Source organism: Ranitomeya variabilis, chromosome 7 (genome assembly GCF_051348905.1).
Source record: "Ranitomeya variabilis isolate aRanVar5 chromosome 7, aRanVar5.hap1, whole genome shotgun sequence".
Taxonomy (NCBI): domain Eukaryota; kingdom Metazoa; phylum Chordata; class Amphibia; order Anura; family Dendrobatidae; genus Ranitomeya; species Ranitomeya variabilis.
The window spans coordinates 47,326,065-47,398,153 of NC_135238.1; the positions used below are offsets into that span (position 1 = coordinate 47,326,065).

The following is a 72,089-nucleotide window of genomic DNA, read 5'->3' on the forward strand; positions in this document are numbered from 1 at the left end:
AAAACAAGACACCAGTCAACCAGTACCACCAGTAACCACCAGAGGGAGCCCAAAAACAGAATTCACAACAGTACCCCCCCCCCTTAAGGAGGGGGCACCGAACCCTCATGAGAACCACCAGGGCGATCTGGATGCGCCCTATGAAAGGCGCGAACCAAATCCGAAGCATGAACATCAGAGGCAGTCACCCAAGAATTATCCTCCTGACCGTATCCCTTCCATTTAACCAAATACTGAAGTCTCCGTCTGGAAATGCGAGAGTCCAAAATCTTCTCCACAACATACTCCAATTCACCCTCCACCAGCACAGGAGCAGGAGGCTCAATAGAAGGAACAACCGGTACCTCGTACCTCTGCAACAACGACCGATGGAAGACATTATGAATGGTGAAAGATGCTGGTAGATCCAAACGAAAAGATACAGGATTAAGAATCTCCAAAATCTTATAAGGACCTATAAACCGAGGCTTAAACTTAGGAGAGGAGACCTTCATAGGGACAAAACGAGAAGACAACCACACCAAGTCCCCAACACGGAGATGATGACCCACACGACGATGACGATTAGCAAACTGCTGAGTCTTCTCCTGAGACAGCTTCAAATTGTCCACCACATGACTCCAAATCTGGTGCAGTCTATCCACCACAGTGTCCACTCCAGGACAATCCGAAGATTCCACCTGGCCAGATGAAAAACGAGGGTGAAACCCTGAATTGCAAAAGAAAGGAGAAACCAGAGTGGCAGAACTGGCCTGATTATTGAGGGCAAACTCTGCCAACGGCAAAAAGGCGACCCAATCATTCTGATCAGCAGACACAAAACACCTCAAATAAGTCTCCAAGGTCTGATTAGTTCGCTCAGTCTGGCCATTAGTCTGGGGATGGAACGCAGACGAAAAAGACAAATCAATGCCCATCCTGGCACAGAACGCTCGCCAGAACCTGGACACAAATTGAGATCCCCTGTCAGAAACGATGTTTTCCGGGATACCATGTAAACGAACCACATTCTGAAAAAACAAAGGAACCAACTCCGATGAAGAAGGCAATTTGGGCAAGGGTACCAAATGAACCATCTTAGAAAAACGGTCACACACCACCCAAATGACAGACATTTTCTGAGAAACCGGGAGATCCGAGATAAAGTCCATAGAGATGTGCATCCACGGCCTCTTCGGAATAGGCAAGGACAACAACAATCCACTAGCCCGAGAACAGCAAGGCTTGGCCCGAGCACAAACATCACAAGACTGCACAAAGGTACGCACATCCCGAGACAAGGAAGGCCACCAGAAGGATCTGGCCACCAAATCTCTGGTACCAAAAATTCCAGGGTGGCCTGCCAACACAGAAGAATGAACCTCTGAGATGACTCTACTGGTCCACTCATCTGGAACGAACAATCTCCCAGGCGGACAACAATCAGGCCTATCAGTCTGAAACTCCTGCAAAGCACGCCGCAAGTCTGGGGAGACAGCAGAATAAAATCACTCCATCCTTAAGGATACCCGTAGGCTCAGAATCACCAAAGGAGTCAGGCTCAAAACTCCTAGAAAGAGCATCTGCCTTCACATTTTTCGAGCCCGGCAAGTATGAAACCACAAAATTAAACCGGGAGAAAAACAAAGACCAGCGCGCCTGTCTAGGATTCAGACGCCTGGCAGACTCAAGGTAAATCAGATTCTTGTGATCAGTCAAGACCACCACCTGATGTCTAGCACCCTCAAGCCAATGACGCCACTCCTCAAATGCCCACTTCATAGCCAAGAGCTCCCGATTACCGACATCATAATTTCGCTCGGCGGGGAAAATTTTCGAGAGAAGAATGCACATGGTCTCATCACTGAGCAATCGGGACCTTTCTGCGACAAAACCGCCCCTGCTCCAATCTCGGAAGCATCAACCTCAACCTGAAAAGGGAGCGAAACATCAGGCTGACGCAACACAGGGGCAGAAGAAAAGCGGCGCTTAAGCTCCCGAAAGGCCTCCACAGCCGCAGAGGACCAATTGGCAACATCAGCACCCTTCTTAGTCAAATCAGTCAGAGGTCTAACCACACTTGAAAACCCAGTTATAAATCGACGATAGAAATTAGCAAAGCCCAAGAACTTCTGAAGACTCTTCAGGGAAGTAGGCTGCGTCCAATCACAAATAGCCCGAACCTTGACAGGATCCATCTCAACAGAAGAAGGGGAAAAAATATACCCCAAAAAGGAGATCTTCTGAACCCCAAAAATGCACTTTGAACCCTTTACAAACAAAGAATTGGACCGCAAAACCTGAAAAACCTTCCTAACCTGCTGAACATGCGACTCCCAGTCATCCGAAAAAATCAAAATATCATCCAAATACACAATCATAAATTTATCCAGGTATTTACGGAAAATATCGTGCATAAAGGACTGAAAGACTGAAGGAGCATTAGAAAGACCAAAAGGCATTACCAAATACTCAAAATGGCCCTCGGGCGTATTAAATGCAGTTTTCCACTCATCTCCCTGCTTAATCCGCACCAAATTATACGCACCCCGAAGATCAACCATAGAGAACCACTTTGCCCCTTTAATACGAGCAAATAAATCAGTCAATAGTGGCAAAGGATACTGATATTTGACTGTAATCTTATTCAACAAGCGATAATCAATACAGGGCCTCAGGGAGCCATCTTTTTTACCCACGAAAAAAAAACCTGCTCCTAAAGGGGATGAGGATGGACGGATATGTCCCTTTTCCAAGGACTCCTTAATATACTCTCGCATAGCAGCATGCTCAGGCACAGACAGATTGAACAAACGACCCTTGGGAAACTTGCTGCCAGGAATCAATTCTATAGCGCAATCACAATCCCGGTGAGGGGGAAGAGAACCAAGTTTAGGCTCCTCAAAAACATCACAAAAATCAGACAAAAATGCCGGAATTTCAGAGGGAGTAGATGAAGCAATGGAAACCACAGGTACTTCCCCATGAGCCCCCCGACATCCCCAGCTTAACACAGACATTGTTTTCCAGTCGAGGACTGGATTATGAGTTTGCAACCATGGCAATCCAAGCACTAAGACATCATGCAAGTTATGCAACACAAGGAAGCGAATCACCTCCCGATGGTCAGGAGTCATACACATAGTCACTTGTGTCCAGAATTGTGGTTTATTCCTAGCCAAAGGTGTGGAGTCGATACCCTTCAGAGGGATAGGAACTTCCAAAGGCTCTAGGCTAAACCCACAGCGTCTGGCAAAGGACCAATCCATAAGACTCAAGGAAGCGCCAGAATCCACATAGGCATCCACAGTGATAGATGACAATGAACAAATCAAAGTTACAGACAAAATAAACTTAGATTGTAAGGTGCCAATTGAAAAAGACTTATCAACCTTTTTTGTGCGTTTAGAGCATGCTGATATAACATGAGCAGAATCACCACAGTAGAAGCACAACCCATTTTTGCGCCTATAATTCTGCCGTTCACCTCTGGACAGAATTCTATCACATTGCATAGTCTCTGGTGCCTGCTCAGAAGACACCGCCATATGGTGCACAGGTTTGCGCTCCCGTAAACGCCGATCAATCTGAATAGCCATAGTCATGGATTCATTCAGACCTGTGGGCGTAGGAAACCCCACCATGACATCTTTAACGGCGTCAGAGAGACCTCTGAAATTCGCCGCCAGGGCGCACTCATTCCACTGAGTAAGCACAGACCATTTTCGAAATTTTTGACAATATATTTCAGCTTCATCATGCCCTTGAGAGAGGGCTATCAAGGCCTTTTCAGCCTGAATCTCCAAATTAGGTTCCTCATAGAGCAACCCCAGTGCCAGAAAAAACGCATCCACACTGAGCAGCGCAGGATCCCCTGGTGCCAATGCAAATGCCCAATTCTGGGGGTCACCCCGCAACAAGGAAATAACAATTTTAACCTGCTGAGCGGAATCTCCAGCGGAGCGAGATCTCAGAGAAAGATACAATTTACAATTGTGCTTAAAATTCAAAAAACGAGATCTATCTCCGGAAAAGAACTCTGGTATAGGGATCTTGGGTTCAGACACAGGAGCATGCATAACATAGTCTTGGATATTTTGAACCTTAGAAGCGAGAGCATTTAGGTTTGAAGCTAAACTCTGGATATCCATTTTTCAACAGCAGAGATCTGAGCCATTCAGGGGTTAAGAGGAGAGAAAAAAAAAACAAAAAACAGCAGACTGCAATTATGGCTAGACAGAACTTCTGAGCAAAAAAAAAAAAAAAGTGTCAGAAACTTCTTTTTTCTCTCTTTCTTCAGCCATACTCTTAATACATTAGGCCGGCAATACAGCCATGATTCCCAATGGCAGGGACTTAGGCAAAAAACGGACAAGCTCTAGGAAAAATGGTATCTTAGGTAACCGCGATACTGAACCTAACACGCAACTAAAAGTAGCCAGGGGGTGTGCCTACGTTGTCTCTAGACACCTCGCGCCAGCCAGAGAACTAACTACCCCTAATAGAGGAATACACAGACCTGACTTGCCTCCAGGGAAACCCCAAAGGTTATAGTAGCCCCCCACATATAATAACGGTTAGGTAAGGAGGAAAACACAAACGCAGTATGAATATAGATTCAGCAAAGCGAGGCCCTCTGACTAGATAGCGGAATATACAAAAGAGGACTTCGGTCACCTCAAAACCCTGAACAGCCATCCTGGAATTACCTTAACTCCGTTGTCAACTCATGACACCGGAGTAGCAATTCCAGATCACTAGAGCTTCCAGCCGCACGAGATATGTAAATGCATGCTGGACAAAACAAACACAAAAAGCCAAAGATTCAACTTAGCTGACTTGCAGACTTGGAGCAGGAAACAAGCAACAAGGTGCTCTGATAACATTGATTGCCGGCACTACAATGACTGGGAAGCCAGACTAAATAGGAGACTCCCAATTTCCTAATGGAAACAGGTGCACTGGAAAAAACAAGACACCAGTCAACCAGTACCACCAGTAACCACCAGAGGGAGCCCAAAAACAGAATTCACAACACTTAGGTCAGCGATCCAATCCCACATAGGTAAAGGCACGCAGATATCTTCTCTCCCACTGATCGGCATTCTTAAATCACAGGGACCGCAAGGTCTTATCTCCACTCTATACACCTATCTATTGTCAGCAAACATGGACTCTACCCCTTTGGCGGTTAAGGTAAAATGGCAACCCTTGATTCCTAACATTCAGGAGGAGGACTGGGAGGAGATGCTGGAGTCCTCAATCAAGGTTTCCCCATCAGCTAACAACAAAATGACCCAATTATATATAATCCATCAAGTATATCTTACACCGGCTAAATTAGAAAAAATGGGCCGTTCTCACACCTCGGAATGTCTGAGGTGTCATGAGTTGGAGGCCGACGTCATACACATGATGTGGAGGTGTCCAGTAATATATACATTCTGGTAGGAGGTTACCACCTTCTTGTCATCCCTAATAGCAGTACCAATTCCCCTGGATCCCTTGGTGTGCCTGTTTGGGGTTGTGGAAGAAGATAATTGGGACCATTATATTAAAATATTTCTCCCAAGAGATGCTATTTTTGGCCAAGAAATTAATTGCCCTGAGATGGATGGGTGGTTCACACCCAACAGTGAGATCTTGGGTAGAACTTGTCAATTCAGTGATTCCATATGAAAACACGGTCTATCAAAATAGAGGGTGCCCCGGGAAATTCTATAAAATATGGGACTTCAGGAACTGCACACCCGTCACTATCTAACAAGTGGCTAAGAATATTAACGTGTGGGGGGGGGGGGGGGGGGTGCCCAAACCACATTTACAGGTGCGTCGGTGTTTCCAGTAAAAAATGTTAATTTTTAGTTATGTAAATAGTTATTGGGTATTGATCTCCAAGTTTCAAGGTCGACGTTATATGCGATCCAGTGAATGTATCCTGAGATACCAAGGTAGAATGTGTGGTTAGATGTATGTGAAATATATAACCACAGGGTAACATTGCTGGACGGTTTATGACCAGACATGGGGATGAGCGCTACTAATTCATACAATGTTGCTTTTAATTTTATAAACCAGTGTAATAACAAAGCGTACTCCTGTTTATTTGTGTTTGTTCTTATGTATATTTTTACCTAACAAAGTAAGAAAAAAAATGATGGAATGTCTCATATCCCAGTTATTCTGAAAATATTTTTTTCCTTACAGTATAAGTTGTTCTTTATTTTGGTAATGAATAATATGCAATATTCCAGCTTTGAATGTTTATACCTGTAAACCGTATAGTTATACTACATAAAAAACTTACAAAAACATTTACCTTATGTCTTCGATGTCAGTGATTTTTCAAACATCCTTTTATTTTGTTTGAAGGGTTAAAAGTTTAGTAGTTTAGTAATTTTTCATTATTTTAAGGCAATGTGCAAAACTCGAGGTTTTTCGGGACCTATTCAGTTTTGAAGTGACTTTGAGGGACTAATATAGTGGGGATTCCTCTTAAAGGGATGCTATTTTAACCCTTTCACCCAGTTCTGACCAGTGTCACTTTGAGGTAATAGTGGAATGCTTCAGTGGATCCCACGAATTCTGACACATACTGACATACACTGGGTAACAAGTATTTCGTACACTGCTGTTCTTTCAAGTTTTCCCACCTACAAAGAATGGAGAGGTCTGTAATTATCATAGGTAAACTTCACCTGTGAGAGACAGATTCTAAAAATAAAAACCAGAAAATCACATTGTATGATTTTTAAATAATTAAATTACATTTTATTGCATAAAATAAGTATTTAATCACCTACCAGCCAGCCTGTCTCTCACAGACCTGTTCACTTTTCTTTAAGAATCCCTCTTAGGCCGGGGTCACACTAGAGAAGATTACGGACGAGTGAGAGGCGCAAAAACACCGCATTGCACCCGGACCAATGTTTCTCTATGGGGCAGCTCCTATCTGCCGTATATTTCTCGGCAGTATTTTATGGGTTGATATAATCGCCGCTTGCTGCGTTTGTCAGCGTATTGCGCAAAAAATCCACCAATGAAAGTCTATGGGGGTGAGAAAAATACGGATTACACACGGACCATGCGTGTGACTTGCAAGAAATAAGCAGCGGTGTTCTGTAGAAAAGCCGGTAATTCAGTGCGGTGTACAGTAAAGTGTGAAACAACTGAAATTATGTCTTATATTCTAGGGTCTTCAAAGTAGCCACCTTTTGCTTTGATGACCGCTTTGCACACTCTTGGCATCTGACGCGTTTCTGGCGTTCAAGTCATAGGATAACTACGGGCGCTTGGACGCCAGAAACAAGTCAGCTTTTTACATTCTTGGAATCCATGTTTTTAAAAATTTTCCAATACATTTTAATACATTTATCTATTATTGGCTGGATGAGCCGATTTCTTCCTTCTTCCAATTCAATAGGGTTGAAGAGTCTGGTTCCAGGGTTCAAGAGGACTGTTTTTAGGCTCACTGGGGGTCCCAATGGTCGGACCCCCAGTGATTAGTAAGCTAGCCACTATCTTATGGATTGGAGGTAAGTTAATATCTTGGGAATAACCCTTTAAGGCTGCTTGGTGTATACTGTACATCCAACATATACACCGGGAAAATCAACCAGAGTATAGAAAGGACGTATCCATAGACTCCTAAGATCTTGACATATGCCATTAGACCCCGCCCACACCACTGATTGGCAGCTTTCTGTGTTCACTGCATAGGCAGAAAGCTGCAGTGGTGTGGGTGGGGTTATATAGAGACTTGGTTGATCTGCAGCAGAAAAAAAACTTTTATTTTATCAATACTGCAGCAAGTAGCCCAGTAAGTGACACATCGCTGGAATCAGGCTCTCAGCCCCTACATTTTTCTGCTCTCGGAATACATAGCAAAAACCTGCTGACAAATTCCCTATGAGTTATACTGGAAGTGAAACATTTTCCTTGCATATCTTATTCTTCCAATATATTTGTCTCTCAATATAGGTTCATAATTATACATCAGTCTTAATGCAGCATAAAATCGTACGGACGGTGATGTACGGACCGGTCGCGGGTCTCTCATCCTAAAGTCAACGGTCTCGTAAAACGTGTTTGGCGCTGATGCCACTAATTAGCCACCAGTGTTCCCTTCTATATATACAAATATCATAGTAAGGCCGGGATCACACATACGAGTTACAGCCGAGTCTCGCATGGTAATCCCCGGCACTGCCGCCTGCACTCCGGAGCGGAGCATGAGGCCGCATAGCAATACATGGAGCCGCACGCTCCGCTCCGGAGTGCAGGCGATTACCATGCGAGACTCGGCCGTATCATGCGTGGGTGTGATCCCGGCCTAATATGTGTATACAGGGGCCGACGAGAGGACGCAGGCGGAGTAAGGAACCTCAATCAGGCCCACTGGGGTGTGGATGAACCTACTGAGGGGAGGGTTAATTTGGGGCAGTAAACGCCCCCCGGACTAGTCCACAGATTGTCTGCATGCTAAACTTATATACTGCAAGAATCACATCATTATAATGCAGGACTAAAGCTGTGCAGCCTACGGGGGCGGTCTGGGGTCCTGGCCAGTTCCCTTTAATAAACCAAAACTCCCTAAAAATGGCAACAGATAAATGATCCTGCAATATATCGATGACAGCTGAGATATTCCCACATCAGGCCGAAATATGCAGCAAAATGCCAATGAAATCTTCCACACATTCCCGGCCCTCGGGGCAGAATATTTGTAATTACCCGATCTAACGTCACTTAGATTTTCTCCCTATAAATACAATTGCACGACATAGCCATTCCCAGATACAGCAGTGACAGCCCCTACAATATACCCGACAGCCAGCAACGCATCCCCAGGGTATCAATGGGTTACTTACATCCAAACGTGGCAGCAGTCAGGAAAAGAAGGCAGTGGGTCACAGGCGTGAAGCTGGAGGCCATGACACCCCTATGTAGGGAGCAGGGAAGATCAGGAGCAGCTTTGTGCAGTCACATAATATGACAGCATCACCTTCCTCCTCTGTACCAGGGTGCTGTCACCCTCCGGTGGAAGTAGGTGGAACTGCACAGAGACATTGAGACAGAGGCAAAACTCCTTGTAATAACGTTTTTTTTTATTATTTAATATGCCGCAATGAGGTTCCCACCGCATAATCTTGTTGATGAGGTTTTAAAAAAGTTAATTTCATTAAAAAAAAATAAAAAATCAATTGAGCTGCATTATAGTACATACTCTATAGAATGGTGGTAAGACCCCTCAGAGGCGGGACTACCAATGATAATGCATGGGCAAAGTAAACCAATAGTAAGGCTGATCATTCTCAACATTAGCACCACCTGACTAATATTCTGTAGGTCCACCTAATGCTCCGAAAACTGCTGTGATCTATCACGGCATGGACTCCACCAGACGTCTCATGGTGTCCCGTGATATCTGGCCCCAAGAGGAGATTTTGGAAATTTGAGGCTTCGTAACTTACAGTTTTCAGGTTTATATGTCTCATTGGGCCCCTCTTCCCTTTCGATTTTTCCTCTTTGTTTTCCAACATCTGTACCTTTTTTCATTTTTTGTTCCATACAGTTGCATCTGGGCTTGATTTTTTTAGGCCCAATCTGTAGTTTTTACCATCACCATTTTGGGGTCCATACGCTTTCTGATCTCTTATAGCTTTGTCTTTATGGGAGGTGAAATGACCGAAAAATAGCGGTTTCAATTTTATTTTTCATTTTATTCATTTTATTATTGGCGCTCACCTTATGTGATAAATATTATATTTTATTCTTTTGAACTTACAGTACAGACCAAAAGTTTGGGCACACCTTCTCATTCAAAGATTTTTCTGTATTTTCATGACTAGTAAAATTATACATTCACACTGAAGGCATCAAAGCTATGAATTAACACATTTGGAATTATATACTTAACAAAAAAGTGTGAAACAGCTGAAAATATGTCTTATATTCTAGGTTCTTCAAAGTAGCCACCTTTTGCTTTGATGACTGCTTTGCACACTCTTGGCATTCTCTTGATGAGCTTCAAGAGGTAGTCACCTGGAATGGTTTTCACTTCACAGGTGTGCCCTGTCAGGTTTAATAAGTGGGATTTCTTGCCTTATAAATGGGGTTGGGACCATCAGTTGTGTTGTGCAGAAGTCTGGTGGATACACAGCTGATAGTCCTACTGAATAGACTGTTAGCTGCTTTTTTCTTGCCATAATACAAGTTCTAAGTAAAGAAAATCGATTGGCCATCAGTACTTTAAGAAATGAAGGTCAGTCAGTCCGAAAAATTGGGAAAACTTTGAAAGTGTCCCCAAGTGCAGTTGTAAAAACCATCAAGCGATACAAAGAAACTGGCTCACATGAGGACCGCCCCAGGAAAGGAAGACCAAGAGTCACCTCTGCTTCTGAGGATAAGTTTATCTGAGTCACCAGCCTCAGAAATCGCAGGTTAACAGCAGCTCAGATTAGAGACCGGGTCAATGTCACACAGAGTTCTAGCAGCAGACACAACTCTACAACAACTGTTAAGAGGAGACTTTGTGCAGCAGGCCTTCATGGTAAATTAGCTGCTAGGAAACCACTGCTAAGGACAGGCAACAAGCGGAAGAGACTTGTTTGGGCTAAAGAACGCAAGGAATGGACATTCGACCAGTGGAAATCTGTGCTTTGGTCTGATGAGTCCAAATTTGAGATCTTTGGTTCCAACCACTGTATCTTTGTGCGACGCAGAAAAGTTGAACGGATGGACTCTACATGCCTGGTTCCCACCGTGAAGCATGGAGGAGGAGGTGTGATGGTGTGGGGGTGCTTTGCTGGTGACACTGTTGGGGATTTATTCAAAATTGAAGGCATACTAAACCAGCATGGCTACCACAGCATCTTGCAGCGGCATGCTATTCCATCCGGTTTGCGTTTAGTTGGACCATCATTTATTTTTCAACAGGACAATGACCCCAAACACACCTCCAGGCTGTGTAAGGGCTATTTGACCAAGAAGGAGAGTGATGGGGTGCTACGCCAGATGACCTGGCCTCCACAGTCACCAGACCTGAACCCAATCGAGATGGTTTGGGGTGAGCAGGACCGCAGAATGAAGGCAAAAGGGCCAACAAGTGCTAAGCATCTCTGGGAACTCCTTCAAGATTGTTGGAAGAACATTTCCAGTGACTACCTCTTGAAGCTCATCAAGAGAATGCCAAGAGTGTGCAAAGCAGTCATCAAAGCAAAAGGTGGCTACTTTGAAGAACCTAGAATATAAGACATAATTTCAGTTGTTTCACACTTTTTTGTTAAGTATATAATTCCACATGTGTTAATTCATAGTTTTGATGCCTTCAGTGTGAATGTACAATTTTCATAGTCATGAAAATACAGAAAAATCTCTGAATGAGAAGATGTGTCCAAACTTTTGATCTGTACTGTGTATATGTGGTGATACTACATATCCAAATTATTTTTTTAAAACATATTTTTTGTTTGTTTTTTGTATGTTTTTATTGGATCACCCAATGGGCCTCTAACCTGCGATCCATCGATGACTTGTACACTACACTGCTTTGTTGTAATTATTCCGATACTCGTAAATGTCGATCTCACTACTGACAGAGGCTTCTGGGGGGTTCAAATAAATTTGATTGCAGCATTTACACTGTATAACACAGCCGGCATCCATGCTGTATGGAGTAGGCTCAGCTCTGGAGCCTGCTACATACATGCAGTGCGCGTATACAGCATGTATCATGAGTGGAAGTTTGGGCTGAGTGTCCGCCCCTCCATCCCTTGGTACAGTGGACCCTGACACTTGCCCGGGTATGCCAGGTGCTGGTGCCAGCTGTGACAGGTAGGGCTTGTTCTTCCAGCACATCTCACAGATGTTCTATCGGTCTGAGAAACCTTAAATCCTTTGTCGTGATCCTCAAATAGTTTCTGAGCATTTTTTTCAGAGTGGTATGTCAGATTATCCCGCTAGAAAAGGTGTCTGCTACCACAAGGGGTGTTACTCAGTCTGTACATTATTTAGGTCGCTGATATATGTCACATCCATGTGAATGCCAGGATCCAAGGTTTCGCAGCAGAGCTTTATCCACTGCAGCAGACTGACTCCTCGCCATAGTGCATCTTGGTGCTATCTCATCCCCAGGTCATTACAATTCAGAAGCTGATGCAATGGATGATTGTAAAAATAGATGATGAGTTTGATGGCTGGTAATGGGTGCCGTGATATTTCTAATGATTAGCATCACTTTTCTCAGATGGCATACTGTAACAACCCTGCTGGCATCACTGCATGGCCTCCCATCCCCCACCTGCCTGATACATCAACTTTCGCCGGGCCATTCTGTGAGTTCTGTCTGCTGCCGGCTCCATGCTGTGTGCCTCATGTCGTCTGCCTGCTCTGTGCATGCTTCCTGGCTGTGTACATAGGGGGGCGGCACTGGCAATTCCAGATTGTTATTGAGACTGTGCGCCTCCCTAAGGTGTCCCCGGCCAATTGCCTAGAGGCCTCTGATGCTTAAGGCATCCTCACCCATTGTAGGATATCTGAGCAAATGATTTCCCTCAGTATCTTGCTACTGAGCTGCCAGGTCCTGTCTCTGCCTTCTGGGGGCTGCAATACCCAGGCCTATATCCATGTCGAGTTCATGTATCCGTGTCTGTCCCTGTCAGTACTCTGGTCTATGTCTGTTCCTGTTGTTCCTTGCTTGTTTACCTTTCCCACTCTGCTGTATGTACCTCTGTGTTCTCTCCCTGCTGCTCTGCTAAACCTGTGGCTGTGCGCCTCTCTGCTCGCCACAACCTGTGGCTCTGCGCCTTCCTGCTCTCTCCTCCGCCTCCAATGGTTCTGCTCTTGGCTCTGCTTTTGGCGGCTCAGCTCTTGGCTCTGCCTCCAGCGGTTCAGCTCTTTGCTCCGCCTCCTTTTCTGCTCTTGGCTCTGCCTCCTTCTTCTCTGCTCTTGGCTCTGCCTCCTGTGTTTCTGCTTTGCATCCACTCTTGTGGTTTTGCTCTTCCTCCGTTCAGTAACTTGCGGGTCAGGTTCCTACCTGTTCCCATATACCCTCCTGTCTGAACAGGTTTCTACATGTTTCCATATATCTGCCTGAATTCCAGTGCCTACCTGTCCTGCCAGAGTACCAGCCCTGTCCGCCTGTCCTGCCAGTGTCTCAGCCGTGCCCGTCTGCCTGCCAGTGTCTCAGCCGTACCCATCTGCCTGCCAGTGTCTCAGCTGTGACTGCCTTCTTGCCTGTGTTCCGTTTCCCAATGGGATCAGCAGCCACAGCCAAACACCACCCTGGAGTAGCACCTGGCAGCTCAAGATAGCTTAGTTACGTCCCTCCCAGGGTAGTCTGGTTAGTGGTCCTGTGGGTCCACACCTCCCACACCAACCAGCCAAGGTGCGAGCGTTACACATTATCCTAAGAATCCTGTTCCAAAAATGGTTGATTTCCACTGAAAATCTACATGAACAGATGATGTTGGGGTAAATAAGGATCGGGTGTTTGAAAATTATTCTGATGCTTTTGTTTTCTGGGGAGATGATTCTCAGACGCGGTTCCCTCATGTAGAAACACAGGAAGGCTGAGCTGAGTGTTGCGTATTTAGGAGATGGAGGAAGATGTCGGCTGAACGATCGTTTGTCTGTCAACTTCTAATGGGTAAGGCCAACTTTCGGCCTGTTCATTGGAGGAGCGCTTGTGAACTGACGGCCTAAGTGAGCTCGTTCCTCACGGTAGCATTGGTGGCCAAAGTCTAGAGCGGCTTGTCCATTGCAGGAGAGATGGTGGGCTGGAGGCCAAGAAGTTTGGCACAAGGCCTGTAGAGACACTGAAAAGTAGAGCATCTGGCACTTTTTGGGAGAGAACTATTAGCAGCTTACAGACGAGAAATAACCCCCATAAAATGGAATACTTTATTAAATAATATACTAAAAGACCAAACCCCTATCTAATAGGTCAGTATCATGGGGGCAAAAAGCCCCGACATACAAGAATAAACACCCTATACTGGAACAGTCTCAGAGATAGATACCATCAAATGTCCTATTAAAGTGATATAGCGCTAGTGGTATATAATATACAGCTAGAAGGGTGTACGGATGTACGTGCACTACCCCTACCAATAAGGCAAAATATTGTTTTGCGGCCCTATGGTCTCTTCCTACCTAGGTGCGGGGGTTGGCACCCTAAGAAAATACGAGAATGGCGCCCCCGCTCGTACGATGGCTATCCCTGGTCTCCTATAAATTCCCTATAAGGGATAGAGTGTGAAACAGAAGGCCAGTAGGCTGTAAATAACTTGTCAAAATATGTGATACCGCTAATACAGCATACCAGGCCCACACCCCGCAATATGCTGTAAGGTAAGGATAGAGGTAAAGACTAAATATCACTTATTGAGATTATAGGACAAAGAAAAAATGCCTAATAAACACACAAACTATAACCAGCATTGTAAGGGACTGATACCATACAAAACATTAATGCCATAAAAAGACATAACCAAAGCAAGCCCCCACCAAATATACTTGGATGTAAACAAATACAATCAGCTCGATAGGGAATGCAGTAAATGATAGGTATATATATTAGTAATGGTTGCAATATACTCATCTGCTGCAATAGAGAACCCCAGCCGATCACACATCCAGCAATAGTGGTTCACAAAGTGAATCGGGGCAAACAAACTCCGCAGAACATCTCTCGACGCGTTTCCCCCATATCAATGGGTTCATCAGGAGAGTCAGGATATCAGCATGGCAGTATAAAGATAAATACAAAGATAGGGCAATAATATAGCCTAATATTTCTACGCAAGACCCAGAGACAGTCATTGCGGGCAGACTGGAAACTTCTCAACAGTCATTTTAGTCAAGAGGGTACTGAATATACGACTGTAAGCCATCAAAAAAGTGCTCTCATTTCATGTACGGCTGCTGAGACTCCCACTAGTCGGGAAAGACCTGAAGCCCCCTATATGAATGGGGCAGGAGTGAGCATACGTGACCACCACTTCTACAGACAGTGAATGGACCAATAGTGGTACATAATCACTACTATTACATTTAGGCCGGCGTCACACTCAGCTTAGGGAAATATGGTCCGTATTTTACGGCCGTAATACGCAGTAATTGTTCCAAAACACTGTTCCGTATTCAATGCGAGGATGCGATTTTTACGCACAAATTTATCCGTGTGTCATCCGTATGGCGATTTTTTTCTCGCAGGCTTGCAAAATGGACATATCATGGATCCATCGACTCAAATATTCTTAAAAACATATACAGTCTACTATATATATATATATATATATATATATATATATATATATATATATATATATATATATACACTCACTGGCCACTTTATTAGGTACACCATGCTAGTAACGGGTTGGACCCCCTTTTGCCTTCAGAACTGCCTCAATTCTTCGTGGCATAGATTCAACAAGGTGCTGGAAGCATTCCTCAGAGATTTTGGTCCATATTGACATGATGGCATCACACAGTTGCCGCAGATTTGTCGGCTGCACATCCCTGATGCGAATCTCCCGTTCCACCACATCCCAAAGATTTCATGTTGTTTACGCCAAATTCTGACCCTACCATCCGAATGTCGCAGCAGAAATCGAGACTCATCAGACCAAGCAACGTTTTTCCAATCTTCTACTGTCCAATTTCGATGAGCTTGTACAAATTGTAGCCTCAGTTTCCTGTTCTTAGCTGAAAGGAGTGGTACCCGGTGTGGTCTTCTGCTGCTGTAGCCCATCTGCCTCAAAGTTCGTCGCACTGTGCGTTCAGAGATGCTCTTAGGCCTACCTTGGTTGTAACGGGTGGCGATTTGAGTCACTGTTGCCTTTCTATCAGCTCGAACCAGTCTGCCCATTCTCCTCTGACCTCTGGCATCAACAAGGCATTTCCGCCCACAGAACTGCCACTCACTGGATTTTTTTTCTTTTTCAGACCATTCTCTGTAAACCCTAGAGATGGTTGTGCGTGAAAATCCCAGTAGATCAGCAGTTTCTGAAATACTCAGACCAGCCCTTCTGGCACCAACAACCATGCCACGTTCAAAGGCACTCAAATCACCTTTCTTCCCCATACTGATGCTCGGTTTGAACTGCAGGAGATTGTCTTGACCATGTCTACATGCCTAAATGCACTGAGTTGCCGCCATGTGATTGGCTGATTAGAAATTAAGTGTTAACAAGAAGTTGGACAGGTGTACCTAATAAAGTGGCCAGTGAGTGTGTATATATATATATATATATATATATATATATATATATATACTAGACTGTGGCCCGATTCTAACGCATCGGGTATTCTAGAATATGCATGTCCCCAGTGTATATGGACAATGATAATTCCAGAATTCGCGGCAGACTGTGCCCGTCGCTGATTGGTCGAGGCAACCTTTATGACATCATCGTCGCCATGGCAACCATTATGACATCTACGTCGATACTGTGCCCGTCGCTGATTGGTCGAGGCCTGGCGGCCTCGACCAATCAGAGAGGCGGGATTTCCAGGACAGACAGACAGACAGAAAGACAGACAGACAGACAGACAGACTGACAGACGGAAAAACCCTTAGACAATTATATATATATATATATATATATATATATATATATATATATATATATATATATATAGGTCAGTATATATTCAAACAAAAAACAGGCAGCGCTCCATTATTTCTTAATCAATTGTGCAGTGTTTAATTACACCCACATGTCTGTCCGACGTTTCGGCTCTAACTGAGCCTTTCTCAAGCTTGAGAGAGGCTCAGTTAGAGCTGAAATGTCGGACAGACATGTGGGTGTAATTAAACACTGCACAATTGATTAAGAAATAATGGAGTGCTGCCTGGTTTTTGTTTGAATCTATGGACTTTGGATAGCCGGTGGACGGGCTTCCTGGAGGCTTTGCACCCAGAAGATAAGTTTAAAGTGTTGTGCTGTTCCATTTTTTTACTATTATGTCAGTATATATATATATATATATATATATATATATATATATATATATATATATTTTTTTTTTTTTTATTTATTTATTTTTATTTATATTTAATACAGCGCTAGATAGCAGAAAAGCCGGTAATTCAATTGCCGGCTTTTCCTATCTCCTTCACAAACCCGACAGGATATGAGACATGGATTGCACACAGTAATGGATTGTGTCAAATTTGGGGTCTCTAGCTATTAAATTAAAGGGTTAAATCCCGGAACAAATTGGCGTGGGCTCCCGCCAATTTTCGTCACCAGAGTGGGAAAGCCACTGACTGAGGGCAGATATTAATAGCCTAGAGAGGGACCATGGTTATAGGACCCCCCATGGCTAATAACATCTGTCCCCAGCCACCCCAGAAAAGGCACATTTCTTACATTAGTAAAGAGGAATATGTAATAAAAGAAGGGATATGAAATGGTTTACTGTATGTAAACCATGTCTCATATCCTGTCGGGTTTGTGAAAGAGATAGCAAAAGCCGGCAATTGAATTTCCGGCTTTTCTGCTATCTAGCGCTGAATTAAATAATTTCTCACTTATATATATATATATCTATTCTATGTGTACACATTTATTCTACCTATTCTATTCTGTCAGTGTGATTTTACTGTACACCGCACTGAATTGCCAGCTTTTCTATAGAACACCTGCGATTTTCTACGGCCGTAACATACCGTATAATACGGATCCGTAAAATACGGCAGATAGGATCTGACCCATAGAGAATCATTGGGCCGTGTGCAATGCGTATTTTCTGGACGTATTTTCTGCGCTCATACGTCCGTAAAACTCGCTAGTGTGACGCCGGCCTTACAGTACACAGGTGGCTTTTGGATCCTCGGTCTCGAGAATGGTGGAGGTCCCAGCAGCGAGACCCCCAGCAATCATACAACTATAACCTCTCCTGAGGACAGGTGAAACCTAGCGGATTTGGAAAATGTGTGTCTAAAAAAAGTATCACATGACCTTAAAAAGTGCAAAGTGTGAATATACCCAAGAATTACAGAGAATAGGTACTGATCTGCCAAAATCAGAGCACGGGTTCACATCTTGCTTTTATCTTATGTTTGGTTTGTATTTTCCTGACTTCTGTGCCTATCAGGTCCACAGGTTACAACATACTTTTAGCGATGCCGCTCTAGAAACATTGATCGATCTGTATTCCCCACGGCCGCACCTCATTTTCAGTTATCGCCACTCCACGCACCCTAGATGTTCTCAGATACCAGAGCTCTAATGATGGGACAACCCAATATCACATACAGAAAAACATTCAGCGAGGTCGGACAGGACTCCCCTATTTTTGTGTGATTTCTGAGAAGTTGCCAAAATTGACAATTCCACTTTACAAGAAAAGATGATTCACGAAAAACAAAGTGTCCAGCTCATGAAACATTGTGACGCCTTTCTCAATGTATTCACGAGTAGAAAATATTATGCGCTTACAGCTCACCTCACAAATGCTCCGTTAGATCCATGGGAAGTGCTCAGATGAAAAATTCTGGTTTCGAAGGAATCGTTAAACCTATAGAATAAAAAGAGACATCAAGTAAGAATTATTTGTACATACTTGCAAATCACACAACTTCTTAAAATCTCAGGGCGGTCCGCATATAACTCTGCAAGGACTTTATAAAAGTAAACTGCAGAGTTAGCAGCTGCACGGAAATCATACAGCTGCTGTCAGAAGCGGCCAGAATCCCCATAGAGAAGGCAGAGATGACTTATTACCATCTCTGCCTTCCTCCTCACTGCACAGACAGCACTAAACAAGTATAGGAAGCAGAAACAGCGCTTCCTCCTCCGGACCCCAGAGATCATACGATGGCCGGACCCCGGAGCTGTGTGGTGTTAGCAGTCCCAGATTAGCGCTACAAGTGCAGGCCGCAGGCTGAATGTCCCCTGTAACCGACCCTAATGTGCCAGCCCCAGTTACAGGGGAAATCACCTATTACATGAAATGTATAAACATTGAATTGTCCACCCCACAAAGGGCTTTTATGACCATATTGGGGTACAATGTAGGAAATAACTGAAAAATGATAATGTCTGTAAAGTGCTGTGGAATTAAAGGTGCGATATCAGCAAGTAAAATAAATAATGAAAAAATAAGGAAAAAAAATACTAACAAAATAATAAAAAAGAAAGGCCAATCTGTATCCGTTTCTAGCCCCGCCGAGCCCCCCGTCCTCCAACTATTCAATGTATAAAAATAATTTCTACCTAACAGGAACCCGATTCAGAATATATGATAGGGCTCCCATGTGTGGGAAACAATAAATACGTGAAAAAGATGCGTGAAAAACAAGCCAGATATTTCCTCTTTTTGTTTTTACACTTTCCCTCAATAGCAAAGAAAAAAATACATGAAAAAGATAAGAATATAAAAATGACAAAAAAAATAGATTAAAATAAGGTTCGAACAAGGAGTCATGAAATAAAGAGGCAAAAATTATTTGGATGCTGAAACGAGAAAACATTTTTGAGCTATTAAAAGCATTTATGAAAAAAAATCTAAAAAATAGAAAAAAAAGTGTCTGGTCGCGATATGGTTAATGATTTTTGATTCTCGATTATCACTGATTCTATAAAGAACTTTATGACTCTGCAACCAAGCTTTATTGGCGCTCCCTAACCAGACTCAGCGAGAGCCAATGGGATCGCAGAACGTCATTCTCAGTAGTATCCCTCCGCTACACAATATAGTCCCTCTCAATGCAAATCGCTTTACTGCAACGGTTTCACGTACGAATAACGGAGATGGCGACGATTATTATCAGCGATCTGGGTTATTATTGCATTGTGAATGATGAGATTGGAAGGTTTTATCTGGCATGTAGAGAAGAACTCGTCACTCGCGCAAAGGCTTTTGGGATGTGTGTTGGGCGGGAAAACGGCGGAAGGTTCCAGTGTCCATATCCGTGTGGTGCTGGGGCGGAATGTCTGGCCTGTAGTTATGCGGTGATTGCCACGGTGAGATGTATGACTGGCGCCTTCTGGGGGTGACGGGGATTTTATGTTTCCCGTCCCCATATGATGTGATAACGCTGAGCGGGCGGGCGTGAGGCCGGAGCTCTCCCCGGGGCTGCAGCACCATCCTGCCCGGCTGTACAGGGGACGTGCTGGGGCCGGTGCCCGGGCCTCCTGGCCGGATCTCCCCCCACACCGCGCTGCTCCCACTAGATGGCGCCTGTGTTCCTCATAGTGTGAAGGAGGAAATGCTGCAGTAATAAGCGCCATAAGCGGGGTCTGGAGGCCTCTCCTCACAGCTGTGGGCGGAGATTAGCAGCGATTTGTTCTGTTTCTATTGATGTTTCCAGTTGTCACCGTCTGTTCTGTGCCCCATACACTGCGGCCATCTGCTAGTAATGTATTCTCCATGTGGGGGGCTGGAGACTGATTATAGGGGTATTCCCAGCTCCGAGATCCTGCCCCAATATGGAATAATATTAGCTAATACCTCCAGACATACAGTACAGTTCTTCTGATTAGCTATGTCGCAGGGCACGCCTCATGAGCAGGCATTGCAGTACTGTAGGTATCCATGGCTATGACCACTCATGTAGTGAGTTGTTAGTGGTCATGACCATGGATACCTAAGCTACTGCGATGCCCTGCAACAAAGCTAATCAGAAGAACTATACTGCATTTCTAATTGGAGGTATTTGCTAATATTATTATTACGCTTACTATATATTGGGATAGGGCCTTTTAAAGAGAACCTGTCCTTAGATTCCTGCTGCCTGAACCACAAGCAGCATAAGTATGTCTGTATGACTGCAGCCAGGTATATTTTACTCTAAAATGCTGCTGTGTTTCTGACAAAATCTAGTTTGACCCCACCCGGCTTCAGATGAGTGACAGGTCTCTCCCTATGTACGCACATGAGACCTGTCAATCACCTGGATCAGGCTGGGGGGGCGCATCAAAGTCGGTCTCTGAAATGGCTTCTGAAGCAAAGGAGGCGATTCGTCAAATTATTGTATACAAATCGGATGGTAAAAAAAAAATAAAATTGTGACACTTGGCGTCCTCACTCCATTGTCACCCAGCTCTGAAAAAGTGGGATTGGGTGGGGACGTGGCTGCCCCCCCACCCGTCAAATTCATGACTTGTAGCGGTCGCTTCTCCACAAGTCTTACTCCAGCAGGGACTGGAGTAAGATTTGCAGTGAGGTGCACACCGCTACGCACCTCGCCTGATTTATGAAGTACGCCCCTTTACCCCTTCACGACCTCCGCCGTACTAGTACGGCGGAGGTCGGATCCCCTGCTTTGATGGGGGCTCCAGCACTGAGCCCACCTCAAAGCCGCAACATGTTTTGAACAGCTGACATGTACGCGCAATAGTGGCGGATGAAATCGCGATTCACCCGCCACTATTAACTAGTTAAATGCCGCTGTCAAACATTGACAGCGGCATTTAACTACCGCTTCCGGCCCCGTGGCCTGAAATGTGCGCATCGCCGACCTCCGTCACATGATCGGGGGTCAGCGATGCGTTGGCATAACAACTGGAGGTCTCCTTGACACCTCTATGGTTGTTCATGCCGGATTGCTATGAGCGCCACCCTGTGGTCGGCGCTTATAGCAGGTCTACAATTCTACTACATAGAAGCGATCTGAGCATCGCTTCTATATAGCAGAGCCGATAAGGCTATGCCAGCGTCTAGCCTCCCATGGAGGCTATTGAAGCATGGCAAAAGGAAAAAAAAAAAAAAAAAAAAAAGGTTTTAAAAAAATATGAAAAAAAGAAAAAAATATATAAAAGTTTAAATCACCCCCCTTTTGCCCCATTCAAAATAAAACAATAAAAATCAAACCTACACATTTGTTATCGCCGCGTTCAGTATCCGATCAATAAAAAAAAGGATTAACCTGATCGCTAAACGGCGTAGCGAGAAAAAAACTTGAAATGCCAGAATTAGGTTTTTTTGGTCGCCTCGACATTGCATTAAAATGTAATAACGGGCGATCAAAAAAAGTATCTGTACCAAAATGGTATCATTAAAAACGTCAGCTCAGCACGCAAAAAATAAGCCCTCACCTGACTGCAGATCACGAAAAGTGGAGGCGCTACAGGTATCAGAAAATTGCGCAATTTTTTTTTTTTTTTTCTTTTGCAAAGTTTTGAATTTTTTTTTACCACTGAGATAAAACATATAAATGCAGAATCAAGAAGCAACACATTATGTCGTACTGGAGAGGAACTCTCATAAACTCTCCCTGCACGCTCACCAGGCGCTGACCAGATCGGATAACTCCAAACAAAACTTATTAACAAGAACCAGAGCAAAAATATCCATAACACCATAATTTTATATAAAAGGTATAAATTTTATTCAATGATTTGTCCTAAACAACATCAATACTAATGCTGCACTCAGTGCTGTATGCACTTTGCACAAATAGTGAGGTTACAAAAAGGAGACATGATATCTCTCATACAGGCACATGGTCGGAGGAATCAGAGAAAAGGGGTAAAACAACTTTTCATTCAGCCCCTTCGGAGCTAGGGTATCAAGGGTGACAATCCACCTACACTCACGTTGTGCGAGGATTTTCGGCGTATTGCCACCCCTGATCCCACCATATATCTTCTCAATCCCCCTTACTTTCAGGCCTCTGGGGTCAGATCCATGATATTTACGGATGTGTCTGGGAAGGGTTTTAAGACCCGCTACATCCACTGCCTTTTTTCCTGCGATGATATCACGTACATGTTCGCGCGTCCGAATTCTTAATTCCCTAGATGTGAGACCCACGTAGATCAAGGAGCAGGGACATGTTGCATAGTAAACAACACACTCAGTGCTACACAAGATAAATTCTCTTATTTTAAATTCCCTGCTCCCGTCTGACGTACTGAAGGTCCCACATCTAAGGATATTCGGTCACGCGACACATGAACCGCACGGAAAACAGCCCTGTCTTGGACTCCCCACATCCAGGAAGTTTCTACTCTTATTTTTAACTACATAATGGCTCCTCACCAGATTATCTTTTAAATTCTCCCCTTACACCCGCCCTGCTATGACGACTTTGGCGATGACGTACATCGGACGCTACCGTGCATGCGCCGCTACTCCGGTATTACTTCCGGTTGTTGTAATATTTAAACCACACGAGACTGGCTCCAAGTCAACCCTGTTGAAAAAGCGGGAACGCGAAACGCGCGTCCAGGGGGGCCACAGGAGGGGGAACCTATTTCTCAGCCAACTACGAATGGGTAAGCGTAATTGTACACAGCGTGTATCCTACATACCATGATTATATAGCATAGCCACCTGGATTAAGGGGATACCGGTAGGACCTTATATATGATCAGTTGTGGGCTATAGCTTTTAGTGTTATGAGTATATACAAGGCGTATCACATAGTATGGTTCCCTTTAGGTGTTTGGTAAACCATCATGTCTCCTTTTTGTAACCTCACTATTTGTGCAAAGTGCATACAGCACTGAGTGCAGCATTAGTATTGATGTTGTTTAGGACAAATCATTGAATAAAATTTATACCTTTTATATAAAATTATGGTGTTATGGATATTTTTGCTCCGGTTCTTGTTAATTTGAGATAAAACATAACCTAGACATGTTTGGTGTCTATGAACTCGTAATGACCTGCAGAATCAAAATGGCAGGTTAGTTTTAGCATTTAGTGAACCTAGCAAAAATGCGAAACAAAAAAACAGCGTGGGATTGCACTTTTTTTGCAATTTCATCGCACATGGAATTTTTTTTCTTGGATTCTAGTACACGACATGGTAAAACCAATGATGTCGTTCAAAAGTACAACTTGTCCTGCAAAAACCAAGCCCTCACATGGCCATATTGACGGAAAAATAAAAAAGTTATGGCTCTGGAAAGAAGGGGAGCGAAAAACGAAAGCACAAAAGCGAAAAAGGGCAAGGTCTTGAAGGGGTTAATGAATCAGGAACATTTTGCTCCAAAATCTTTATATACCTTTTATAAACTGCCCAATCTTTTATGGAGTAAAATATAAAATTTACTAGTTCATTTCCCATGACCCCCAACTTGACCTTCCAAAGATGGCAGCTATGCAAATATACGGTGTCCATTTTAGGACATGATCATTTATCAAAGTCAAACATCAGAATAAAGTGACTGACACCCTCCTGTCCCGTGTGTGAAAAGTAAGTGCCCCCCCCCCCCCCCCCCCCCCCCCCGATCCCCTGTGTGAAAAGTAAGTGCACCCCCGGTCCCGTGTGTGAAAAGTAAGTGCCCCCCCCTCCCGGTCCCATGTGTGAAAAGCAAGAAAAGTGCACCCCCGATCCCGTGTGTGAAAAGTAAGTGCACCCCCCGATCCCGTGTGTGAAAAGTAAGTCGTCCCCCCCCCCCAGTCCCGTGTGTGAAAAGTACGGTAAGTGGCCGCCCCCCCCCCCCCCCGGTCCCGTGTGTGAAAAGTAAGTGCTGCTGTAAAGCTGGCAGCGCTGTTCAAGCACCATGTATTTCCTTCAGGAAATGCCCATCTAGTTTAATTTTAGCATCCATGAATAAGGGCTGGTGTACAGTCAGAAATGCTCAGGAAATGTATACTATATTGCTGGATGTTATTGAAAATGTCATTCACTTTTTAACCGCACTGGTATACATTTCTATTTTATACCTGGATTTTTTTGTCTGGAGGAGTTTTTCTTTTGGATCTGTATATCATGGAGTGTAGCAAGAGTGGCTTCTCCTGTACTGAGAAAAAAACAGCTCACCCCTGTTATGAGTATGATTCTATTTTTGCAATTTTAGAGGCAGATGATTTCTGAATATCACATCCATCATCTGCTGGCAGAGATGTGGGCTCAATTATTGAGCTTGCATCAAGGTCATAGTTGCCAACCGTCTATAAATTTGCGGACAGTCCATAAAATCCTGACACTTTTCTCTGCTGTCCGTAGCCTCCAGCAGAAAAAAGCACCGTCCAGTGTATTGCCTTCCCCATCCCTGAAGTTTGTACTGTGAATGCACTAAAAAGGCTGCCATGTGCAGTACAAACAGGACCTGTCCCGGAAGAAGACTAGAAGAGTCATGTGGGAGCCTGAAGGGTGGTGGCAGAAAATGGCGGAATTCTGCTGCAGACCTTCCTGCTGCTGCTCCCGGCTAGCTGAGCTGATGATCTGGGACTCGATGCACTACAGGTAGGGGGGCCCGAATCCGATGCCACCGCACTGGTGTCCTCTGCTCCAGTCTGCTTAGCGTCATTCTATCTGAGATGTCTCAGTGCAGAGGTCACGTTGTTGTCACTACAGCGCACTCTCTGTGCCGAGATGTCAGATAATCAGAACTTAGAATGTGCTGAGGAGACCTGACCGGAGCAGTGGACTCTGGAGCTCTGGCAGCGGGGAACACAACAGGGAGAAATGAGTATTTGTTGTTTTTTCTTTTTTTAGAAATGTAGTAACATATGGGGCCCATTATTCTGTACTAGATGGTGGCCCGATTCTAACGCATCGGGTATTATAGAATCTGTATGTATGTATATAGCAGCCACATAGCATATAGCACAGGCCATGTAGTATATAGGAGCCATGTAGTATATAGCCGACAAATACTACATGGCCTGTGCTATATACTATGTGGCTGCTATATACATACATACATACATACATATTGTAGAATACCCGATGCGTTAATACAGGTCACACAATATATAACAGTGGCCACGCAGTATATAACACAGGCCAAACCGTATATATCACAGCCCACGTACTTTATAACAGCCCACGCAGTATATAGCAGCCACGCAGTATATAACACAGGCCACGCAGTACATAACAGCCCACATAGTATCTAACACTGGCCACGTAGTATATCAGTGTGGGCACCATATCCCTGTTAAAAAAAATAATTAAAATAAAAAATAATTATATACTCACCCGCCGGGATCCAGCGAAGCTCTGGCGATGCGTGCGCGGTTGCCGCCATCTTCCGTTCCCAGGATGCATTGCATTACCCAGATGACTAATTTCGCAATGCATCTCTGGGAACGGAAGATGGCGGCAGCTGCGCGTACCTCGGTGGACTACGGAAGGTGAGAATAGCAGGTTTTTGTTTTTTTATTATTTTTAACATTACATCTTTTTACTATTGATGCTGCATAGGCAGCATCAATAGTAAAAAGTTGGGGGGACACAGGGTTAATAGCAGCAGTGCGTTACCCGCGGCATAACGCGGTCCGTTACCGCTGGGATTAACCCTGTGCGAGAGGTGACTGGAGGGGAGTATGCGGGCGCCGGGCACTGACTGCAGGGCAGTAGGGAGGGACTAATCGGACTGTGGCTGTCGCTGATTGGTCGCGGCAGCCATGACAGGCAGCTGGCGAGACCTATCAGCGACGTGGGATTTCCGTTTCGGAAGTTACAGACAGACAGACGGAAGTACCCCTTAGACAATTATATATATATAGATTGAGAAATATATGGGGCCATTATACTGTATGCAGCGCAGCATTATATGGGGTCCATTCTGTATGGAGCATTAAATCCATAGGGATGGCAAATTCAGAATACCAAATTACCCAGAGAGTAAATAAGCCCTAATTAAAGGATGCATTAAAACATGGATTTTATTATACTTTGTTAAAAAATAGTGGTACATAAATCAAACACCCAACAGTGTGCCTGTTAAATCTCACTATTATAATCTCTTTAAAAAAGGTATAGCCCCAACCCTATGAGGAAGCTTGTTAGGTAAAACTTGTTGTGGAAGCTATGTGTTAGTTTTAGATAGCACAGGTTATGCCTGTGTATCCTAGGGATAGAGACTCTAACCCCTAAACTGCAGTCATGGTGGATATAGTATTGCTCTGAATAGGGATTAGATTGATGAATTAATAAGATGGTTTGTGTATTCCTCCCTTTCCTTATCCTCCTGCCTATTTTCCTATTTTGGTAAGGGCTGTTGTATGATAGTGGTATTCAGTTATCCCTGTTTTGTATTTGTGTCTTGTTTCCCTTACATTTCTGTACCAAACCCCATGGGGTAGGGGAGGGGACAGATTAGGGTTTAACAAGATCATAGTAAGGTACCCCTGAGACAGGGATAGTTAAGACCCCAGTTCCAGGGACAGTTTTAGTCCCCTCACCCTTACTTCTGTCACAGTGTGACACCTACATACTGTATAATGGGCCCCAAATTGTCTTCCATACAGTGTAATGACGCCAAATAGTCCCCAATACAGTATATAATGGCCCCACATAGTCTATACATTATAATGGCCGCACTTAGTCCATACATTATAATGGGCTCCACATAGTCATCCATACAGTGTAATGACTCCACATAGTCCTCTATACAGTTTATTGGGCCCCAAATAGTCATCCATACAGAATAATGGTCCTCACAAAGTCTTCCATATAGGGTCATTCCATGTCAAGTGAACCAATGATTTTTACCACTATATTTTTAATTCTTTTGAGATTTTGTTATTTGGTAATAGTGTGTCAGAGAATGCAAAATGTGAAGAAGAAAAAAATTCTAGATTTTTTTTTCATTTTTTATTGATTTTCAAAGTTCGGAAAAAGTGCGAATTTCTGTGTTGCCTGCCTTTATATTTCTCCCCATAACTCAGGCTAGAAAAGAGATAGCGAAACAAAATAAACACCATTCTACTCAGAACAGTACAGGCTTTCACCAGATATGTCACAAGAGTATCTTTGATAATATTTTACCTATATGAACGCAAGCGCAAAACTTTAAAACGCATTTCCGAAAAAAAACGTTTAATTTAAAAATTTCAAAAACTGCACATGTGCCTGTTATGCTCCTATTCAAAAATAAAACTATTACAGTGTCAGTTCAAAAATCTTGATTTCAGATCTGTTCAGCCTGTGGTCTAACAGTGTGGGGTCCATAGATACCAAATAATCCATGATTGCTAGATATTACTGTATTATTTTATTATGTTACCACCTAGAAGCAGGAGAGGACAGAGGAGAAGCTTTGTTAGTGCTGAGGATGACCAGGGGTAGACAGTGACTGCAGAGCAGATGACAGGCCGGCAGCTCGAGCCCTCAGAGGCCACATTCACACCAAATCTTATCACCCAGGAAACTCCTCAAATGGAGGGAGAAAAATATTCCTAGCATCCAGTTCATGTATTGTACGAACCAGGACTACGAAGAGGAGGAGAGTTTGTGAAAACATCGGTTACAGGAAGCAGAACCCATCACAGGGACTCAGCAATACCGGACTGTCATCCCAGGTAGTGGAAATAAAGACAGTGACGTCCATGACGTGGTAGAAGGCGGCACAAGATCGGCCATGGATGACACAACTGGTGATGTGACCTGTGAATATGATCGGCGGTGTATCCAAGAAAACCAGACATTGTAAAAGTGAACAAAAATCAGATATAACTCAGGTGGAGCCGAGCACCATGACAGCCGCACATACTCTGACACAGAAGGAAACGGCCATTGCTAGTAAGCGCTTATGGACAAGATTACATTTCACCCACTAGAAGGGACACATTGATGATAGAAGACCAGTGTAAAAACCTACTATTAATTGTTTGATTAGTTCATATTTTATAGAACGAGGATTTAACTACTGTACTATTCTTCTTAAACACTTCAGAAATGACATGTTTAGTGATATAGTAGAAAAAAAATTGTTCCATGTATAAATAGGTGGTAGAAATATTGGTTCTTTTAATCTTGTTTGTAACATATAATTAGGATCAGACTGTATTTAGAAAACCACACTTGAGGATATGACCACCTTTTATCTTTTGGCTTGTTCAATGCATTCAGGTTGAAAATGCTGAGCAAGTTGTTATGGTGATTAAGATGTATTTATTCTGGCACTTCAGTAGTTGTTTTTTTGTGTTTCTTTATTGTTGCATATAAATGTTGAATGCAATAAGTTGTAATTTGAAAAGAAAAAAGGAAGAAACTCACACAGACATAAAATCAGATGATTCAAGGATTAAAAAAAAATACAAATGTGATAGATCCCAAGTTGAATCCTTGTACAAATATAAACAAGGACACAAGTAACACACATGCATGTTTTCACAATTTTAAAAAATACGTTTTTTTCAGAATTGCGCATCAAAATTTTTAATTTGATTTCTCCAAAACAAAATATAAAGAAACATAGTCTTGTGACATATCAAATGAAAGCCGGTACCGTTCTGAGAAAAATGATGCCTCTCCCACCTCTATATCTTAATTCTAGCCCAAGATATGATAAAAAATGTAAAGCCATACCAGGCCAAAATCTGCGCTTTTTCAAAACTTTAAAAATCTGTAAAAAATTAACTGATGAAGAAAAAAATTCTAAACTTTTAATTTGTAATTAACTAAAGTTGTACTTCATAAAAACAAAAAATAAAAAAAATCTAAAGACGTAAGGTAAAAAAAATATTCATATTTGGATCACTTGATATGGAATGACCCTATAGTATAATGGCCCCACATAGTCCTCCATACAATATAATGGCCCCAAGAAGTACTCCATATGGCATGATGGTCCCCACATTAAAAAGAAAAATGCTCCGCTCTCCCCAGTGTTCCAGGCTCGACAGCGAGTACTCTGAAGCTCTTCACTGCACAGCCGGAGCGGAATAGAGATGTTATCGCACCCGCTGCACTGAGACATCAGACGCAGAAGGAGAATTATGGCTGAGATCCCTCATTCATTATTACCTTCAACTGTATCGGAATCCAGGATGCTGAACAGTTGAAGGAGTGATGCCGGGGAGGGGGCAGGGATTGGTGCGAACATCGTGGGCCAAATATAATCACCCTGCCGGACAGATTTGGCCCATAGGCCTGAGTTTAACATATGTGGTTCAAACCATACTGGGCTTCATGGAAATATAAAAAAATGGGTGGACAACTTTTCTCACATGACATTTATATCAGAAATGAATGCCATAAAAAGAAAAAAAATGCTTCCGACCTCACAAAAAAATAGCATGTATCCCAAAAATGCAACATCTCCAGACAAAACATTGCTTAAATAATGCAAAAATAAAACAGTGCGTTTAAACCCCTTAATATGTCTTTCTACTGACCTGAGATATAAGAGACTAGCATCCCCATACAAGTGACAATCCAGCAGCTGTCGGCTGTCCGCTATAGCTGACCACTTGCTGTATCAGCCACGATCAGTGTTGGCAGCGTCCATATCTGGTTATCCTCTTAAGGTACCGTCACATTTAGCGACGCTGCAGCGATCTAGACAACGATCCCGATCGCTGCAGCGTCTCTGTGTGGTCGCTGGAGAGCTGTCACACAGACCGCTCTCCAGCGACCAACTATGCGAAGTCCCCGGGTAACCAGGGTAAACATCGGGTTACTAAGCGCAGTTTTCTAAATGGTATCACTTCTGAGGTTTTTTCCAATATATAGGACCCCCAAAGTCACTTCAAATCTGGACAGGTCCCGCAAAAAAATAAATTTTGTTTATTTCCATGAAAAAAATGATAAATTACTGCTACATTTTTAAACCTCCTAAAAGGCTGACAAAATAAAATAACATTTTATAAATGGTGCTGATGTAAAGCAGACATGAGGGAAATGTTATTTATTAATGTTTTTCTGTGGTATGACAATCTGGATTAAAGGGATAATGATTGAAAGTTTGAAAATTGCAATTTTTTTTTACATTTTTGTAAAATTTCTGATATATTTTATTTTTAGAAATAAACACAAGACATATTAACCTAAATTTATCATTATTATAAATTATAATGTGCCACGAAAAAACATTCTCAAAATCAGTGGGATTTCTTGAAGCATTCCAGAGTTATTACCACATAAAGTGACATTGGTCAGTATTCAAACATTTGTCCCAGTCACTAAGGGGTTAATGAAGGAAATGACTTTGCCATAATGTAATTACTTACAGTAACGCCTGCTTCTATCACTACACGCCGCCGTACTGACTGCGGGCAGCGCCAGTGAGGCGGAGATGTCCGCATTAGTGATGAGCGAGTATACTCGTTTCTTGGGTTTTCCCGAGCACGCTCGGGTGGTCTCCGAGTATTTGTAAGTGCTCGGAGATTTAGTTTTCCTAGCTGCAGCTGCATGATTTCCGACTGTTAGCTTGGTTACATGTGGGGATTCTCTAGCAACCAGGCAACCCCCACATGTACCCAGGCTGGCTAGTAGCTGTAAATCATGCAGCTGTGTCAACAAAATGAAATCTCCGAGCACTAACATATACTCGGAGATCATCCGAGCGTGCTTGGGAAAACCTGAGCAACGAGTATACTCACTCATCACTAGTCAGCATCTTTTGGTGGCTCAGGTGCCCCATGAGCTTGTAGTTAAATCCTCCATCTAGAACATTCCATGTGAGTTTTCTTTCTGTTTGTGACTTCTACATTATTACTTTCACAGCTTTGACATCCAGGCAAATATCTGAAGAATATTGATGTTGAGGCCATAATGGAGAAAGGAGAAAATGATGTGCAGGATCATGAGTGGTGCAAAGAGGACGTTCCTACAGGTAACTGCCCCAGTGAGGAGTCACCATTAAATAAAGCAGAGAATAGTCACATTCTCGTCATTCACCGGACTGGAAAATTGAAGTTTTGTTATGTGTTTTCTCAGTTTTTTTGGCCATAGATTTCCCCATTCAGCTAAAATACAGATTATATAGGGCTGACAATGTAATGGTGCAATATGTAATAAGACCGATTGTGTATCTATAAGGCTAGGTTCACATTGCGTTAGGGCAATCCGTTTAGCGCTAGCGGATTGCGCTAACGCAATGTATTTTTCGGGGCCGCGTTTAGGGGTCGCGTTAACGTCCCCGCTCTCGCAGATCCCCGATCTGCGAGAGCGGGGAACGGACCTTGGGCGCACCGCGGACGCTGCAAGCAGCGTCCGCGGCGCGTCACAAAAGAACTTCACATCGCTAGCGCGAGCCGAAAAAGGCACGCGCTAGCGATGCGCTACAGGCGAAATATACATTGCTGTCAATGGGCGCGCTAACGGACCCGTTGCACGGCGTTAATTGCGACATTTTCGCCTTTGAACGCTGTCCGTTAGCGTGCACACATTAACGCAATGTGAACCTAGCCTAATATAGATTTAAGAATAGACTGGCATGATAGATCATCAAAGACATGACAAACCTCACTGGCAAAGTATCTAGTTTAGTGTTTTACATCATATCCATCATGGTTCTGGTTCCAGGATTAATACATAACCTAAGTAATCTATTTGTTATACTGAACTAGCTGGAGATTAGAAAAAAAAACCTGTTTTATGACAATTGTCTGATAGTCACAGCCAGGAGTAGATTATAAGAGAAAGCAGAGAATTGCTTGGGCTTATCCAGCTTTATATTTGCTCCATGGCCATGACTTCCTAATACACCACCTAGTAGTACTGACACCTGAGCATTTCTCTAGATACAAGTAACACAATATGAGCAAGTCCTGCACTCTGTCACATGGAAGATGGGGTGCCAGTGGTCGATGTGTAGTGTTCACTGAAGAGTAGATATGACTAGCTGAAGAGCCCGGTGTTGCCCGAGCACAGTAACTAACGGTGGTTAGTTATAAGAAATTACAATGATTATATTGCACATAAAACATTTCACATCATACACTCAACACTACAGATTTGCAACACAAATTAACTAAACAATTACCTAAGTATTGATAGTATTTTATTTTCAACTCATTCAAGAGCCTTTTGGATAAACAACATTTTTGGTTTTTCCTTCCGGTGCAAAGATTAACAGATTTTTGGCAGTTCCAACTCTTGAACAGGCCACGTAAAGTTGACCATGAGAAAAGCATGGAGATTGCAAATCGATCCCTACTACTTTCAAGGACTGTCCCTGAGCCTTGTTAATGGACATTGCAAATGCCAGTCCAACTAGAAACTGGAGGTGTTTAAAAACAAAAGTCAAATCAGATGGAATGAGAGGAATTCTTGGAATGAAAAGGTCCTCTCCTTTGGCACATTCTGTTGCTGAGCTGTGTATTTAATTTTGTCCTGTGTGATACTGATACTGTCTCCTGAGCCGTGTATCTAATCCTATCGGGTCATTCCACGTCAAGTGAACCATTGATTTTTACCCCTATATTTTTAATTCTTTTGAGATTTTGTTATTTGGTAATAGTATTTATTTTATTTTTTTATTGATTTTCAAAGTTCGGAAAAAGTGCTAATTTTGGTGTTGCCTGCCGCTACATTTCTCCTCATAACTCAGGCTAGAAAATAGATAGCGAAACAAATTAATCACCATTCTACTCAGAACTGTACAGCCTTTCACCAGATATGTCACAAGAGCATCTTTGATAATATTTTACCCATGCGAATGCAAACGCAAAACCTTAAAACGCATTTCCGAAAAAAAAAAAGCTTAATTTAAAAATTTCAAAAACTGCACGTGTGCCTGCTATGCTCCTAGTCACATCTGTACCAAAATACAAGCTGGGATCGTGATGGGATCATATTTTAAAAAATAAAACTATTACAGTGTCAGTTCAAAAATCTTGAATTCAGATCTGTTCAGCCTGTGGTCTTAAAGTGTGGGGTCTATATTTCCCAAATAATCCATGATTTTTAGATATTACTGTATTATTTTTTTATGTTACAGCTTAGAAGCAGGAGAGGACAGAGGAGAAAGCTTTGTTAGGGCCCAACCTGAGAATGACAAGGGGTAGACAGTTAATGCAGAGCAGATGACAGGCCGGCAGCTCGGGCCTCCACAGGCCATATTCGGACCAAATCTGAACACCTATGCAACTCTTCAAATGGAGAGAGAAAAGATTCTTAACATCCAGTTCATGTATTGTACAAACCAGGACTACGAGGAGGAGGAGAGTTTGTGAAAACATCGGTTACAGGAAGCAAAACCCATCACGGACTCAGCAATACCGCATTGTCATTCCATGTAGTGAAACAGAAATAAAAACAAATATTTTTTCATTCAGCAAAGACCGTGAAGTCCATGAAGTGGTAGAAGGCGGCACAAGATCGGCAATGAATGACATAACTGGTTATGTGACCTGTGAATATGATTGGCACTGGTGGCGGCTACTGGACTCTCCAAAGATTGTGTAAATGAAGAAGTAGAAGTGACTTTTCTGCACCTTCTGGTCCAGCGCCGTCCTTTGTGTATCCAAGAAAGCCAGACATTGTAAAAGTGAACAAAAATCAGATACTGACTCAGGTGGAGCCGAGCACCATGACAGGCTGTGCATACTCTGACACAAAAGGAAATGGCCATTGCTAGTAAGCGCTTATGGACAAGATTACATTTCACCCACTAGAAGGGACACATCTATATATATAATCGTCTAAGGGGTACTTCCGTCTGTCTTTCTGTCTGTCTGTCACAGAAATCCTGCATCGCTGCCGGCCACGACCAATCAGCGACGGGCACAGTCCGGCCGCTTATTCGCCCCTTCCTACTCTGTCAGTGCCCCCTCCAGTCAGCGCTCACACAGGGTCAATGGCTGCATTACACAACGTTACGCCGCGGTGTAACGCAGTCCGTTAACACTGCTATTAACCCTTTGTGACCAACTTTTTACTATTGATGCTGCCTATGCAGCATCAATAGTAAAAAGATCTAATGTTAAAAATAATAAAATAAAAAATGATTATATTCTCACCTTCCGTCCCCTTTCCCGCTGCTCCTTGCGACGCTCTGGTCCATGCATTGCGGTCTCGCGAGATGATGTAGCGGTCTCGCGAGACCGCTATGTCATCATCTCACGAGACCACAATGCATTCTTGAGACCGGAGTGGGCTGGAACCGGGGGCCGATGGAAGGTGAGTATATAACTATTTTTTATTTTAATTATTATTATTATTTTTTTTTTTAACAGGGATATGGTGCCCACATTGCTATATACTACGTGGGCTGTGATAGATACTGCATGGGCTGTGTTATATATTACGTCGCTGTGGTATATATTACGTGGCTGGGCAATATACTACATCGCTGTGCTCTATACTACTTGGCCTGTGTTATATACTGCATGGACTGTGCTATATACTACGTGGCTGTGCTATATACTACGTGGCTGTGCTATATACTACGTGGCTGTGCAATATATTACATGCCTGTGCAATATATTACGTGGCTGGGCAATATACTGCGTGGGCCGTGTTAAATACTGCGTGGGCCGTGTTAAATACTGCGTGGGCCGTGTTAAATACTGCGTGGGCCGTGTTGTATACTGCGTGGGCCGTGTTAAATACCGCGTGGGCCGTGTTATATACTGCGTGGGCCGTGTTATATACTGCGTGGGCCGTGTTATATACTGCGTGGGCCGTGTTGTATACTGCGTGGCTGTGTTATATACACTATGTGGGCTGTATGCTACTTGGCTGTGCTATATCTCTGCATCATGAATCGTGGTATGTGTTAAAGAGGAAGGCCCACTGAGATTCTTTTGCCCAGGGCCCTCAAAAACCTGGAGCAGGCCCTGGCTTCACTGATTGTTCGCAGACGGGCGTGGCCAGTCAGCGACAGGCGCAGTCCGGCCGCGAATTGGCGCGGAATTTGAACCACGCTTCTCTAATTGGTTGCACCCAGCTGGCCGAATCCTGTGTATAAATTGCATTATTCTGATAACTTCATAAATAAACTACCGTATATACTTGAGTATAAGCCAACCCGAGTATACAGTGGGTACGGAAAGTATTCAGACCCCCTTAAATTTTTCACTCTTTGTTTCATTGCTGCCATTTGGTAAATACAAAAAAGTTCATTTTTTTCTCATTAATGTACATTCTGCACCCCATCTTGACTGAAAACAAAAACAGTAATGTAGTAATTTTTGCAAATTTATTAAAAAAGAAAAACTGAAATATCACATGGTCATAAGTATTCAGACCCTTTGCTCAGTATTGAGTAGAAGCACCATTTTGAGCTAGTACAGCCATGAGTCGTCTTGGGAATGATGCAACAAGTTTTTCAGACCTGGAATTGGGGATCCTCTGCCATTCTTCCTTGCAGATCCTCTCCAGTTCCATCAGATTGGATTGTGAATGTTGGTGGACAGATTTTCAGTTCTCTCCAGAGATGCTCAATTGGGTTTAGGTCAGAGCTCTGGCTGGGCCAGTCAAGAATGGTCACAGAGTTGTTCTGAAGCCACTCTTTTGTTACTTTAGCTGTGTGCTTAGGTTCATTGTCTTGTTGGAAGGTGAACCTTCGGCCAAGTCTGAGGTCCAGAGCACTCTGGAAGAGGTTTTTTCCAGGATATCTCTATACTTGGCTGCATTCATGTTATCTTCATTGACAACCAGTCGTTCTGTCCCTGCAGCTGAAAAACACCCCCATAGCAAGATGCTGCCACCACCATGTTTTACTGTTGGGATTGTATTGGACAGGTGATAAGCAGTGCCTGGTTTTGTCCACACATACCACTTAGAATTATCACCAAAAAGGTCTATCTTTATCTCATCAGACCAGATAATCTTATTTTTCATAGTTTGGGAGTCCTTCATGTGTTTTTTAGCAAACTCTGTGGCCTTTCATATGTCTTGCACTGAGGAGAGGCTTCGGTCGGGCCACTTTGCCGTAAAGGCCCGACTGGTGGAGGATTGCAGTGATAGCTGACTTTGTGGAACTTTCTCCCATCTCCCTACTGCATCTCTGGAGCTGAGCTCAGCCACAGTGATCTTGGGGTTCTTCTTTACTTCTCTCACCAAGGCTCTTCTACAAAGATTGCTCAGTATGGCTGGACGGCCAGGTCTAGGAAGACTTCTGGTGGTCCCAAACTTCTTCCATTTAAGGATTAAGGAGGCCACTGTGCTCTTAGGAACTTTGAGCACTGCAGAAATTCTGTTGTATCCACATTCAGATCTGTGCCTTGCCACAATTCTGAGCTCCTTGGCCAGTTCTTTTGACCTCATGATTCTCATTTGGTCTGACATGCACTGTGAGCTGTGAGGTCTTATATAGACAGGTGTGTGCCTTTCCAAATCAAGTCCTATCAGTTTAATTACACACAGCTGGACTCCAATGAAGGAGTAGAACCATTTCAAGGAGGATCACAAGGAAATGGACAGTATGTGACTTAAATATGAGTGTCTGAGCAAAGGGTCTGAATACTTATGACCATGTGATATTTCAGTATTTCTTTTTTATTAAATTTGCAAAAATTTCTACATTTCTGTTTTTTTTTCAATCAAGATGGGGGTTCAGAATGTACATTAATGTGAAAAAAATGAACTTTTTTGAATTTACCAAATGGCTGCAATGAAACAAAGAGTGAAAAATTTAAAGGGATTTGAATACTTTCTGTACCCACTGTAAGCCGACCCCCCCTAATTTTGCCACAAAAAACTGTGAAAACTTATTGACTCGAGTATAAGCCTAGGGTAGGAAATGCAGCAGCTACCGGTGAATTTCAAAAATAAAAATAGATGCTCCATAACGTTCATTATTGCCCCATAGATGCTCCACATAAAACTGCCACATATAATGCTCCATACCGTTGATTATTGCCCCATAGATGCTCCATATAAAGCTGTGCCATATAGAATGCTCTGCACCGTTCATTATGGCCCCATAGATGCTCCATATAAAGCTGTGCCATATAGAATGCTCTGCACCGTTCATTATGGCCCCATAGATGCTCCATATAAAGCTGTGCTATATAGAATGCTCTGCACCGTTCATTATGGCCCCATAGATGCTCCATATAAAGCTGTGCCATATAGAATGCTCTGCACCGTTCATTATGGCCCCATAGATGCTCCATATAAAGCTGTGCTATATAGAATGCTCTGCACCGTTCATTATGGCCCCATAGATGCTCCATATAAAGCTGTGCCATATAGAATGCTCTGCACCGTTCATTATGGCCCCATAGATGCTCCATATAAAGCTGTGCCATATATAATGCTCTGCACCGTTCATTATGGCCCCATAGATGCTCCATATAAAGCTGTGCTATATAGAATGCTCTGCACCGTTCATTATGGCCCCATAGATGCTCCATATAAAGCTGTGCTATATAGAATGCTCTGCACCGTTCATTATGGCCCCATAGATGCTCCATATAAAGCTGTGCCATATAGAATGCTCTGCACCGTTCATTATGGCCCCATAGATGCTCCATATAAAGCTGTGCCATATAGAATGCTCTGCACCGTTCATTATTGCCCCATAGATGCTCCATATAAAGCTGTGCAATATATAATGCTGCTGCTGCAATAAAAAAAAAAATGACATACTCGCCTCTCTTGCTGCCCGCAGCTCCTCAGCGTCCCGTCTCGGCGTCTCTCCGCACTGACTGTTGAGGCAGAGGGCGGCGCGCACACTAGTACGTCATCGCACCCTCTGACCTAAACAGTCAGAGCAAGAGGACGGGAAGACGGAGCGGCGCCCGGTGTGTGGAACGTGGACAGGTAAATATGTAATACTCACCTGCTCCAGGCGAAGGATGAGACTGAATATCGAAAATCACATTTGAGGATATGATCACCTTTTTTCTTTTGGTTTGTTCAATGCATTCAGGTTAAAAATGCTGAGCAAGTTGTGTTATGATGATTAAGATGTATTTATTCTGGCACTTCGGTATTTGTTTTTTGTGTTTCTATATTGTTACATATAAATGTTGAATTCAATAAGTTGTAATTTGAAAAGAAAAAGGGAAGAAAGTCACTCAAACATAAAATCAGATGATTCAAGGCTTAAAAAATAAAATACAAATTTGATAGGTACCAAATTGAATCCCTGTATAAATATAAACAAGAACACAAGTAACACACAGGCATTTTTTCACAAATTTAAAACATACGCTTTTTTAACAGTTGCGCTTCAAAATTTTGAATTTGATTTCTCCAAAACAAAATATAAAGAAGCATAGTCTTGTGACATATCAAATGAAAGCCGGTACCGTTCTGAGAAAAATGATTCCTCTCCCACCTCTTTATCTTAATTCTAGCCCCAGATATGATAAAAAATGTAAAGCCATACCAGGCCAAAATTTGCGCTTTTTCAAAACTTCATTAGTTAATTTTTTACAGACTTCTAAAGAAAAAAATTCCAAACTTTTAATTTGTGATGAACTAAAGTTGTACTAAATAAAAAAAAAAAAATAACCTATAGGCGTCAGGTAAAAAAAATAAATTCATATTTGGATCACTTGATATGGAATTACCCTATCCTGTGTGATACTGGGCTGTGTATCTAATCCTCTCCTGTGTGATACTGGGCTGTGTATCTAATCCTGTCCTGTGTGATACTGGGCTGTGTATCTAATCCTGTCCTGTGTGATACTGTCTGCTGAGCCGTGTATCTAATCCTCTCCTGTGTGATACTGGGCTGTGTATCTAATCCTGTCCTGTGTGATACTGGGCTGTGTATCTAATCCTGTCCTGTGTGATACTGGGCTGTGTATCTAATCCTGTCCTGTGTGATACTGTCTGCTGAGCCGTGTATCTAATCCTCTCCTGTGTGATACTGGGCTGTGTATCTAATCCTGTCCTGTGTGATACTGTCTGCTGAGCTGTGTATCTAATCCCATCCTGTGTGATACTGGGCTCCCCCTGCAGTCTGTGTCAGCACGGTAATAAATTATGCTATTTCCAGCTTTACAGAGGGACAATAACACCATAGAAATGATAAGAATAATAGGCCTCAGTTACCACAACTGTCCACAAGGAAAACTGTTCCTCATAGCAACCAATTACAGCTCAGCTTCTTATAAACAGCTCTGGTGAAATGAAAGCTGCTTAGTGATTGGTTGCCCACACATGCACTCATATTAGATAGATTTCCACAGCACACACCACAGGATGCAATATGGAATCCAATTTTGCTTTATTATTCTAAAACAGTCCAGAAAAAAGCAGTACTAAATGACTATTTGGAATATTCCAACAAGATCCCACCAGTATAATAGGAACACAGCTATAGTAGGAATTAAAACTTAACCTTTATTTTTAAAGGATTTAAAATATCAAAAGAACAAAAAAAAAACAAAAAACACCTCAAACAAGTACCAATTGATACAGCCTGTATGGTAATGTGTCAACTAATGGCACTAATAGATAATGATTGGAACTTTAGTTCTACTTGTAACGTACACTGTCCCAACATGTAGGATACCTATATCAGTACGTGCAAAAACGAATCAGGTAATCCTATTATATAGATATCAACAAGTATCAAAAAAGTATCAAACATTCAATACTTAAGCAGGCGGGATGAAAACAAGATACAGTGAAAATCATAAGAATTAAAACAGGAATGATCTCACCAATTGCCACAGACCAGGTAAATGATGCCCATGATTCGCTGGAGCGGAGAGTTCCATATATCAGCGATGTCGGGAGACAATACCCTGTCAGTCCCTATTGGGCTATCAGTAAAACCTGCGTCCCAGACTCCCGCCCTTACAAGGGCAGTCCACAGCTACCCCTGAGCAAAGTCATGCCCTGCACTCTCCCTATTGAAGTGTCCCGACGCGTTTCTTTGCAGGCCTCATCATCAGGGGACTTGCCTGCTTGGGAGATTAAAGTGCACGAGTGCTATAAGAAGGACAAAAGGACCTGCCACCCTCCTTGCTGTATTGGAGAGAGTGGGAGGAGTCATGAGGTCCACATTATATAGTGAAATGGCGGACATGATTAGCCAATCGGATATTAAGACCCAATCATGTGATCAATAGGTATGGGTCCTTGCTATGTGCGGCGATATTAATGGTGAAAACCAGTAATCAAAAGAGAAACCAGAGACAAAACGACCCACAGGTCACTGCAGTCAGAGTTACCTGTCAGGGAACCGCAGGAAAATCACCGCACTGGTGCCGATGAGATGATCCGTACATGCGCTCTCTGTTAGTGGCGGAAGTCAGCGTAACTAGGATACCAGGACGCCGAGTCGCGTCAGGACCCGACAACTTCCGGTTTCCACGGGAGTGATTGTTACTAAGACGCTCCAGCGCTATACTATATAGAACGCTCAGGCGTCATAAAAAAGCCGATGGAGCGCCCGAAACTCGGCGATCCATCGGTAACAAGAGGACGCTGTAGCGTCATATAATGAACGCAGCAATGCACATATATAAGAAGCAATATTTATAAGGACGCTCAAGCCCCGAATCCCAACAAACTATCAAAAACATTACAACATAAAGCTCATACAGTACAGATGGCTATTTCTGGTTATGGAATAATTAGTATTGTTAAGATATCAAGGCACTATATCACGTTAGAGCCCAGAAAAAATACAATTGTAGCAAGATTAGTGGTATGTTATGGCGCATACAGCGCCTTATTACATTGGAGCGTTACCACCAAAACGCTACGATGCTACAATTAATAGAGATATTATCGCCTCTAGTATCAGGACACGAAGAGAGCCACTTTATGTCTGAGAGTCTCACATCAGGCCACCAAATATGAATAATGATAACAAGTAATATAAATACAATTGAAAATAAGAGGTGACAAAAGGGATTTACAAAGGCTCCATAAACATGTAAACTGATATTAGGACTATAGAGAAGGGAGGGGAAAAGGAAGGGTATTGGCAGAAACAGGTCTACAGAAAACATCCATAATTAATTTGGTCATTAAGACCATGAGGTGAAATGGTGTTCAGATAAAAAATCCATTTCGCCTCTTTTTTTAGGAGCAACTGATCCCAGTTGCCTCCTCGAATGGGCATAGTCACCTTTTCTATGCCCATAAACTGCAGGTGATTGACTTGTCCATTATGTAACTGGTTCACGTGTCTCTCTTTAAGAGTATTCCATCAAGCAGTTTATTAACTGCAGCACGAAAGGGGTCATCTATAGGGTCTCTTGTTCTTGCGGCATGGAATATATAGGAAAAACCATCAGGGAATTCAAAAAGAGAATTGGGGAACATGTGGGCGACGTGCTACACAATAGGGATACACCTGTGTCCCGACACGTGAACCAGTTACATAATGGACAAGTCAATCACCTGCAGTTTATGGGCATAGAAAAGGTGACTATGCCCATTCGAGGAGGCAACTGGGATCAGTTGCTCCTAAAAAAAGAGGCGAAATGGATTTTTTATCTGAACACCATTTCACCTCATGGTCTTAATGACCAAATTAATTATGGATGTTTTCTGTAGACCTGTTTCTGCCAATACCCTCCCTTTTCCCCTCCCTTCTCTATAGTCCTAATATCAGTTTACATGTTTATGGAGCCTTTGTAAATCCCTTTTGTCACCTCTTATTTTCAATTGTATTTATATTACTTGTTATCATTATTCATATTTGGTGGCCTGATGTGAGACTCTCAGACATAAAGTGGCTCTCTTCGTGTCCTGATACTAGAGGCGATAATATCTCTATTAATTGTAGCATCGTAGCGTTTTGGTGGTAACGCTCCAATGTAATAAGGCGCTGTATGCGCCATAACATACCACTAATCTTGCTACAATTGTATTTTTTCTGGGCTCTAACGTGATATAGTGCCTTGATATCTTAACAATACTAATTATTCCATAACCAGAAATAGCCATCTGTACTGTATGAGCTTTATGTTGTAATGTTTTTGATAGTTTGTTGGGATTCGGGGCTTGAGCGTCCTTATAAATATTGCTTCTTATATATGTGCATTGCTGCGTTCATTATATGACGCTACAGCGTCCTCTTGTTACCGATGGATCGCCGAGTTTCGGGCGCTCCATCAGCTTTTTTATGACGCCTGAGCGTTCTATATAGTATAGCGCTGGAGCGTCTTAGTAACAATCATTCCCGTGGAAACCGGAAGTTGTCGGGTCCTGACGCGACTCGGCGTCCTGGTATCCTAGTTACGCTGACTTCCGCCACTAACAGAGAGCGCATGTACGGATCATCTCATCGGCACTAGTGCGGTGATTTTCCTGCGGTTCCCTGACAGGTAACTCTGACTGCAGTGACCTGTGGGTCGTTTTGTCTCTGGTTTCTCTTTTGATTACTGGTTTTCACCATTAATATCGCCGCACATAGCAAGGACCCATACCTATTGATCACATGATTGGGTCTTAATATCCGATTGGCTAATCATGTCCGCCATTTCACTATATAATGTGGACCTCATGACTCCTCCCACTCTCTCCAATACAGCAAGGAGGGTGGCAGGTCCTTTTGTCCTTCTTATAGCACTCGTGCACTTTAATCTCCCAAGCAGGCAAGTCCCCTGATGATGAGGCCTGCAAAGAAACGCGTCGGGACACTTCAATAGGGAGAGTGCAGGGCATGACTTTGCTCAGGGGTAGCTGTGGACTGCCCTTGTAAGGGCGGGAGTCTGGGACGCAGGTTTTACTGATAGCCCAATAGGGACTGACAGGGTATTGTCTCCCGACATCGCTGATATATGGAACTCTCCGCTCCAGCGAATCATGGGCATCATTTACCTGGTCTGTGGCAATTGGTGAGATCATTCCTGTTTTAATTCTTATGATTTTCACTGTATCTTGTTTTCATCCTGCCTGCTTAAGTATTGAATGTTTGATACTTTTTTGATACTTGTTGATATCTATATAATAGGATTACCTGATTCGTTTTTGCACGTACTGATATAGGTATCCTACATGTTGGGACAGTGTACGTTACAAGTAGAACTAAAGTTCCAATCATTATCTATTAGTGCCATTAGTTGACACATTACCATACAGGCTGTATCAATTGGTACTTGTTTGAGGTGTTTTTTTTTTTTTTTTTGTTCTTTTGATATTTTAAATCCTTTAAAAATAAAGGTTAAGTTTTAATTCCTACTATAGCTGTGTTCCTAAAACAGTCCAGACCACAGACATAGACATGTAATTATAGATGTTAGTATAGACATTACTTGTACCTGAGTCTGCTGACCGCACTGTCTCTGAAATCCACCATAGCCATGAGGGTCCGGCCAATCATTCATCTATTTTCTATGGGAAAAGAGAACAAAGCTTCTCCCATATCATGAATCAGTGATTGTTACAGGTCATTACCTGCCTGTGTAAATGAACCTCTAAAGATAACCTGTCAGCTACAAAAATGCGATTTAAGGTACCGTCACACTAAGCGACGCTGCAGCGATAGCGACAACGATGCCGATCGCTGCAGCGTCGCTGTTTGGTCGCTGGAGAGCTGTCACACAGACCGCTCTCCAGCGACCAACGATGCCGAGGTCCCCGGGTAACCAGGGTAAACATCGGGTTGCTAAGCGCAGGGCCGCGCTTAGTAACCCGATGTGTACCCTGGTTACCAGCGTAAAATGTAAAAAAACCAAACAGTACATACTTACATGCGTCCCCCGGCGTCCGCTTCCTGCAATGACTGAGCGCCGGCAGTAGCAGGGCAACAGCGGTGACGTCACCGCTGTGCTGTGCTTTCACTTTCACTTTACGGCGCTCAGTCAGTGTGGGAAGCGGACGCCGGGGGACGCATGTGAGTATGTAGTGTTTGTTTTTTTTTACATTTTACGCTGGTAACCAGGGTAAACATCGGGTTACTAAGCGCGGCCCTGCGCTTAGTAACCCGATGTTTACCCTGGTTACCAGTGTAAAATATCGCTGGTATCGTTGCTTTTGCTGTCAAACACAACGATACACGGCGATCGGACGACCAAATAAAGTTCTGAACTTTATTCAGCGACCAGCGACATCACAGCAGGATCCTGATCGCTGCTGCATGTCAAACTAAACGATATCGCTAGCGAGGACGCTGCAACGTCACGGATCGCTAGCGATATCGTTTAGTGTGACAGTACCTTTACCTGCAGGTATACTGGTTATCTGTAAGTAAATAGTATTTAAAGCAGTTGGGCTGTTTTACTGGGAGAGCGGCTACCAGGAGAAATGGAAATATGTTCCTTGCAGCTTCTCGCTTAACCCCTTACTGACATTGAGTGTAATGGTACTCCGATCTCAGTATCCCTCCCTTTGATGTTGGCTCCGGCGGTGAGCCCCACATCTTTCCCGGGACATGTCTGCTGTTTTGAACAGCTGACGTGTGCCCGCAATATCCGCGGGTGGAATCGCGATTCACCTGCTTCTATTAACTAGTTAAATACCTCTATCAAACTCTTGACAGCGGCATTTAAATGGCGCTTCCTACACTCGTGCCAGAAATACGCACACCGGTGACCCCGTCACGTGATCGGGGGTTACCGGTTCATCAGCATGACAACCAGAGGTCTCCTGGAGACCTCTCTGGTTGTCAGTGCCGGATTGCTGTGAGCGCCACTCAGTGGTCTGCGCTCATAGAAAGACAGTAATTCAGCTACATAGAGGCGAACTGATCATCGCCTCTATGTAGGTGAGTCGATCGGGTTGTTTCAGCTTCTAGCCTCCCATGGAGACTATTGAAGCATGCCAAAAGTAAAAAGAAAAATGTTTTTAAAAATATTAAACATTTAAAAAAAAAAAAGATCAAATCCCCCTCTTTTCGCCCCATTCAATATAAAAGAAAAAAAATCAAACCTACACATATTTGGTATCGCCGAATTCAGAATCGCCCAATCTATTAATAAAAAAAAAAAAAGAATTAACCTGATCGCTAAATGGCGTAGCGAGGAAAAAAAATCTAAATGCCACAATTACGTTTTTTTGGTCGCCACGACATTGCATTAAAATGCAATAACGGGCAATCAAAAGAACGTATTGGCACCAAAATGGTGTCATTAAAAATGTCAGCTTGGCATGCAAAAAATAAGCCCTCCCCTGACCCAAGATCACGAAAAATGGAGACACTGCGGGTATAGGAAAATGGCTCATTTTTTTTTTTAACAAAGTTTGGATTTTTTTTTTTCCACCACTTAAATTCTAAAGAACCTAGACCTGTTTGGTGTCTGTGAACCCGTAACGACCTGGAGAATCATAATGGCAGGTCAGTTTTAGCATTTAGTGAACCTAGGAAAAAAAGCCAAACAAAAAACAAGTGTGGGATTGCACTTTTTTGCAATTTCACCGCACTTGGAATTTTTCCCCATTTTCTAGTACACGACATGGTAAAACCAATCATGTCGTTCAAAAGTAAAACTCGTCCTGCAAAAAATAAGCCCTCACACGGCCATATTAATGGAAAAATAAAAAAAGTTATGGCTCTGGGAAGAAGGGGAGCGAAAAATGAAAACGCAAAACCGAAAAAAGCTCTGGGGGTTAAGGAGTTAGTCATTGAGGTGGTGCACGGAGCTCTAACAGAGAGGTGACTGCTACAGCCCACTACTTCTGAAGAATAAAATCGAGTGGCTGCAAGGCGAATATAATTTCATCAGTAAGCAGTGATTGATGGTATAGGAAGGTGATTGGGGCTTATTAGCTTTCATTTCGATGAAAGAATGATGATTTGTTTCCTTATCTCATGACTTTTTTATTATTGCAGAACATCCTCAATTTCTACAAAGGGGATGATGTGCTGTCAACAACGATCATTTTTACTCTCATAAAATATGCGACCAATGACAAATGTTTTATTTGATGTTTGCAGTGGCCAATGATTGAGAATGAACATTCTTTGTCAAAACATCACATCTTGTAAATTACACCTTTAGTCCATTAATAATAGAACTTTGCTACACACTTTGCAATTTCTATGTATTTTTTTTTTTTACTTGTCTTAATTTTTTTTATATTTAGATAAATATAAGTATTAAGGTTATTTGACTCAAAAATCACATCAGTTATATTCTTTAACAGATGGTTGTACCAGCAGCTCCAAAATCCAAAAAAGCATTGCACAAGACCCATATGAAGAACATGCCAACATCTCAGACATGGATCCTTTTAAAGTACACTATCCTAACTCATCACAGACTGTTAAACAAAATAAAAATCACAGAAGAAGTTTGAAAAATAAAAAAGCTCCCACAAGGAAGAAGCCATTTTCATGTTCAGAATGTGGAAAATGTTTCACAGTAAAATCACGTCTTGTTACACATGAGAGAATTCACACAGGAGAGAAGCCATTTTCATGTTCAGAATGTGGAAAATGTTTTACAGAGATATCATCTCTTCTTACACATAAGAGAATTCACACAGGAGAGAAGCCATTTTCATGTTCAAAATGTGGAAAATGTTTTATTAGAAAATGTCATCTTGTCACACATGAGAGAATTCACACAGGAGAGAAGCCATTTTCATGTTCAGAATGTGGGAAATGTTTTACACAGAAATCATCTCTTCTTAGACATGAGAGAATTCACACAGGAGAGAAGCCATTTTCATGTTCAGAATGTGGAAAATGTTTTATTAAAAAATATCATCTTGTCACACACAAGAAAATTCACACAGGAGAGAAGCCATTTTCATGTTCAGAATGTGGGAAATGTTTTACAGTGAAATCATATCTTGTTACACATGAGAGAATTCACACAGGAGAGAAGCCATTTTCATGTTCAGAATGTGGAAAATGTTTTATTAAAAAATATCATCTTGTCACACACAAGAAAATTCACACAGGAGAGAAGCCATTTTCATGTTCAGAATGTGGGAAATGTTTTATTAAAAAATATCATTTTGTCACACACAAGAAAATTCACACAGGAGAGAAGCCATTTTCATGTTCAGAATGTGGGAAATGTTTTACAGTGAAATCAGCTCTTGTTACACATGAGAGAATTCACACAGGAGAGAAGCCATTTTCATGTTCAGAATGTGGGAAATGTTTTACAGAGAATTCATCTCTTCTTAGACATGAGAGAATTCACACAGGCGAGAAGCCATTTTCATGTTCAGAATGTGGAAAATGTTTTACAGAGAAATCATCTCTTCTTAACCATGAGAGAATTCACACAGGAGAGAAACCATTTTCGTGCTCAGAATGTGGAAAATGTTTTATACTGAAATCAGCTCTTGTTACACACGAGAGAATTCACACAGGAGAGAAGCCATTTTCATGCTCAGAATGTGGAAAATGTTTTACAAAGAAATCAACTCTTGTTACACATGAGAGAATGCACACAGGAGAGAAGCCATTTTCATGCTCAGAATGTGGAAAATGTTTTACACAGAAATCAACTCTTGTTACACATGAGAGAATGCACACAGGAGAGTAGCCATTTTCATGTCCTGAATGTGGAATATTTTTTTATCTAAATCTCAACTTCTTAGACATCAGAGAACTTACATTGGGAAGAAGGCATTGTAATTCTTTAGTGACCAAACCTAATTTTTGAAATTTGACATGTCACCTTTTGTAGTAATAATGATGGATTGTTTCGGGGCCGTGACTCTGTACATTATCCTGCATCATACCTGACATCTAAGGCTCTGGTAAGCCTGTAAACTTCATCATCCTGGGGTGGATTTAGCCTGGCTCCAAAGGGGCTGTTTTGGTTCAGCCTCAGTTGGGCAGGGAACTGCAAATCAACCACACAGAATACAGCTCTGGAGGTGTCAGCGACCATCTTGGGTCCACACTCTAAGGCACAGAGAGAGAGCAGTGAAAGTGCTCACAGCCTACTGTGGGATATGAACTTTTTCAGATACAGCCTGGGAGCTGTGTTGCAGAGCCCTGAATAAGGGACCCACAGCCAGCGTTTCTCTGCTGGAGACAGGAGCTAAGGAGGGATCTTGATTCAGTGAGGAGATTCTCTCACCCTCCTCTCAGAGATTAGTTCACTGGCAGTGGAAAACTTTGATTGTGACTCTCAGCAGGCACAGAGGTAAGCTGCTTTAAAGGTACCTTCACACTAAGCGACTTTGCAGCGAGAACGACGACGATCCGTGAGGTTGCAGCATCCTGGATAGCGATCTCGTTGTGTTTGACACGCAGCAGCGATCCGGATCCCACTGTGATATCGCTGGTTGCAGCTAGAAGTCCAGAACTTTATTTCGTCGCTGATCACCCGCTGTCATCGCTGGATCGGCGTGTGTGACGCCGATCCAGCGATGTGTTCACTTGTAACCAGGGTAAATATCGGGTTACTAAGCGCAGGGCCGCGCTTAGTAACCCGATATTTACCCTGGTTACCATTGTAAAAGTTTTAAAAAAAAAACCCCAGTACATACTCACATTCTGATGTCTGTCACGTCCCCCAGCGTCCTCAAGGTTACGCGCTGCTGCTGAGAGCTTCCTGCACTGACTGTGTCAGCACCGGCCGTAAAGCAGAGCACAGCGGTGACGTCACCACTGTGCTCTGCTTTACTGCCGGCGCTGACACATTTAGTGCAGGAAGCTCTCGGCAGCAGCGTGTAACCCTGTGGACGCCGGGGGACGTGACAGACCTCAGAATATGAGTATGTAGTGGTTTTGTTTTTTTTTTACTTTTACAATGGTAACCAGGGTAAATATCGGGTTACGAAGCGCGGCCCTGCACTTAGTAACCCGATGGTTACCCGGGTGCTGCAGGGGGACTTCGGCATCGTTGAAGACAGTTTAAACGAGGCCGAAGTCATTCCCCTGATCGTTGGTCGCTGGAGAGAGCTGTCTGTGTAACAGCTCCCCAGCGACCACACAACGACATACCAACGATCACGGCTAGGTCGTATCGCTGGTCGTGATCGTTGGTAAGTCGTTTAGTGTAACGTTACCTTAAGAGCCCGGTGACAAGGAATTGATAGTAAGCCTTATAACTCTCTAACAAACAATAGACACAGGCTGAGTGTCACAGGACCCACAGTTCATAAAAAAACACAGGAATTGCATATAAATGGACCAGGCTGTTAACAAGGAATGTAAAATACCCAAAACAGTGAGCAAAGTCCTATATTGCCTAAGGCCTCTTTCACACTTCAGTCTTTTTGTTTCAGTCAAAATCCGTCGATTTGTGAAAAAACAGATCCAGCTAATTTGCCCGCTGGATCTGTCTTTTTCTCATAGACTTGTATTAGCGACGGATTACGACGGATGGCCTCACGTTTCATCTGTCATGCGCTAGATCCGTCGGAATTTATCCGTTTATCTGGAGAGGACGGACAAAGCAACGTTTTTTTGTCTGCGTCGGACCGCGACGGATCCAGTGCCGTCCGTCATTGGCTAGAATGGAAGCCTATGGGCGCAGGATCCGTCGCTGTCCGTGAAATGACGGAATCCAGCGACTGATTCCGTTTTTTTTACACTGAGCATGCTCCATATCTGTATTTAGTAGCCAATTGGCCAGACAGCCCCAAATCTAAACCTGCCATGTGGCTTCATTCCTCAATGTGCCAGCAAGAAGTATATAAGCAAGAAGCCATCCAGCCAGCAAGAGGACTGCCAGCCAACGGATCTGTTGAAGAAACGGATGAAAAGACGGATGCAACGGATCTGGTTTTTCGACAGATCCACTATACGGATCTATCAAAAAAACAGATCCGTTTCCGGTTTTCACTATTTTTGACAGCTCCGTCGCTATGGCGGATTTTCACTAACGCCAGAAGACTGAAGTGTGAAAGAGGCCTAAGCCATTAACTGAATTCACTTCATTAAAAGACTGCTCACACCCCCCTACAAAATGAGAAGAGTTCAAATGTGGCAGAAAAGCTTAAAAAATATGCCAGGGCTGAACAAGCTGACTCCCCCGTGCCTCAAGGGAACAACATATCTCAACAGCTAAAAATACAGAGCAGAGCAGATCTCAAATAAGCGAGAATGAGGGGAATGAATATCAAGAGGATATGACTCTGAAACAAGTAACTAAACAGCTTCTACACGCTATCTCTAGCTGTAAAACATCCCTATCAGGGAAGATTGAGGAGGTACATTCTGAAGTGGGGCTTCTCCGGCAAGATATGCCGACCCTGAGAGGCTGTATAACAGAGGCCGAAAATAGGTTGTGGAGCTTGGAGGACAGGGTGGATGGCCACTAAACTAACAAAAGTGTCGGGATTAGCGAATATACTCGTTGCTCACAGCCGCACCTCATTTTCAGTTATCGCTCCTCCACGCACCCTAGATGTTCTTAGATAGCAGAGCTCTAATGATGGGACAACCCAATATCACATACAGAAAAACATTCAGCGAGGTTGGACAGGACTCCCCTATTTTTGTGCGATTTCTGAGAAGTTGCCAAAATTGACAATTCCACTTTACAAGAAAAGATGATTCACAAAAAAAAGTGTACAGCTCATGAAACATTAATTAGTGATGAGCAAGTATACTCATTGCTCAGGTGGTCTCCGAATATTTGTTAGTGGTCGGAGATTTAGTTTTCATCGCTGCAGCTGAATGATTGACATCTGTTAGCCAGCTTGATTACATGTGGGGATTCCCTAGCAACCAGGTAACCCCCACATGTACTCAGCCTGGCTAGTAGCTGTAAATCATTCAGCTGCGGCGATGAAAACTAAATCTCCGAACACTAACAAATACTCAGAGGACCCCTGAGCGTGCTCGGGAAAACTCGAGCAACGAGTATATTCGCTCATCACTAGTCGGGATCAATAAACGCCTGGCGTCAAAAAGCGGATGAATTGGAAAATCACCTGCACCGCAATAATTTGCGCATCATCGGATTACCAGAGCGCACAGAAGGGCAACAACCTGAGTGTTTTCTGGAGGAGTTGCTCAAGAACACGCGGGGACAAATTTTCAACAGTTTGCGGTAGAAAGAGCATAGAATCCCAACCAGACCTCTCCCACCCGGTGCCCTCTACATCCATTCCTTGCATGTATTCTAAACTGTAAGGACCGAGATACCGTTCTACGCTTGGCAACACAAAAAAGCCACATCAAGCATGATAACGCCACAATCTCAATATTTCCTGACTTCTCGGTGGACCTACAAAAACATCACGCCCAATTTCTGGATGTGAAACGGCCCCTCTGTGAAGAAGCTGAATAGTGAAACGGTGCTCGTCGGGCACAGGGTTTTGGTACAGTCCTCCTTCCACACTGCATATTACTCCAGCATCTAACGTCAGGTAGAGAGATGTTTCTGAGACCAGATTCCTTTTATGCACCTCTTCCATAATAGAAATCTGCAGGGGTAAAAAAAGGAAGAAATCCGCACAAAAATCTGCAACGTGTGCACATACCAAAAAAAGGTGCAGATTCTGACCTGCGTTTTCTGCCAAATTCAGAATCTGCACAGAAAATTGCACAGTCAAATCTGCAATGTGTGCACATAGCCTTACAGCTTTAGGGTATGTGCACACGTTGCGGATTTGCTGCGGATCCGCAGCGTTTTTTGAGGCACAGAAACGCTGCAGATCCGCAATTGATTTACAGTACAATGTAAATCAATGATAAAAAAAAATGCTGTGCACACTTTGCAGAAAATCCGCTGCAGAAACACTGCAGTTTAAAAGAAGTAGCATGTCACTTCTTTTTTGTGAATCTGCAGCGTTTTTGTACCCATTCCATTATAGAAAACCGCAGGGGTAAAAAACGCAGGAAATCCGCAAGAAAAACGCAGCAAAAACGCACAAAAACCGCTGCGGAACCGCACAAAAAAGTGACAAATCCGCAGGTGCGTTTTCTGCCAGGAGAGGCAGAATCCGCACCAGAAATTCCTAAGCCTAATCCACAACGTGTGCACATAGCCTTAGGGTATGTGCACACGTTGCGGATTTTGCTGCGGATCCGCAGCGTTTTTACATCTGCTCCAATAGAAAACTGCAGATTTAAAACCGCAGCGGAATCCGCAATTGAAACCGCGATAAATCCGCAGTAAAAACCGCAGCGGTTTTGCACTGCGGATTTATGAAATCCGCTGTGGAAAAATCCGCAGAGGAGCTTTCTACGTGTCCACATAGCCTTAAGCTTCCAACAGCCACTGCTTATATTATACATTCCATTCTTTGATTTGACATTTACTGCCCTCCAGTGGGCTGTCTGGAGATAGCCGCAAGGGTTTATTCAGATATAAATAACGATCTATTATCACTTTTAGCAGGCTACTGTTCAGAGATTATATATATATATATATATATATATATATATATATATATATTTTTTTTTTTTTTGGGGGGGGGGGGCTGGGAAATAGCCGCAAGGGTTAACTGAGATACATAATGATTCATTATCCCACTTAGCAGGCTGCTACTGGTCAGACATCTTAATATATATACTTTTCATTCCTGTTGTTTTGTGACTGTATTTACATTTATATTTTCTGAATAGGGGTGCAAAAATAGATAATATGACACTGTAGTCAACTCTATTTAACAGGCCCATATACTTTTTCAGGAGAACACTGCCTTAAATGCAGATAATATGTATATTTTCCATCTGACTGTACCGTTCCCTGATATCATTTGGAGGTCCCTTTTTCCATCTTTTCCCTGTCTTTTTAAACTATTTTAACCTTTGTTTCAATAAAGAATTCTTTTATTCATTTACCTCTTAGACACTTCATACCTTTTTTGGTAGATAATGTGATATATTGACAATTTGAACTGCTTTTGTTGCCAATTTAAATAGGATTATGGGATTAATAGCTCAAAGGAAGGTCAGGTTTATAGGTTCTCTAATCAGCCAAACTGTTTTCAGCTGTGCTAACATACTTGCACAAGGGTATTCTAACCATCCTTTAGCCTTCTTACACAGCAAACACAAAGTACCATAAGAACACTGGAGTGATGGTTGTTGGTAATGGGCCTCTATACACCTATGAAGATAGTGAATTACAAACCAGATGTTTGCAGCTACAATAGTCATTTATCACATTAACATTGTATAGAGTGTATTTCTGAATCATTTAATGTTGGCTTCATTGGAAAAAACTGCTTTTCTTTCAAAAATAAGGAAATTTCTATGTGACCCTAAACTTTTGAACGGTAGTGTATGCTCCACAACAACAGGCATGGACATTACCATAGCCGACCGAACTGATACTATTGGCCTATACATGGTTGATATGGTAATATTCATGGACAAGGTGGAATAAACTTTACCACAGGTCATATCCATTATAGACACATTTAGCAAATATTCCGGACTCGACATAAATTGGGATAAATCGGCACTAAAGCCTCCAACATCCAGCAGGGGGCTATTTGAAGCGGCTATCTCTGCTCCCAACTGTATCTCATCTTAAATACCTGACATTATACAGAAAGAGCAGAAATGAATTCTAACATCTCCCCCATGCTTGACCACGCTAAACTTAAAATCACCCAATGGAGCAAATTACCACTGTCAGTTACTGGAAGGATAAATCTATTTAAATGATTCTACTCCTTAATTTAGCTGTATATTTCAGCATAGTGGGGTACCCATTCCTAAGTTCTTTTCAACTCTTAGCTCATTAATCACTAGATTTAGCTGGGGAAACTCTAGGCTGAAACTTAAACTGTCTACTCTACAAAGGCCCAAAAAGCAAGGTGGGGTGGCGCTACCAGACTGCTTTTCATACTACCTAGAGGGACAGCTTAGGGCAATTGACTCCTGGATGCCAAATACTTCTCTGCCCAACTCAGAGAATCACTTGGCACAACTGTTTATTGGGATTTCTGGAGACAGATAAACCAAATATTCCTAGAATGTTACCTCTCAAGCTTGCCCGCATAATCTGGAGACAAGCTAAAAAAAATAGGTGATTTCACTGATGTGGCAGAGATGCCACTCTGAAACAACACATACTTCCCTTCTCTACAAGGACATCCCTCCTCTGCTTTCTGGAGCTCCAGAAATGTATTGAAAGTAAAAGACTTATATAATCAAAACATTCTAATGTCTTTTGAACAGATACAGACTCAGTACGCAGTCCCAAGAGCTCAATTCTTCAGGTACCTACGACTTAGGTCAGCGATCCAATCCCACATAGGTAAAGGCACGCAGATATCTTCTCTCCCACTGATCGGCATTTTTAAATCGCAGGGACCACAAGGTCTTATCTCCACTCTATACACCTATCTATTGTCAGCAAACATGGACTCTACCCCCTTGGCGGTTAAGGGAAAATGGCAACCCTTGATTCCTAACATTCAGGAGGAGGACTGGGAGGAGATGCTGGAGTCCTCAATCAAGGTTTCCCCATCAGTTAACAACAAAATGACCCAATTATATATAATCCATCAAGCATATCTTACACCAGCTAAATTAGAAAAAAAATGGGCCGTTCTCACACCTCGGAATGTCCGAGGTGTCATGAGTTGGAGGCCGACTTCATACACATGATGTGGAGGTGTCCATTAATATATACATTCTGGCAGGAGGTTACCACCTTCTTGTCATCCCTAATAGTAATACCAATTCCCCTGGATCCCTTGGTGTGCCTGTTTGGGGTTGTGGAAAAAGATAATTGGGACCATTATATTAAAATATTTCTCCAAGAGATGCTATTTTTGGCCAGGAAATTAATTGCTCTGAGATTGATGGGTGGTTCACACCCAACACTGAGATCTTGGGTAGAACTTGTCAATTCAGTGATTCCATATGAAAACACGGTCTATCAAAATAGAGGGTGCCCTGGGAAATTCTATAAAATATGGGACTTCTGGAACTCAACACCCGTCACTATCTAACAAGTGGCTAAGAATATTAACGTGTGTGTGTGTGGGGGGGGTGCCCAAACCACATTTACAGGTGCGTCGGTGTTTCCAGCAAAAATGTTAATTTTTAGTTATGTAAATAGTTATTGGGTATTGATCTCTAAGTTTCACGGTTAACGTTATATGCGATCCAGTAAATGTATCCTGAGATACCAAGGTAGAATGTGTGGTTAGATGTATGTGAAATATATAACCACAGTGTAACATTGCTGGACGGTTTATGACCAGACATGGAAATGAGCACTACTAGTTCATACAATGTTGCTTTTAATTTTATAAACCAGTGTAATAACAAAGTGTACTCCTGTTTATGGACATGGAAATCTGTTTGTTCTTATGTATATTTTCACTTAACAAAGTAAGAAAAAAAATTATGGAATGTCTCATATCCCAGTTATTCTGAAAATATTTTTTCCTTATACCGTATATACTCGAGTATAAGCCGACCCCCCTAATTTTGCCACAAAAAAATGGGAAAACTTATTGACTCGAGTATAAGCCTAGGGAAGGAAATGCCAGCAGCTACCGGTGAATTTCAAAAATAAAAATAGATGCTCCATACCGTTCATTATTGCCCCAAAGGAGGTTCCATATAAAGCTGTGCCATATATAATGCTCCATACCGTTGATTATTGCCCCATAGATGCTCCATATAAAGCTGTGCCATATATAATGCTCCATACATTTCATTATGGCCCCATAGATGCTCCATATAAAACTGTGCCACATATAATGCTCCATACATTTCATTATTGCCCCATAGATGCTCCACATAAAACTGCCACATATAATGCTCCATACTGTTCATTATTGCCCCATAAGATGCTCCATATAAAGCTGTGCCATATATAATGCTCTACACCGTTCATTATGGCCCCATAGATGCTCCATATAAAGCTGTGCCATATAGAATGCTCCATACCGTTGATTATTGCCCCATAGATGATCCATATATAGTTGTGCCATATAGAATGCTCTGCACCGTTCATTATGGCCCCATAGATGCTCCATACAAAACTGTGCCATATAGAATGCTCTGAACCGTTCATTATGGCCCCATAGATGCTCCATACAAAACTGCCATATAGAATGCTCTGCACCGTTCATTATAGCCCCATAGATGCTCCATATAAAGCTGTGCCATATAGAATGCTCTGCACCGTTCATTATAGCCCCATAGATGCTCCATATAAAGCTGTGCCATATAGAATGCTCTGCACCGTTCATTATGGCCCCATAGATGCTCCTTATAAAGCTGTGCCATATAGAATGCTCTGCTCCGTTCATTATTGCCCCATAGATGCTCCTTATAAAGCTGTGCCATATAGAATGCTCTGTACCGTTCATTATTGCCCCATAGATGATCCTTATAAAGCTGTGCCATATATAATGCTGCTGCTGCAATAAAAAAAATGACATACTCACCTCTCTTGCTGCCCGCAGCTCCTCAGCGTCCCGTCTCGGTGTCTCTCCGCACTGACTGTTCAGGCAGAGGGCGGCGCGCAGATTAGTACCTCATCGCGCCCTCTGACCTGAACAGTCTGAGCAAGAGGACGGGAAGAAAGAGCGGTGCCCTGCGGGTGGAACGTGGACAGGTAAATATGGAATACTCACCTGCTCCCGGCGCCCCTGGCTCCTTATCCCGGACAGATGGTCTCCGGGTGCCGCAGCCTCTTCCTCTGTCAGCGGTCACGGTTACCGCTCTTTAGAGAAATGAATATGCGGCTCCACCCCTATGGGAGTGGAGTCCATATTCATAACTTTAATGAGCGGTCCTACGTGACCGCTGAACAGGGGAAGAGCTGCGGCACCCGAAGACCATGGGACAGGCAGGGGGAGCGCCAGGAGCTCCGGAAGCAGGTGAGTATATGACAGACCTTTCTCCCCCTCACCTGCCGACCCTGCCGCCGACCGTGACTCGGGTATTAGCCGAGAGGAGCACTTTCAGCCCAAAATTTTGGGCTGAAAATCTCGGCTTATACTCGAGTATATACGGTATGTTGTTCTTTATTTTGGTAATAAATGTAAGTAAAAATATGCAATATTCCAGCTTTGAATGTTTATACAGTTGTGGCCAAAAGTTTTGACACACCTGCAATTCTGTCAGATAATACTCAGTATCTTCCTAAAAATGATTGGAAACACAAATTCTTTGGTATTATTATCTTCATTTAATTTGTCTTAAATGAAAAAACACAAAAGAGAATGAAGCTAAAAGAAAAACATTGATCATTTCACACAAAACTCCAAAAATAGGCCAGACAAAAGTATTGGCACCTTCAGCCTAATACTTGGTTGCACAACCTTTAACCAAAATAACTGCGACGAACCGCTTCCGGTAACCATCAATGAGTTTCTTACAATGCTCTGTTGGAATTTTAGGCCATTCTTCTTTGGCAAACTGCTCCAGGTCCCTGATATTTGAAGGGTGCCTTCTCCAAACTGCCATTTTTAGATCACTTCACAGGTGTTCTAGGTGCACTTACATTTCCTTCCTTTGAAGTCCACGCCGTCAGACTCTTTAAGCCCTTCTCCTTGCGGGTGGCGGTTGTTTATCGCCCTCCAGGCTCCTCCCGCCTGTTTCTAGACCACTTTGCCACCTGGCTTACTCACTTTCTATCCTGTGACATCCCTACCCTCATCATGGGAGAGTTTAACATCCCCATCAATGATCCCCTCTCCCAATCTGCCTCTCATCTTCTTTCTCTAACCTCTTCATTCGGCCTCTCACAATTCACTAATTCTCCTACGCATGAGGACGGGAATACTGTGGACCTGGTTTTCTCCCGTCCCGGCTCGCTGCATGACTTTACTAACTCCTTTCTCCCGCTTTCGGACCACAACCTTCTTTCCTTCTCTGTCAAGAATTGTCTCCTCACTCGGGACACCCCCACTTGCCACACTTATCGGAATACACGTTCCATTAATACCCAGTAGCTTATGGACAATCTCCACACATCTCTAGCCCCCATCTCCTCCCTCTCCTGTCCAGACTTAGCATTGTCACACTTCAATAATACACTGAAGAATGCCCTAGATGAAGCAGCACCTTCTACACGCAGAAAGACCCGACACAGACAACGGCAGCCCTGGCACACTATGCAAACGCGCTTTCTCCAGCGTTGCTCAAGGTGTGCAGAGCGGCAGTGGAGAAAATGTCTCTTAGCAGAAGACTTCATCCACTATAAGTTCATGCTCAAAACCTATAACTCTGCCCTTTATCTGGCCAAACAATCCTACTTCACCACCCTCATCACCTCACTATCCAACAACCCAAAATGACTTTTTGAAACCTTAAACTCCCTCCTGAATCCTAAAGTACAGGCCCCCATCACCAATCTCAGTGGTGAGGATCTGGCCACTTATTTCCTAGAAAAAATCAACCACATCCACCAGGATATCTCAGCCCAATCTCCTCAGTGCCTGGATCCCCTTCCCTGCTGCACCTCAAACTCACTAGACATCTTTGAGCCTGTTTCAGAAGAAGTTTCCAAGCTCCTCGCTTCTGCTCGGCCTACAACCTGCAACAGTGACCCAATTCCTTCACATCTCCTGCAGTCTCTCTCACCAGTGGTCAACACTCACCTGACTAAAATATTTAACCTCTCTCTTTCTTCAGGTATCTTTCCCTCCTTATTTAAACATGCCATCATAACTCCTTTACTTAAAAAGCCATCCCTGGACCAGAACTGCACTGCTAACTTCAGACCTGTCTCTAACCTTTCCTTCATCTCTAAACTCCTGGAATGCTTGGTCCACTCCCGTCTAATCAGCTATCTCTCGGATAACTCTCTTCTCGACCCCTTACAATCTGGTTTCCGCTCTTTACACTCCACTGAAACTGCCCTCACTAAAGTCTCTAATGATCTAATAACAGCTAAATCCAAACTTCATTGCTCTCTGCTGATTCTCCTGGATCTCTGCTGCATTTGACACTGTGGATCACCAGCTCCTTCTCACTATGCTCCGCTCCGTAGGCCTCAAGGACACAGCCCTCTCTTGGTTCTCCTCCTACCTCTCTGACCTCTCCTTCACTGTATCCTTTTCCGACTCCTCTTCCTCTCCTCGTCCCCTTACTATCGGGGTTCCGCAGGGCTCAGTTCTAGGCCCCCTCCTCTTCTCTCTATACACGGCCCCTATTGGACAAACAATCAGTAGATTTAGGTTCCAGTATCATCTCTATGCTGATGACACCCAATTATACACTTCTTCCCCTGACATCACCCCTACCCTAATTAAAAATATCAAGGATTGTCTGCTGTCTCTTACATCATGTCCTCCCTCTATCTGAAACTAAATCTCTCCAAAACGGAACTTCTTGTGTTTCTTCCTTCTACTAACCTCACTCTACCCAACATCTAAATTACCCTGGAGGGTTCATCCATAACTCCCAAGCAGCATGCCCGCTGTCTTGGGGTCATATTCGACACCGAACTTTCCTTTACTCCCTATATCTGATTACTCACTCGCTCTTGTCACCTGTATCTTAAAAACATCTCCAGAATCCGACCTTTTCTCACCTTTGAAACTGCTAAGACTCTTAGGGTACCGTCTCACATAACGATTTACCAACGATCACGACCAGCGATACGACCTGGCCGTGATCGTTGGTAAGTGGTTGTGTGGTCGCTGGGGAGCTGTCACACAGACCGCTCTCCAGCGACCAACGATGCCGAGGTCCCCGGGTAACCAGGGTAAACATCGGGTTACTAAGCGCAGGGCCGCGCTTAGTAACCCGATGTTTACCGTGGTTACCAGCGTAAAAGTAAAAAAAAAAAAAACGTACATACTCACCATCTGATGTCCGTCAGGTCCCTTGCCATACGCTTCCTGCTCTGACTGAGATCCGGCCGTACAGTGAGAGCACAGCGGTGACGTCACCGCTGTGATCTGCTCTCACTTTCCGGCCGGCAGACAGTCAGAGCGGGAAGCAGACGGTTTTTTTTTTTTTTTACTTTTACGCTGGTAACCACGGTAAACATCGGGTTACTAAGCGCGGCCCTGCGGGAGATCCAGCGACGAAAGAAAGTTTCAAACGATCTGCTACGACGTACGATTCTCAGCAGGGTCCCTGATCGCTGCCGCGTGTCAGACACTGCGAGATCGTAACTATATCGCTAGAACGTCACGAATCGTGCCGTCGTAGCGATAAAAATGCCACTGTGTGACGGTACCCTTACTGTCGCTCTTATTCATTCTCGTCTGGACTACTGCAACTCTCTTCTGATCGGTCTCCCTCTTACCAAACTTTCTCCTCTCCAATCCATCTTAAATGCGGCAGCCAGGGTCATATTTCTGTCCAGCCGCTTCACCGATGCCTCCATCTTGTGCCAGTCATTACACTGGCTACCCATTCACTGCAGGGTAGAGTATAAACACATCTCTCTCACCCACAATCTCTCCACAGTTCTGCACCGCCTTATATCTCCTCTCTCATCTCTGTGTATCGCCCTACACGTGCCCTACATTCTACAAATGACCTAAGACCTCATCTCCAAGACTTCTCTCATGCTGCTCTCTGGAATGCACTTCCCCAGACGATCAGACTGATACCTAGCTCCGACCTGTTCAAGCGCGCTTTAAAAACACATCTCTTCAAACAAGCCTACCACATCAACTACTCAGTAAACTAACTTTGCCCTGTTCCCTCCTTCCAAATATTATTCTGAATCTGCACCCTACTATTCATCTGTCTCCACACCCTCCATGCACATGATAACTGCACTTGATACTTGACTATTGCACTTAAAACACACGGGCTGATGACCGGATCATGCAGCTTTATATGAAAATCCCCATTTATTATAATTGCCAGACCTGAAATAACAAGCACTTTTCACCTATTGTGTCCCCCGCATTTCCTTGTAGATTGTAAGCTGGCCAGCAGGGACCTCACTCATAATGTCACTGTTTAAATTGTCTTAACTTGTATTGAATTTGTCTGTACATGTCCCCTCTTAATTGTAAAGTGCTGCGGAATATGTTGGCGCTATATAAATAAAAATTATTATTATTAGTAGAAAACAACCAATTGAGAAAATGGTGCAAAGCATCCAAATATAAAAATATATAAACTTTATTACATAGATTTTACATATAAGACAAGGAAAACTGACAGTAATGGATAAAAAGGCCAATAGCCACCGTAAACCGCATGGAGACACAAGACCGCTCCTCATATATAGCAATGCATAGTATGCAAAGACAGGTATTCTCCCATATAGTAATGGGATCTACTACAGCATATAAATAAATTGATATTAGCTAGAATAACCAAATACAGCGTGTAGATACATAGTTAATAACAAAGGGGACATACCCAGGATGTAACTGAGGAGAGGAAACGGCTCCAGCTCACCCCAACGCGCGGTTCGGCGATCCTTCTTCAGGGGGTGTGCCATGACATACTGAGGCTTGTTTATATAGTAGCCGCAGGGCCGGTAAGCCAATAATATCTGCTGCACTAGCGGTAAACGCCGCACAACGCCGGGAGGCACGGGCCCATGCACACCAGCGTGAGACGGCGTACCGGAAGTGGGGCGGGACAAACGTGCGCGATACCGGAAATGAGCGTACGGCCATCTTTAAAGAGGGCAACATGCCAGAAATACATAACGTACAGTATAACAAAGCGTCACGGATGTCACAGACATGATCAAGATTAAAATGGTAATAATACCTAAGACCGGGCATATATATAGATAGAAAAGAATAAAGATATTCGCATATCTGGGATGCAGCTATATAGAAAGTATACAGTAATATTAAATGAAGTAAACAATACTTATAGCATATCCAGATAGATGCCCAGAATTGACATGTCAAAATGTATTGGAAAATCGGCAGCTTTGTATTATGATGTAACTAGACGGTTACATACAAATACCCAAAATCCCTTTACAGAATATCACAAAGGACATTACAGAAACACATATATACATGAGAATACAAAAATAATATACACATACTAGCTGAAGAGCCCGGCGTTGCCTGGGCATAGTAAATATCTGTGGTTAGTTATAGCACCTCACTTCTCTTATTTTCCCCCTCACTCGTCTCATTCCCCCTAACACTTGTCATTTCGACCTCACATCTGTCATTTTCTGATCACTCCACTATTTTCCCTCACTCCTCTCATTTTGCACTCACACCTTTTCATTTTCACCTCACACCTCTCATTTTCACCTCAGTATATACATGTTTGTCATCTCCCTTATATATAGTATACACCTGTATGTCATCTCCTGTATATAGTATATACCTGTATGTCATCTCCCCTGTATATAGTATATACCTGCTGTGTGTCATATCCCCTGTATATAGTATATACCTTTATGTCATCTCCTATATGTAGTATATACCTGTATTTAATCTCCTCCTGTATATAGTATATACCTGTGTCATCTCACCTATATATAGTATATATCTGTGTGTCATCTCCTCCTGTATATAGTATATACCTGTATGTCATCTCCTCCTGTATATACTATATACCTGTAGGTAATCTGCTCCTGTATATAGTATATACCTGTGTGTCATCTCCTCCTGTATATAGTATATACCTGTATGTCATCTCCTGCTGTATGTAGTATGTACCTGTATGTAATCTCCTCCTCTATATAGTATATACCTGTGTGTCATCTCTCCTGTATATAGTATATATCTGTTTGTCATCTACACCTGTATATAGCATATACCTGTGTGTCATCTCCCCTGTAAATAGTATATACCTGTGTGTCCTCTCCTCCTGTATATAGTATATATCTGTGTGTCATCTCCTGTATTAGACCTCGTTCACACGTTATTTGGTCAGTATTTTTACCTCAGTACTTGTAAGCTAAATTGGCAGCCTGATAAATCCCCACCCAACAGGAAGCCCACCCCCTGGCAGTATACACTCACTGGCCACTTTATTAGGTACACCTGTCCAACTTCTTGTTAACACTTAATTTCTAATCAGCCAATCACATGGCGGCAACTCAGTGCATTTAGGCATGTAGACATGGTCAAGACAATCTCCTGCAGTTCAAACCGAGCATCAGTATGGGGAAGAAAGGTGATTTGAGTGCCTTTGAACGTGGCATGGTTGTTGGTGCCAGAAGGGCTGGTCTGAGTATTTCAGAAACTGCTGATCTACTGGGATTTTCACGCACAACCATCTCTAGGGTTTACAGAGAATGGTCCGAAAAAGAAAAAAAATCCAGTGAGCGGCAGTTCTGTGGGCGGAAATGCCTTGTTGATGCCAGAGGTCAGAGGAGAATGGGCAGACTGGTTCGAGCTGATAGAAAGGCAACAGTGACTCAAATCGCCACCCGTTACAACCAAGGTAGGCCTAAGAGCATCTCTGAACGCACAGTGCGTCGAACTTTGAGGCAGATGGGCTACAGCAGCAGAAGACCACACCGGGTACCACTCCTTTCAGCTAAGAACAGGAAACTGAGGCTACAATTTGTACAAGCTCATCGAAATTGGACAGTAGAAGATTGGAAAAACGTTGCTTGGTCTGATGAGTCTCGATTTCTGCTGCGACATTCGGATGGTAGGGTCAGAATTTGGCATAAACAACATGAAAGCATGGATCCATCCTGCCTTGTATGGAGCATCTTTGGGATGTGCAGCCGACAAATCTGCGGCAACTGTGTGATGCCATCATGTCAATATGGACCAAAATCTCTGAGGAATGCTTCCAGCACCTTGTTGAATCTATGCCACGAAGAATTGAGGCAGTTCTGAAGGCAAAAGGGGGTCCAACCCGTTACTAGCATGGTGTACCTAATAAAGTGGCCGGTGAGTGTATATTAGCTCACACATACACATAATAGACTGGTCATGTGACTGACAGCTGCCGGATTCCTATATGGTACATTTGTTGCTCTTGTAGTTTGTCTGCTTATTAATCAGATTTTTATTTTTGAAGGATACCAGACTTGTGTGTGTTTTAGGGCGAGTTTCGTGTGTCAAGTTGTGTGTGTTGAGTTGCGTGTGGCGACATGCATGTAGCGACTTTTGTGAGATGAGTTTTGTGTGGCGACATGCGTGTAGCAAGTTTTTGTGTGTCGAGTTGCATGTGACAGGTTAGTGTAGCAAGTTGTGTGCAGCAAGTTTTGCGCATGGCGAGTTTTGCGCGTGGCGAGTTTTATGTGTGGTGCCTTTTGAGTATGTGCAAGTTTTGTGTGAGGCAACTTTTGCATGTGTTGCAACTTTTGTGCATGTGGCAATTTTTCCGCGTGTGCAAGTTTGCGTGTGGCGAGTTTTCCATGAGGTGAGTTTTGCACGTGTGGAGAGTTTTGCATGTGGAGAGTTTTGCGCGTGGCGAGTTTTGAGCAGCGACTTTTGTGTTTCGACTTTTATGTGGCGAGGTTGGTGTATGTGTGGTGAAATGTGCGCTGATGGTGGTATATGTGTTCGAGCACGTGGTAGTGTGTTGCGCGTTTTGTGTGTGTGTTCATATCCCCGTGGTGGTGTGGTGATTATCCCATGTCGGGGCCCCACCTTAGCAACTGTACAGTATATACTATTTGGCGCCATCGCTCTCATTCTTTAAGTCCCCCTTGTTCACATCTGGCAGCTGTTAATTTGCCTCCAACACTCTTCCTTTCATTTTTTCCCCATTATGTAGATAGGGGCAAAATTGTTTGGTGAATTGGAAAGCGCGGGGTTAAAATTTCACCTCACAACATAGGTTTGACGCTCTCGGGGTCCAGACGTGTGACTGTGCAAAATTTTGTGCCTGTAGCTGCGACGCCTCCAACACTTTTCCTTTCACTTTTCCCCCATTATGTAGATAGGGGCAAAATTGTTTGGTGAATTGGAAAGCGCGGGGTTAAAATTTCACCTCACAACATAGCCTATGACGCTCTCGGGGTCCAGACGTGTGACTGTTCAAAATTTTGTGGCTGTAGCTGCGACGGTTCAGATGCCAATCCCGGACATACATACATACATACATACATACACACATACACACATTCAGCTTTATATATTAGATATAATAGACACATATATAGTAGAGAAAAAACTACAAATCATAAACACAAAATATATCAAAAAGATGTTCCTCTTGGTTCTCTCAGATAACAAGGATAATGGGTATAGCCAATGTGCAGATGTCAAGGCAAAACGATGGTCTAGAGCTAAAAATAAAAAAATATATAAATACAAGAACAATAAAAGATATATAAAAACAGTCCCAATGCGGAAGAACAGTCAGAGTTGCTCAGTAATACTCGGGCTATATCAATGCAGCAAAGGAGAGACACTCATTAAGGCCATAGGGATGTACCGTGTTTAACTGCCAGATCCATCTCGCCTCCAGCCTACTCAATTTCTTAGTTAGTTCACCACCACGTACGTTTATTTTTATGATGTCAATCCCCCGCACCTTCAAGAGCGTGTCATCACAATTGTGAAACCTCTTGAAGTGGCGGGGGATCGTCTTGAGCGAGGCTGTGTCATCGTGTCAGGCTGCCGCCTGAATGCCCAGGACATGCTCACGGATGCGGACCTTTAGCTGGCGTGTGGTGAGCCCTACATATATTAAGCCACATGGACATGTGGCGTGATACACCACATGTCTGGTTGTACATGTAATGTGGTGCCTGATTTTAAAAGACTGGGTCCCATCAAAATTGGAGAACATGTCACTGCGCACAATGTTAGGACAGGTGACACACCTGCCACAAGGCACACAGCCCACTCTCCTAGGGAAGACGTCAAGAAACGTAGATTTCTGATAGTTAGTATAGTGGCTGGAGACGAGATGATCCCTCAGGTTTTTCCCTCTTCTGTATGCAATCGAAGGCTTAATCGGGATAAATCTGGATAAAATAGGGTCTACCCTCAAAATTGGCCATGCATTTTGTAGAGCAGCCCGAACCCTATCCGACTGAGAGCTATAGGTAGTAATGAACCTAGTAACTTGTCCACTGGAGGATCGTGACTGGGAGTGATTGTTTAAAAGTTCCGGGCGGGAGGAATGTTTGGCCCTATGATACGCACGTTTGATCATCCGACGACTATATCCCCTAGAAAGGAAACGTTCCTTCAGTTCCTCTGCCCTATGCTCAAAATCAGAATCAGAGGAGCATATTCTACGGATTCGGAGGAACTGACCAATGGGAACAGATGCAATCATATGTCGCGGATGACCAGACGTAGCATAGAGCAATGTGTTAGTAGCTGTAGCCTTTCTGAAAATGTCAGTATGCAAAATACCCGAGGGGTCCCTCTTTATAGTGACATCCAGAAAATCCAATGCCAACCCACTATGACAAAATGTAAGATGGATGTTACGATCATTACTGTTCAAAGTAACAATAAGCTGCGCAGTGCCCTGCCAGATGAAGAAGATATCGTCAATGTAGCGTGTTCTTTTCTTTGAATGCCTCTTTTTTTTTTCTCCTGTAACCCTATGTTGATGCCTTTGCCCAAAAAGCTCTACTTTTGTCTCATCTGACCAGAGAACATTCTTTCAAAACGTTTTAGGCTTTTTCAGGTAAGTTTTGGCAAACTCCAGCCTGGCTTTTTTATGTCTCGAGGTAAGAAGTGGGGTCTTCCTGGGTCTCCTACCATACAGTCCCTTTTCATTCAGATGCTGACGGATAGTACGGGATGACACAGTTGAACCCTCGGACTGCAGGGCAGCTTGAACTTGTTTGGATGTTAGTCGAGGTTCTTTATCCAACATCCGCACAATCTTGCCAATTTTTCTTTTCCGTCCACATCTAGGGAGGTTAGCCACAGTGCCATGGGCTTTAAACTTCTTGATAACACTGCGCACGGTAGACACAGGAACATTCAGGTCTTTGGAGATGGACTTGTAGCCTTGAGATTGCTCATGCTTCCTCACAATTTGGTTTCTCAAGTCCTCAGACAGTTCTTTGGTCTTCTTTCTTTTCTCCATGCTCAATGTGGTGCACACAAGGACACAGGACAGAGGTTGAGTCAACTTTAATCCATGTCAACTGGCTGCAAGTGTGATTTAGTTATTGCCAACACCTGTTAGGTGCCACAGGTAAGTTACAGGTGATGTTAATTACACAAATTAGAGAAGCATCACATGATTTTTCGAACAGTGCCAATACTTTTGTCCACCCCCTTTTTTATGTTTGGTGTGGAATTATATCCAATTTGGCTTTAGGACAATTCTTTTTGTGTTTTTTTAATTTAAGACAAATTAAATGAAGATAATAATAGCAAAGAATTTGTGTTTGCAATCATTTTCAGGAAGAAACTGAGTACTATCTGACAGAATTGCAGGTGTGTCAATACTTTTGGCCACAACTGTACCTGTAAACCGTGTAGTTATACTACATAAAAAAACTTACAAATACATTTACCTTATGTCTTCAATGTCAGTAATTTTTCATATGCAAATTGCCTCTTCTGAGTAAAAGAGGACTTAAACTCTATAGCGCCACCTGTTGGAAGTAGCGATCCTACAAGTCACAATCAACCCTTTAACGAGTCGTGCAATATGACTTAGGATAAAAGCCAAATCAGTATCTCAATTCGCAGACACGGTGTTTCGGGCTGTTGGCCCTCAATCAGTGCAAAGCATGAGAACTAATTTGTCTAGATGAGAGGCTCTGGACTGGGCTCTAAGGGGCAACGTTTCTCCTTACGGAGAGTGACATACCATCTGGCTTGTCAAGGTAAGGAGGCTTATTTGCCATGCAATGCTCCTCGGAAATATAATATGCAAATTGCCTCTTCAGAGTGAAAGAGGACTTAAACTCTACAGCGCCACCTGTTGGAAGTAGCGATCCTACAAGTCACCATCAACCCTTTAACGAGTCGTGCAATATGACTAAGGATAAAAGTAATTTTTCAAACATCCTTTTATTTTGTTTGAAGAGTAAAAAGTTTAGTACTTTAGTAATTTTTTATTTTTGTAAGGCAATGTGCAAAGCTCAAGGTTTTTAGGGACCTATTCAGTTTTGAAGTGACTTTGAGGGACTAATATATTGGGGATTCCTCTTAAAGGGATGCTATTTTAAACCTTTCACCCAGTTCTGACCAGTGTCACTTTGAGGTAATAATGGAATGCTTCAGTGGATCCCACGGATTCTGACACATACTGACATACACTGGGTAACAAGTATTTCATACACTGCTGTTCTTCCAAGTTTTCCCACCTACAAAGAATGGAGAGGTCTGTAATTATCGTAGGTAAACTTCACCTGTGAGAGACAGATTCTAAAAAAAAAAAAAAAATCACATTGTATGATTTTTAAATAATTGAATTGCATTTTATTGCATAAAATAAGTATTTGATCACCTACCAGCCAGCCTGTCTCTCACAGACCTGTTCACTTTTCTTTAACCCCTTCATGACCCAGCCTATTTTGACCTTAATGACCTCGCCGTTTTTTGCAATTCTGACCAGTGTCCCTTTATGAAGTAATAACTCAGGAACGCTTCAACGGATCCTAGCGATTCTGAGATTGTTTTTTCGTGACATATTGGGCTTCATGTTAGTGGTAAATTTAGGTCGATAATTTCTGAGTTTATTTGTGAAAAAAACGGAAATTTGGCGAAAATTTAGAAAATTTCGCAATTTTCACATTTTGAATTTTTATTCTGTTAAACCAGAGAGTTATGTGACACAAAATAGTTAATAAATAACATTTCCCACATGTCTACTTTACATCAGCACAATTTTGGTAACAAATTTTTTTTTTGCTAGGAAGTTATAAGGGTTAAAAGTTGACCAGTTATTTCTCATTTCTACAACAAAATTTACAAAACCATATTTTTTAGGGACCACCTCACATTTGAAGTCAGTTTGAGGGTTCTATATGGCTGAAAATACCCAAAAGTGACACCATTCTAAAAACCACCCCTCAAGGTGCTCAAAACCACATTCAAGAAGTTTATTAACCCTTCAGGTGTTTCACAGCAGCAGAAGCAACATGGAAGGAAAAAATTAACATTTAACTTTTTAGTCACAAAAATGATCTTTTAGCTACAATTTTTTTATTTTCCCAACGGTAAAAGGAGAAACTGGACCACGGACATTGTCCAATTTGTCCTGAGTACGCTGATACCTCATATGTGGGGGTAAACCACTGTTTGGGCGCACGGCAGGGCTCGGAAGGGAAGGAGCGCCATTTGACTTTTGAATGAAAAATTGGCTCCAATCTTTAGCGGACACCATGTCGCGTTTGGAGAGCCCCCGTGTGCCTAAACATTGGAGCTCCCCCACAAGTGACCCCATTTTGGGAACTAGACCTCCCAAGGAACTAATCTAGATGTGTGGTGAGCACTTTGAACCCCCAAGTGCTTCACAGAAGTTTATAACGCAGAGCCATGAAAATAAAAAATAATTTTTCTTTTCTCAAAAATGATTTTTTAGCCCACAATTTTTTATTTTCCCAAGGGTAACAGGAGAAATTGGACCCCAAAAGTTGTTGTCCAGTTTCTCCTGAGTACGCTGATACCCCATATGTGGGGGTAAACCACTGTTTGGGCACAAGTCGGGGCTCGGAAGGGAGGTAGTGACGTTTTGAAATGCAGGCTTTGATGGAGTGGTCTGCGTGCGTCACATTCCATTTGCAGAGCCCTTGATGTACCTAAACAGTAGAAACCCCCCACAAGTGACCCCATTTTGGAAACTAGACCCCCCAAGTAACTTATCTAGATATGTGGTGAGCACTTTGAACCCCCAAGTGCTTCACAGAAGTTTACAACACAGAGCCGTGAAAATAAAAAAACATTTTTCTTTCCTCAAAAATGATGTTTTAGCAAGCAAGTTTTTATTTTCACAAGGGTAACAGGAGAAATTGGACCCCAATAGTTGTTGCCCAGTTTGTCCTGAGTATGCTGGTACCCCATATGTGGGGGTAAACCACTGTTTGGGCACACGTCGGGGCTCGGAAGGGAGGGAGCACCATTTGACTTTTTGAACGCAAGATTGGCTGGAATCAATGGTGGCGCCATGTTGCGTTTGGAGACCCCTGATGTGCCTAAACAGTGGAAACCCCTCAATTCTAACTCCAACACTAACCCAAACACACCCCTAACCCTAATTCCAACCCTAACCCCAACACACCCCTAATCCCAACTCTAGCCATAACCCTAATCACAACCCAACCCCAACACACCCCTAACCACAACTTTAACCCCAACACACCCCTAACCCTAACCACAAGCCTATTCTTAATCCTATTTCCAACCCTAGCCCTAATTCCAACCCTAACTCTAATTCCAACCCTAACCCTAAGGCTATGTGCCCACGTTGCGGATTCGTGTGAGATTTTTCCGCACCATTTTTGAAAAATCCGCAGGTAAAAGGCACTGCGTTTTACCTGCGGATTTACCGCAGATTTCCAGTGTTTTTTATGCGGATTTCACCTGCGGATTCCTATTGAGGAACAGGTGTAAAATGCTGCGAAATCTGCACAAAGAATTGACATGCTGTGGAAAATACAGCACAGCATTTCCGTGCGGTATTTTCCGCACCATGGGCCCAGCGGATTTGGTTTTCCATAGGTTTACATGGTATTGTAAACCTGATGGAACACTGCTACGAATCCGCAGCGGCCAATCCGCTGCGGATCTGCAGCCAAATCCGCACATAGCCTAATTCTAACGATAACCCTAGTTCTAACCCTAACTCTAACCCTAGTTCTAACCCTAGTGGAAAAAAAAATATTTTCTTTATTATTGTCCCTACCTATGGGGGTGATAAGGGGGGGGGGGTCATCTACAATTTTTTTTATTTTGATCACTGTGATAGGTTTTATCACAGTGTTCAAAATGTACATGGAACGAATCTGCCGGCCGGCAGATTCTGCGGGCGCACTGCGCATGCGCCCGCCATTTTGGAAGATGGCGGCACCCAGGGAGAAGACGGACGGACTCCGGGAGGCTCGGTAAGTATGAGGGGGTGGTGGGGGGGTGGATCGGAGCACAGGGGGGTGGATCGGAGGACGGGGGGAGCGGACAGGAGCACGGGGGAGGGGACAGGGGGACGGAGGGGGGTACCGGACAGAACGGAGGACTGGGGAGGAGATCGGGGCCGGTGGGGGGGGCAGAACATGATTTCCAGCCATGGCCGATGATATTGCAGCATCGGCCATGGCTGGATTGCAATATTTCACCATTTTCATAGGTGAAATATTGCAAATTGCTCTGATTGGCTGTTGCACTTTCAACAGCCAATCAGAGCGATCGTAGCCACGTGGGGGCAAAGCCACCCCCCCTGGGCTAAAGTACAACTCCCCCTGTCCCTGCAGATCGGGTGAAATAGGAGTTAACCCTTTCACCCGATCTGCAGGGACGCGATCATTCCATTACGCCACATAGGCGTCATGGGTCGGATTGGCACCGACTTTCATGACGCCTACGTGGCGTCATGGGTCGGGAAGGGGTTAAGAATCCTTCTTAGGCCGGGGTCACACTGGAGAGGATTACGGACGAGCGAGAGGCACAAAAATAACGCATTGCACACGGACCAATGTTTCTCTATGGGGCAGCTCCTATCTGCTGTTTATATCTCGGCCGTATTTTACGGGCTGAGAAAATCACGGCATGCTGCATTTGTCAGCGTATTGTGCAATAAATCCACCAATGAAAGTCTATGGGGCGAGAAAAATATGGATTACACACGGACCATGCGTGTGACTTGCGAGAAATAAGCACCGGCGTTCTGTAGAAAAGCCGGTAATTCAGTGCGGTGTACAGTAAAATCACACTGACAGAATAGAAGAGATAAAATAAATGTCTACACATAGAATAGGCATATATATATATACAGTCATGGCCAAAAGTTTTGAGAATGACACCAAAATTA

At 43.2% G+C, this 72,089-nt stretch overlaps 1 protein-coding gene across 1 annotated transcript; it reads left to right on the plus strand.

Annotated features, from left to right (window-relative positions):
• The first annotated feature begins 18,594 nt into the window (after positions 1-18,594).
• LOC143785877 (uncharacterized) lies at positions 18,595-48,833 on the plus strand. Its single transcript, XM_077275015.1, has 3 exons — positions 18,595-19,958; positions 31,349-31,457; positions 46,577-48,833. Exons 2-3 carry the CDS (start codon positions 31,397-31,399, stop codon positions 47,932-47,934), a joined length of 1,419 nt encoding a protein of 472 aa, XP_077131130.1. The 5' UTR covers positions 18,595-19,958; positions 31,349-31,396; the 3' UTR covers positions 47,935-48,833.
• The last annotated feature ends 23,256 nt before the right edge of the window (positions 48,834-72,089 follow it).

Coding starts and splice junctions, on each gene's coding strand:
- LOC143785877 (XM_077275015.1), top strand. CDS start 31,397: ATGGAGAAAGGAGAAAATGATGTGCAGGATCATGAGTGGTGCAAAGAG. Junction 31,458..46,576: donor CAAAGAGGACGTTCCTACAG/GTAACTGCCCCA, acceptor ATTCTTTAACAG/ATGGTTGTACCAGCAGCTCC.